The following is a 53587-nucleotide window of genomic DNA, read 5'->3' as shown; positions in this document are numbered from 1 at the left end:
AATAAGAGGAAAAGGGGAAAAATAAGAGAATAATTTGCTCTGAGCATTTGGATCGGTTAATGGCAAAGTATGCTGAGGTGGTGATTGAGCCTAAAAGCTTCAGATCGACGTCGATATATAAAGGAGAAGAAGCCTAAAGAAATAAAGTCTATTGGAGGGGGGGGGGTAATTTGGGGACGTACATAGAGGTACAGAATGAAAAATTAGGGGGCTGCATTTGGAATTAAAAGATGTGTTATTTCTGAAAATATGCAACATTTTTCAAAACTATTTTCCATTGCAAATTTTCCTAAAATTTCAACCTATAGAATCATCCCACTCGCTTTTCTCCCTCCTTTAAGCCAAGTGCATACTATGCGATCCGATATCCGGGTTCTTTTAATAAATCGCATTTGTATTAAATGTGAAAGTTCCAAGAAGTAAAACTATTTAATTTGAAATTCGGCATAATGTTAGGAATAATAAAATCATAATTTTGCTTTGCGGCAAGCCCCGTTGCCGGAGTAAAGTAAAAATCGGCTTCAAATCGCAAGCCGATGATGACGTCTTTATCGATTTGGATTTGACTTAGCTTGTATTCCTGTCCAGGGAGGCTCGAACTAGACTGAATTTTGATTTCAGTAGTCCTACTACTATGACTATTCTTATCTCTGATCGCTATTATTGGTTGGAAAGTTCATATCAAATGTTATATTAAAATTTCTTTGAAATTCGGATCCCAACGAATCGCATATAGTGTTTGCCGAGCTTTATAAATATTATGCAACATTTACCCCCCCCCCTCCACTAGGGAATGAATTTCTGCATAGGACCGTGTCATGAGGTGAAATTTCGAGGGAACTGCGTTAAAGATATGGTTCGCTATTTTTTATTCATTTATTTATTCATTTTTTGAAGAGTGTGCGAACGAGCAACTGGAAAGAGTTAGAAAAAAGCCGATGGAAATGTATTCATGGATCTAAACAATTTGCTAAAATATATCATTTTACTGTTGAAAAAAATTGGAACAATATAATAGAAAATGACAAAAGAGGAACCATCACCCATCCCAGTGTGAGGATATCTTCATACTGATGCGACAAATATTCATTACCAATTTTATGCAGGTTCCCTCATATATCACCATATATGAAATATTTCTTTTTATTTCAAATCGCCGTATTATTCAATTTAGATGAATGATGCCATGTCTGATTTATATGATTATCATGTTAAATCTCCTGATGTTTGATTGCTTTTGTATCATGTTCACGTGTAAAATATGTAAAATAAAGTCAAATTAAATTTCATATATTCATTAATATAACAGATTTTTTATATCATACAACAGTATTGTAAGATAATCAATAGGCAAGCAAAAATAGAAACACTATGCTGAAATACATGGGAAATTATTTTATTCGTTGCCTAGGATGTATAACTGTGGTATCATAGGCCTATACAACAAAACATACAATAGTATACATACATGTAAAATAACAATCAAATTTTATTGGCGCTTTCCTATTTATAGTGGTAGAATTAGAAGATGAGGATTTTAGTGTACCATTTATCTAAGATATCCGACCAAAGTGGAAAAAATGAGATTGACTAGAAATAAGTTTAATTCTGTTGACAAAAAGCCCACCTAAACCTTATTTGCTGAAGCAACGGACAGGCCGGGGCGATCGGGACAAGTGTCGGACCTGACAAACGGATATATGCGCATTGATATTCCCTGCTAGATTGTTATATAACTGTCCCCATCCCCCTTGATAAGTCCTGAAGATGTTGCTTTACTTGAAGCCATAACTTTTTATCAATTTGTCAATAAAATGCTCAACCATTACACAACGCTATTAAGCAGTGTGTAGTGATGCTGTTTGCAATTATGTAACACAGAAACAATCTGAATTGGGGGTCACTTTGTAAAATCACGACAAATTCACCTGATTTGTATCTCATCAATATTCAAGGTTAGCAATACTCTTATGAATATGATTGTCACTCACGCAAATTTCACACCGATGACACGATTTTTCATCCTGCAAATTGTTTGATATGACAATTTTCTTTATTTTGACTGGCTGAGCTAGTGGCACTGTTACTATGGTAACTTCCTTGGTCAAATTCACAGAAAATCGTTCATGGTAAAAATCAATACACATATTTTCCAATAGTTCTAACACTATGTAAATAAAAATCCGAGTAAAATTCTTTAGGAAAAGTTTTTAATGAATTGAATTGAATTGAATTGAATTGAATTGAATTCATTAACAAACTTAATTCACTTGACATGAACATTTTGCTTTACAATATATACAATGATACCATAAAAATATCTATAATAGTATATCGTATATACATCAGTAATACATCAATACATTTTCCATAGATTTTCAATTAATTGAACGTATTATATTGATATATTTTATTGATATTCTCTTTATATGAGATATGTTTTTGAAATAAGCTATGAAAAAATGGCATGGAAATTTCATCGAACGGTTAACCTATACGATTTGACCCTTTTATTCAGGGCCAGTAATTTATAGCACATGAAATGGGCTGATCATCAATGCCAAATACAAGCGTATGTCCGCTGTCAGGGGGGGGGGGGGGGGGGGCTATGCAATGAATGAAAACAAAAATCAAATATTAGAATATATACAAATGACGAGTATTTTCAATTTCTTTTTGTATTGTTAATTTCATTTTACCCTCTCCCCATCCTTCTCCCACCCATGTCTTTCTCGGCTTCTCTCCCTCTTTCATCCAGTGGGTTTGGGGGTGCCTACCCCTGACTACCCCTGACATTGTCTTCAGAATGTACGTAAATTCACGATCATTGTGACAGAGGTCTAGATCTCAATTTATTAGACGGATTACCACTTCAACACTTTCTGAATATTTCGGGGGGGGGGGGGGTTCCAATGGCATTCTGGCTCCGAAATCTATTTTCTTCATACACGTTATAACAAGTTTCCAAAATAATTGGAGTCGGTTACGATCCGATTTGCATTCCAGTCTCGTATGCATTCCCTGATATTAAACGCATTATATCACCTTGTCAATATTTAAACAGAAGTCCATCTAAACTTTGGGTTTGTTTGATTTGATCTTGCTTGGTATATATACCCGAAGGTCCCTAGGAATTATTGGGGGTTCTTATCATCTTCAATTTGTCTACCAGGGTTCATGTAGTTCACAATACTTTAAGGGTTTAATAAATGGATCATTAAGGCCCGTGATTTCTTGTCTCTTTTTCTAAACCAGGGTCACAACAAAAACAAGAGGTCAGTAACATCACATATCCATTAATGGTTACAAAAAGATCAGGTCATGGCAATTCAAACTTCTGTCAGATAATCCCAATGTGATTAACTATCGGTTGGTCTCATGGAATGACTTTTTGGTGGATGGTGATTGCGGTTATTTTACTCTGTAAAAAAATGACTGAATTTTCGCTTTCTTTTTGGTAGCGACGTCAAAGATTGATCACCCAGTTTGGAATGAAATTTTAGTGAACGTACAAAATGTTTTATACAAATTTCACCTGAAAAAGAGTGAAATTCTCTCGACTTTAAGAAAAAATCTCTTTTAATCTAGTGACATTTATTCACTGCCGTCGATGAGTGACTTATTCGCTCGATTTTTAGAGACAATACTGATTGCTTAATTAGAGAGTTGAATGCTTTTTATTTTAGGTAACCAAAGAATCAACAGCTTTAGGTCCTGTCTGTGGAATTAAGAAATGATCGAAGGGAAATTCAAAAGGGAAAATGGAGGGTGGCGCACTAACTGGGATTCGAACCTCACTTACGGAATTATGAGACCTCTGCTATACCAGCTGAGCTATTGCACATTATCATATTTCCTCAGAGAAAAGAGCCATTTTGATAAACATCTTTGTTTTCCTTATTCTTGAGTCTCAAGTTGATCTTCAAACCAGATCCGAAAAAATCCCATATCCTATCTTTTAGCTCTGTCATGACAATCTGGGTATAGCAAAAAGAGAAGATTTTGATGGATGAGCTCTTTTGTGATTCTGTCAACACAAGATTCGATCGTCCATTCGCAGTGTAGAAAGGTGGAGGGGGTGCCATGGTGGATCCAGTGGAAGGGACCGTGTTTTATGTGTGAGATACAAAAGGGATACAAGATATACTAGACAGTCATCACAGAGGGGAAAGAGCCCAGAGAGAGATATCAAGAGGAAAGGGAGAGATGAGTGGGATCAAGAAGAAGAAGAGGAAGAAGAAGAGGAAGAAGAAGGAGAAGAAGAAGGAGAAGAAGAAGAAGAAGAAGAAGAAGGAAAGGGAGAAGAAGACGATGAAAAAAAGAAGAGGAAGAAGAAGAGGAAGAAGAAGAGGAAGAAGGAGAAGAAGAGGAAGAAGAAGAGGAAGAAGACGAAAGAAAGAAAGACTGAAAGAAAGAAAGACTGAAAGAAAGAAAGAAAGAAAGAAAGAAAGAAAGAAAGAAAGAAAGAAAGAAAGAAAGAAAGAAAGAAAGAAAGAAAGAAAGAAAGAAAGAAAGAAAGAAAGAAAGAAAGAAAGAAAGAAAGAAAGAAAGAAAGAAAGAAAGAAAGAAAGAAAGAAAGAAAGAAAGAAAAAAAAAAGAGAAAAAAAGAGAAAAGAAATAAAGAAGAAAAAGGTGAATAAAGAAGAAAACTAGAAAGGAACAAGGCATGCTATGGGGAGGGAGTCACAACCATTGCTGAAAAACTATTTCTATCTATCCATTGACCCTACTGTACATTGACGTCAACTTGGTATCGTTTTCAAATTAATGCAGCGATGAGTTTACCGATTGTTTTTCTTTATTTTTTATTCTTTTTCTTTTTGACTGAGAGTGATACATTTGTTTTACCTCATTGTTCTTCATTTTCAAAGCAGTATATGCCTTGAAGGAAAATGTTTTCGATTTTAAAGTATTAAGGGAACGAGAATCGCAGAGAATTTTGATGTATCGAGGTCGTATAGGGGTTCTTTACGTCACATGATCGTGCATTACTAAGAAACTGAGAATCATATGACCAACATTCGCATTATTTAATTTGTACAATAAGAAAAAATGGGGGCTTTCTTCAGAAAGAAAATGAAAATAGATATCGGAAGATCCTAAGGGGGAGGTTAGAAGTCATGATAAGTATCTTGGCTCCTGGTCGGCCACGCTCCCTTTGTGGATGACAACCTTATATGGGGGAAACCTGTTTCAGTCCCACAAGCAAGATTCCCTGGCCCCTGGTTATATGTGGTCTGGGTTGATTGCCTTTTTCATCTTCTTACATAATTGTCTTGGTAGAAATGGGCCACTTTTCATCATCAGCCTCCCAACAAAACACAATGTTAGGCACTGGAAGTAAATCAACTTTCCTTTTGTTGAATTTAGGAAATCTTCATTCTAAAGTGGCAACAAAATAGGGAACTCTTGAATTGGTCTGCTTAACTTTCCGTGGACAAATCAAAGTGAACTTTATACACTTATTCAAGGTCAATGCAAGCATTCTACATATTTTGATATCCAGGCAAACATTTTTCTGAACATTTTGTGAGAAAGGAAACGATATGCATTTTGCGCGTCTGTTCAAATAAAACGGAGGATCTACCGTATATGTGATTGGTAATGCATGTGTTAACATTATTTTGTTCGCAGCCAGTCTTCATGAACTTTACAAATTATACAATCTGTTATTTGAATAGTTCAACTGATTTGATTCTGGTAAATAAGGCCCACATAGTTGAAAATCATTCATGCATGGTTGGAAAATGTCAAAAGAATTATGATTATGATAATGGCTCAGTACCTTCTTCTTCCTTTAGTAATGATGCAAGTTTTTTTTTTGTAACATGAGTGTTTTTCTCCCAACTATTCACAATCTAGAGACCGTATTCTTAATCAAATTTTTCGTATGCATCCATGAATGATTAATATGTGCATTATAATGGGTACTTGACACTCTGGTATGATGTTTATTCATCATAACATGGAATTATTTCTGAATAATACGGTAAACAGATTAAAACACTCGTGCGAAAGGTAAAGGTAGAAATTAGCGATCAGCCCTGTCTTTTAATTGTGATTTTCAACTTAATATTCTTTTCAGAATTTCCTCATAATTTCCACATAAAATTATAGGAGCAATTATAATGTCATTTTTACCTCTTTAGAGGGCGCGTCGTGGTCTAGTGGTTCTGACTCTCGCCTTCCAAACAGAGGGTCGTGGGTTCGAATCCTTGCTAAGGCGTGTTTTCCTTCAGCAAGAAATTTATCCACACTGTTCTGCACTCGACTCAGGTGAGGTGAATGTGTACCTGGCAGGATTAATTCCTTGACGCACTGATGAGCGCCGGTGATGGTAGCTCGAGCTAAAGCCGGGGTAATAATAGCACCGCTTTGTATCAGGCAAAAGGCGCTTTATAAATCCAGCTATTTTTACTACTATTATTGTTATTTTGATTAGTAATTGACATTCCACTACTACTACTTCTACTATACTACTACTACTACTACTACTACTACTACTACTACTACTACTACTACTACTACTACTACTACTACTACTACTACTACTACTACTACTACTACTACTACTACTACTACTACTACTACTACTACTACTACTACTACTACTACTACTACTACTTCTACTACTACTACTACTACTACTACTACTACTTCTATTCACCACCACCACTACTACTATTTCTTTATTCTGTTATTGTTGGAATATGGAGTATGGAGCCGAGAAAGCAGAGTGAAAGAAGGAGGATTACAATACAAATGAAAAGATATTAAAATAGATGAAAATATTTTTTTCAGTCCAAGTATTATTCGTCATGGAAAAGTGCTATTTGTTTATCTCTGTATTTGTCTGCCGAGTTTATCTATTCAATCAATTGTTCTCATTTATTATACAGAAAATTGTTCAATATTTTATCATGTCATATAATATTGTAAGTGCAAGGCCTGTGCTATAAATATTTGATCATTTCTACATCTCTCTACAAAGTAGTTGCATTTTATGATACATAGTTTATTATTTTGTTATTACCTGTACATTAAAGTCATACACATTCATGTAATGGAGTGCTTTTTTTACTGACTTTATGGTACGTGATTTGAGATTTCATTAAGTTGGTTTTATTACCATGTCAATAATTTTTTTTCACACAAAGTTCAGCATGATACAGAATAAAATGCCTCAACAACAAAGAAAATTAATTAACAAAAAATCAACTATTCGTGTAAAAAGGAACAGTATATGACAAGTAAGGATATAATGCATTTTGTTGAAATGAATGGAAATTTATCATGATTATAATCAGATTCTCTATGAAATCCACGTGCAAGTTATCCATCTACGAATTACATTATTAAGATTATTTTCACCGCGCTCACCAGAAATGTATATACTATGTAAATTCGAATGTATATCAACGCTATTATTACCAGAAACTATAGGAAATGTATATCATCATTTCTCATCAGCAAAGTTTACCGAGCACGAAATGCATAATATATTGAGTTTTGTGTCGTGTATTATAATTATAATCTGCAATAATGGAATGCATACATGAATTTTGACCACCAGTTCCCTTTATATCAATCGGATATGAGTATCTAAATGGGAGAAAAAAAAAGAAATAGACCGTGATAAAGGAGAGATATGAATACTTTCATGAGGAAGGAACAGATAAGAATCAAACCGGCTGAAAAGATGGGAAATGGCTAACGGAAGATATAACAGCGCTGTCCTCCTTCCTGCATGGTATAGAGAAAGATCGAGAGAGAGAGAGACAGGGGGAGAGAGGGAGAGGAGAGAGAGGGAGGGAGAGAGATAGAAATGAACAAAAAGAGAGACAAAGGCAGAGAGATATGCTGAGAGACGGAGAGTTTGTCCAACTAGAAAGTTAAACAATGATAATGTGACACAAAGTCTAACGTTTGATTTTACAATTCTAAAACTAGTCTATTGTACACTACTCAAATATATCATTCCGATTATAAAATGAAACAAAAAGGCGACAATCATGACAATTACAGAAGACCATAATTCAAATAGATACTCAATAGCTGTATATTATTGATTGAAAGTTTAGTTTGTCTCAGACCTATGAAATTACAGCCAATTCTATTAATGATTAAAACATACATGCCACATTACCCAACATTAGGAAAATAACAGCGAACGAAGAAAGTTTTGTCACATTATACTAAAGTTGCTAAAACCGTTTCTTGAAATTAGTACCTATTATTAAGTGTATATAAATATAGAAATGAGATAAATATCAGTCAAACATTGTTATGATGTAATTAAAAAAAGTCAAATTATATGGTAAACATATTTCTGGCCTGCATGCTCAAAGTAAAAATGATCACACGACCTATCTGAAAATAAGTCAGAAATAAATATTGTAATGAGCAGGGATTATGTTTACTTCATGTATTGGTGCAAGCCGGGAATGTGTTAACATTATTCAAACTTCCCTTGTAAGCCTTTGATATTCCAATTTCCAAAAGTCAATGTAAAGAAGAAAAGAAATTTTTATCAAAAAAGAAACCTTTCATTTCGTAGATGTGGATACGCGAAGTGTCGCGTGAAATTGGATGTGACATAATAGCTAAATTAGTGACCTTGATAATTAAAGCTATACACTTGCAGTTCCCCCAAAACCATGTAAGAATTCATTACAACTTTGTTTAGTATGTGCACTTACATACGATTATTCTTTAGCAGTTAATACATTTTTTTAATGAAATAATGTTTTAAACATTCAAACAACAACATTCAAGTTTTAGGCAATACACGTATTCTAATTTGAATAGTGTTGATTAAAATTTGAACATTTGGTTTAAAATCTAAGTAATCCATGTTCAGTTTATATAGTAAATGAGATTGTATAAAATTATCTTTTACTGTCTATAATAATCTACTTGTCATGTATACACACTCACAATTATTTACCAACCTATAAACCGACCACCTGGTTGGCTAATACAACATTGCTTTAAAATGAATTGAGACATTTTATACCATATTTTAACAAACTTTTAGGCCAGAGAGTGTATCATACGCTCATATTTGTTTTTTTTTTCTTCTCCTTGATCATTATACACCCCGTTCTAAAGTGATATACGTGATCAGGAATGCTGGTTGATTTGAGCAAATTTAAACCACCGGACTGAACCAACAGTGGCGCCATCAACGTGTACATTTACCAAGAAAAAAAAAATCAAACCAATTCAAATAGAGCTTGGTCCATATTTGTAAATATATTTTTTAATTTAGTCATGACAATGATAAACTTCCACTATTGACTCAGATCAAGAGAGGCCTGGAGAATCTTTTGAATAATCGGATATCTTGTATTTGCGTTCCTTTTTTTGTCTGTCCAACACAAATAGACAAGCATTGATATAGTTTGTTGTAAACTTGAGTAGATCTCATGCTTATATTTTGTTTCCTATATCGATCGCATCGATATAACTTTCATTGTAAATATCGTGTGATGGCTCATCTTGGGATGAAATCCCTCGAATAGACATTGGCGTAATAAGGGCTGAGAATTTGATATACTGACTTTTTTCGGGAAAAAAAGTTTCGAGGGAGCGAAGCAAGTTAGCTCAACAAAACGGGAATTTTCAAATTATTAAGTTTAATCATAAATTTGTCGTGTAAAAAGGATCGTATTGGCTTGATAAAATTTAATGGAAGGTATGATGCTGACAATTACAATACGTTCGTTTTACTAACAAACGTTTCGGAAAGAAAGCGAATTAGGTGAGCTGTTGACAGAATTAATACAAATTCTTTTGAATATCATAGTCTACCGTATATTATGATGATGGCGAAATAATAGTGCTGTTTTAAAGGAATAGTTTTCCGTGCTCACTTCACTCGCTCGAAAAATCTAAAAGGTAGCAAGCAGCATTATCACTCACTTATGTGCACTTGCCTATTTCGTTGTCATGTTGATCAGTGAGATTCGTTATGAGTACCGGGGCAAGATGCCGGAGACCTTTAATATCACCATTTCTCTTGATATCTTTCCCTCTTCACCTTCTTTCTTTCTTTTCTTTTTTAATATTAATTTCACTGGTTTTATGCTCGTGTTTTCGTCTTGTTGGACTTGAGTTCTTTTTTTTTATTCTATGCTATTTGTAGGGATGCTTTTGACAGGAGGCTGCACTGTACAAGCTCCGCCTTTTTTTTTAGCATGCAGCCTCCTCTATTCCCAACATGTTTGAATGGTATTATTGGTTATTATATATATCGTGTTTAGAAATAAAATATTTGTCTCTTGTTTATATCAAGGTGTACGAAAAAAACCCATTATATTGTGTTGGAACAGAAACAAACGAAATGAAAAAAATATATATCATCGGTACCATTGAGAACTTCAGCGAATCTATATAGAGCTTACACCCCCTCAATAGTCGGATCGGATCAATCGCAAGTTTTTGTTAAGACGGGCCCCAGGGCTCCGTCTTACAAAGAGTTACGATTGATCCAATCAGTCGTACCTCTATGGAAATCCATCAGTGTCATAATTTTTTCTACAGGAAATGTGCAAAATGTCCTTTGCAAACAAAGGAAAACACACCAAATTGTCAAGAAATCAATAAATTTATGGATATGCATTCATATCTAGGATTTTTTTTTAACAAACAAGCATTTTATATATTGACGTTGCTGCAGTGGCCGTCCGTAGTTGCGATTGATCGGATCAATCGCAACTCTTTGTAAGATAGGCCCCAGGTGTGACATCGGTTTCCACTTTGAACATTGACCCCCCTCACTATGTCACTTGTTTTCTAATTAAAGTAAATCTGAATCTGAAACACATATAGTTTCTATATTTGAATAAATCAAGCTTCAATGACGGCTCTTCTTTTCCAAAATCAAGCGTATAAGGCTGTGACGTATCATCAGTGTCCAGAAAGAGGAGTACGTGAGAAATAGTCCATGAAGGGGGGGGGGGGGGGGTGGGGGTGGGGATGGGTCCCTCCCGGGGCCCTCGAGGGTATTGCATGGGGGTCGTTTTTACTAAACTTGATTTCTGCTCTCGAACCGTTCTCGGTATCATTCACCAACGTCATTTTTTTCTTTTCACTTCTGTTGGGAATATTCCCAAATAGTCAGCATTTTCAGCAGTGTGTCCCTCATAACATTCAAAACAATAAAACAAACTGCTCTTTCTATGGCCCTCTGTTAGGTCTACGGGATAACAACCTACCGAATATTATCGAAATCATGTCGATAATCATCGGACTGAATATCATGATAATGTAATTTGTTTTTATTCAGTTATCCTAGATTATTTTCCCCTCTGACCCTTATTTCGTAAGCAAAGTTTATCTATAGCTATCTGATGCTACATGCCTACGGTAATTTCGTGAATATATAATTTCTCAATTCTCAATTCGATTTATTCTTATTTCATTTTCAACAGAATAAAGTAAAGTGGTCGAAAATAATTACAATGACATTTGCAAATGAAATTTAAACAAAGAATATAAATTGAGGTAAGTACAATTCATCATTTTTTTTCACAAGTAAAACAAAAGAAGGTTCCTGGAGAAGATTGACTCACTATGCTGGGTGCTTATACGTAAATAGTGACGACTGTAACTGGAAAAGTGATCACATGTCCCTTTGGTCCCCAGCTCTGTAATTATGTGCCCATGACCCTCTGAGGTAGATGACTCTTGACTCGGAGCAAGGGTCATTTAGGTGGCCTGGGAGGTCGCGATGAGCTTCAAATAACAGTGGCCGACATCCCAGAATTTCCCAGAAAGGACTATGCCTAAGTGCGCACTCGCTCAAAAGGAAAGTATACAGCTTATAATGGTATCCACATAATATTGTTTTCCAATTCTCTGTTCGAAATTGTCTGGGGAATTGATTTCCACTGCTCATTGCTCATCGGGAAGAAGGGGGGGGGGGGTCAAGACGACCTAAATGTGACGCTATCTTTTCTCAACTAATTATAAGGAAATTATAGAATTTCAGTTTTAATTTTTCTCATTTACAACAGGGGGTTCAAGCTGAATGAAATGTTGACAACCAAAAAAAAGAAGGTCTTCACAACAAATTTTACGTCGTTTCGTACGTCAAAAAAAGTCTTCAAAAATATTTTAAGGGGGAGTTCGAACTCATGTAACCCGCACCCCCCCCCCCCCCCCCCTGCGTACGCCACTGTATGAGTCTATCCTCGACGTGACATCTGGTCGATGTGATTTTTCTTATTTTTCTCCCTTTAGTAAAATTGGACGTCTGGACATCCTGCATTTTTTGTCTTCTTTATACCATCACTGTAATGATAAAGGAAATGATTTAAACTCCCTTTGGAATGGAACTCTCTCATCTATCGGCCAGTAATCACTGGAACACTCATCATAATGCTGGCGGTTTGTAAATAAAGTAAATATAATGCCATCAATATTTTATTTAAAAAATACATTATTTTTGTGTGGGAAATTTCGAACTGGTAGTTTGAATGTGGGATTTATATCTTTAATCTTACCCATCCCTTCTTCGGATGATCTTATTTTCTTAGAAAGCCTTATAATACTATATAAAGTGAAACCCATGATCATATCGCTTCCCGTCTGACCCTCCTGTGCTATGGATACTATCAAATGAACATATGCGCCGGAAGGGTGCAAACCACCCCCCCCAAAAAAAAAAAGACAATTTGGAATATACGTGTAATTTTTTTATAGCTTATCTAGATTGGCGCTTATTTGTTTTAATAGTCAGATACGTACCCTGTCCATAAATTCAAATTATGCTGAAAATGTCAAATTTCTAGTCACATTATCATAAATGAATTGGCGCTTCACACGCGAATTATTTTTTTGAGGCCTAGTGAAATACATAATATTGTTTATAAAAAATAAAGCAAAGAAGTTTTAAATTTCAGTCAATATAACTACCCCCCTCCATCAACCCAGCTTTAGCTCTTACAGCAGCCGATAGGGGAAATCTTTTCGACCCCCGACCCCCGCCCTATTGGACAATTATACTGGATGAACTCTTTTGGGCAGGGTCACTCAACAATACTGTATTGAACAAAAAAGGGAATGCATGTGGAATAAACCCTTAGTGCAAATGTAATGAAAATATGGGTCACCTCATGCATCTATAGCATTGGTATAAAAAGGGGTAGTTTCTTTCCCCCTTCAAATAAAAAACCATTGAAATTTTTAATAAATCGTTCATATTTATCATTAAAAGTATATAAGTTCCCTCTGTGATAAGCTCGGTCGCTTCGCTCCCAATATCATGCGCTCCTCTATGCATAGCCCTAGTTACCTCCGAAAATTCGTGACATAAGCCCCCTCCCCACAAGTTGATGACCCCTGAGGTGTTTGCCCCCGTCACTACTCGGGGCAATATTAAACTAATTTTGAATGTGGTATCCCCCTCTAATCCAGTCAATGTTTTTTGTCGAATAACACAATCTACATACTTTCGTACTCTTTCTCATTGCTTTGACTCAATCGTTTTAGAAATCTCAGGTTGCTTTTTAACTCTTTACATTTCATTTGAACGGGCCTATTCCCCTGATATACCCTGTAATAACATTGGGCAATGATTAATTTACCACAAACTTTGAAGTCCACAGTGTGTGATTGTGATATCTTGTGTCGCGTATATAGGTTTATACTCATTGACCATTGCGTATGCCAAAACTCGCAGAACATAACTGAACTTTATCCATTTTAGGAAGAACATATTGAGATTTCGGGTTGATTTTGTAGTCATGTCATGTCTGCAGGTATATAAGTTTGCAAACAAAAAATAATAACATGATGATGGTATAGATACCATTCGTTAGAATGTGTTTCTGATTAAAAGATATATACCATAAAAGTATACAGCTGAGGTAAAAATCTAGAAAATTTATATCATCTCTTTCAATCATCGGCATGTCAAAGAATGCATAATAAAGTAGCTTTACCCATGGTTCTTTATCTCTATAAAATCGCGGCATGTAGCTTTGACTAAACAAGATATTAGAATAATATCATCATATGCTGTTTAATTCTCCACTAATTCGTATGACTGTATTGACTACATTTCCAAAATTAATGCAATAAATGACAAAAATATTCCCAGCAAATTCTCCGCCGGACAATCAGTTGTATATAACACAAGCAACTTCGCATTCGTGTGCTGTAGAATGAATTTATAATTGTTATTGTGACGATCTTGTGCTTTTAAAACTTCTATTATTTTGTTTTGATTTGTACATGTAATTTGTATTAGCTGGTGGCGTAAATTTGGTACGAACAAATAGGGGAATATATTGGGCACCTTCAGAGAGCTACCTAAGACTGTTAATGGTGGAAATCTATATTTTACTTATTTTGTTTTAATAACAGCTTAGGTCCATCATGATAAGCGAAATACGGTCGATTTTTGTGGCAAACTATATAGTTAAAGCATCAGAATTTAACTATGATAGTTAAAACATTAGTTTGGTTTACATTTCAATGTACGAGCGAGCACATTGAGCTATCAAATTTTCAGTTGTTGGTACTTTGGAAATTGCATGGTGTCAAATAACGTCTGTAAAAAGATGTGAGTAAATGAGTCTAATAGGACCTTCGAATATTATACCAAAGTTATTATCATTGCGAAAGAGTTTGGCCATTAAAAAGGTGATGTTAGTTGTTTGACAAAATATGTGTACGACTTCAGGTGAAAATAATGGGCAAATTATTGATAACGACCGATGTCATTTCAGAAAATAAAATGAATACAAATATTTAATAGCAAAACGGAAATTATTTTATCATTGGAAGAGAGGATCACACCACGAAGGATATGGGTGCCTAACTTTAGAAACTTAATTGCTGGCCATTATAGACTAGTCCACAATATAATTTCGCACTGGAGGAAGAGGGATCGGGGGGGGGGGGTAGGGCAGCAGAGCAGACGTTTTCAGAAAAGAGGCATCGACTGACCATCTGTCTTGTGTGAGAGCCCGTGTGAGAGAGTGTAACCGGAACATAGACTATATCTGGAATAATTGCAATAGTCCTGTATGACCTTACAAGGGGGAGGGGCACGCCTCTAAATTGTCAAGTGTTTGGGGACACAATAGAACATAATATTTTGTAGGATGAAATCGACTTGTTAAATAAATCAGAATGATTGATCGTTCTCAAATTTTCTTAAATGTGCATCACTTCGAGCAACTAGTTGTCGATTATCAGTTTTTATTATTATTTTTTTTTGGGGGGGTGCAGGTACTGAGACGCTAGACCATTTTTTTTGTAATGGATGATAATCCTCTATCAAAGAGACAAAAAATCCTTTTGTAGCTCGATCGCTCGTTCATTCAAGTAGCAATAAATATGACAATGGTGTATACTAGAGCATCGTAATAATGATATTATACATATATTCGGCGGATATGGTGTCTAAAATATAAATATTACCAAATATTTTTGCCTTGTAGTGTAATTTGATGTGAAATGATATTTCTATCGCTTTATCACTTATTTTGCTTCATTCGCAACCCCTCACAACGCTGGTTTTATTACAGTGAGATTGAGGATATTTTGCAAATAAAAAAAATTCAGCAAGCAATTAAGGGACGTTCACTAGTATTTCATTGAAATAGTAATTTTTAATAATGGCACTGGTGTGTTTTGATGGTGAATTATCTTTTAACCGTACGTAGAATAGATCGATCTTCCACAGCCCTGTACATATAGACCTACTCCCGCACAATTCTACAAGTACGATGATAGACCAACCTGGTGAACTGTACTTTCACGGATGATGATGATGATGATGTTGATGATCTGACTGTAACGGTATACCGACTGTAATTTGTAACTGGCATGCCGATTTAATTGATAAGCACTTCATACAACAATGTCACTTGATAACCCACTCTTTCCGCTAAAATTGGACAATTGCACATTGCATTATTTTTGTTATAATTAGTATCTACATCTCTAAAGATCATTCAACCAATTGATAAACTCGTCTGATATCTAGTGATATTTTAAATCTATGTTATTTAATTTGTAAATCAATTGGCGTATCATATATAAATATGGCGAGCTCCGACAGCTACAGTCTGCAAGCGACAATGCTCCGAAAATTTTTACAAGAAATAACGGCCATAGTTGCTACGAATTGTGACAAAAAAGTTTCTGTTTGTAGAAAAAAGGGATCTGCATTGGTTCGTCAGAGTACAAGACCAATATACGGAGATATCTGCATTCCTGGAGGAGTCGTAAAAATCCACCTTCCAACTACACAGGTAATCGTGCATGTGGGACTTATCTAAAAGTAAACATGGTTACTGGCACGCCGAATGAATGGGGTGATATGTGGCGCATTGCCATTGCATTGGAGACCTTTCGTTTTCTGTGACGAGCCATGTGGACGTACGAGATAAAGGAATTTTGGGAGCGCTGCGCATGCGCGAAGTAATCTGTGACGAGCCTTCTCGTTCACTGACCAAATCTGATCTGAGTGAGTGAGTGTGAGTGTGACTCGTATTTGAGGGTTTTGACGTTCGGTGTCATACTACTACTACGGGTACTAGTGCTCGAACGAGCACTAGTTCGTACATTCATTGGTACATGATGACGTCATCCAAGCTTAGCAAAAATGAATGAAGCCGCATCAACATTCGAGTTTCGTTGATTCAGCAAGGCTGGTAAACTGCAAATTACTGAGTGCTTGTTACCAGCTTTTCCATTACATTTAGTGTGTCCTGTTTACAGACACGACATATCCGATAGGTAATTGATGTTCTATTTCCAAACAACTGTTTTTTCGGCTTTTTGCGCAAGAGTGCAAATGTTGCACCCACAGTCGCCCCACTGGTTCGTAGCGTGATGTTACGCCTGATTCTCCGGCCGAGCATCGGCCCACGGCCCGCTCGCTATCACGCTGGTATATGCTGTGGCCTGGTACGGGTACGTCGACTTAAATCGAAACTGTTTTCATCAATGTACGAACGTGATACTGAACGAGAGGTGTCACCACTTCCGGTGAACTAGGACTACGTTGCAGTCGCAGACAATCGAAAGTTCCTAGGCTTAGTAACGATGCGATGACGAGCCTAGTCGTCGCATCCTTTTCAAAAGTTTTATTTATCCCCTATAGTAAACTCAGTAAAGTACCCAATTTTCGGACGCTGAAGCATAATTGGACCAAAATAATGGGCTTCCAACTCCAAGTAATAGAATTAATTGCGTGGTAAATAAAATTAAAGAATAAAGCACTAATTCAATGAACAAGGCTATGAGTATGATATAACCTTGTTCTCAGTTACATCTCCATGTGTGGCAAAATAAAGGTGGCAATTTTGGCTTTTTCTATGGGACAAATGCCTTGATTTTCTTACACTGTCAGTTTCCAATACAGCTATTCATCATATAGCTTGGCTCTTAAGTAAATTTGATTCTTTAAATTAATTTTTTCTTAATTTAAAATAGAGATTGAAAAATTAAAATTTTCTTGCCATATTACTTTCCGCCAATAGAGGGCGTACACAAAAATATGCCCAAAATTCAAGTTTTTGAGCGCTCTAGTGAATACACATATTATTCCCAAGTTACTAATGAAAAATAAATCGTAACTGTATTGAAATGAGTAATTTTGGTCACAAAAGTGATAGTTTAATGATTTTTTAAAGTGTGTGCTCTGTACAGCATTGGCATACCATAGTCCTACCTGTAGATTCCCCACAGGCAGGATGGTTGCAGTGAGCTAGTGGTTAGAGGGTGCAATCGGTTTGTAGGGTCAAATTTTATTTATCTATGAACCTTGATGCGCCTAATGTGTATAAAGGGATAAAAATTATTTCACTATAAATGGTTAAAATGAGACGTTTCTTACCAGACCGATCTTCTATAGATCCCTTGATCCGTTTGTCAACAAAGCAAATACAATACATCCTGACCCTTGAACCGCTTCATTATGACGTACATCCGATTAGCGATGCCGTTTTGAAGAACAATTTATAGATATAAATTATTATTTCACAAATACTAAAATTTAATACGTGATTATAAATAATTATTATAATACTACTAATTATAATCACATATTGATTTTAGTATTTTTAACATATTAGCAGTAATGTTAGATCTAACCTATGGCAACCAGATTTTTAAATCTTTTTTGTACATAAATATCACATTTTTGTTGTAAAGATGACATCTAACTTGACAAGAAAATATATGAAATTAAGAAATTTTGAACCTTACACCGCAGTTAGAACTGATTCCTTTCAAATCATGAAGATAACATATTGACTTTGCTGATAAACAGCTGGTGCAGGCATTGAACAATTTGGTAAGAGTTTCTTTGGGCACCCCCCATATGGTCGAAAGGGTTAGGGGAGCCAAATATCGTAATTTAATTGGTGATACTTTTGAAAAGTGACAGTCACTTTCAGTACACACACACACACCCTCTCACACTCCATTACACATAAAAGAAGACTAAATGGGGAATATAAGATTAGTTAACAATATAACAAGTAGTTTTAATGCTAGATGTTGTTTATGAGAGTCTTTACAGTAGTGGGGAAACCCCTTAAAGTTGGTTAAAAAAATAAAAAAATCACTCTTGAGAAACTGTAGCCCTGCAAAGTGGAAAAAGAGCCATGGAAAATCAAAAAGAAGCCCCGAAAATTTTTAGTGAGTGGAAAAAAGAACCCTTTTTCGAGTTTTGAATGCCCTAAAATTTCTGGAGTTGAGTATCTGGTGCTCCATACAATAGACTTGCAATAATCTAAGTAGCACATGAGAAATGCATGCACTAACCTTTCAGAGGTATCTCTATCTACCATCAAATTTCCCAAATCTTTGTTCAGTGCATATGATGCAGATCGACATTTAGAATTGATGTGGGTGTCATGATTAACATGATAATTATGCATTATGGTTGTTGTGTCACAATGCATTGTGGGTCTGGATTCTCATATGGCAGTAGCTGCTATTATTGGAATACTGTGAACCCCCCAAGGGTTTCTCAACAATGCATTTTCTCACAATGCATTGTGGGTCTGGATTCTCATATGGCAGTAGCTGCTATTATTGGAATACTGTGAACCCCCCCAATTTTGATCTATGTTTTGAACAATTTTACACCACTTTTAGAATTTGACTATGCAATATTATATTTTTTTCTCTTTTTTTTTGCATGGTGATTTGTCTAGCATGTAGATGAGGTGATTAAGGCAATCATAGCTGCTGGTGAGAGCTTAGACTTTCCAGTCCTTGCTTGTTCACCAGCGGAAAATAATTTCATCAGTATCAAACTCCAGAGGGCACCTGTCTTCAGCTGCATCATTAGACGCATTATGATAGAAAGGAATGAATATGGTCATCATCATACTGGAAGAGATCGTACTGTGCTTCTTAGCATTCCAGAGCCACCAATGAGGGAGGAGGAGAGTGATGGGTTTGGCCTGTCGTCACTGAGACAACATCTTTTAGCTCAACATGTGTCTGCTCTTCTTAAAGCTCATGGGTAAGTTCATAAATTCATACTTGCCTTACAAATCCTTGGTCAGAGATATATTGAATGAGGTGAGACTTGAGAATCTAAGTTTATCTTCTTATTGTTAGTTTCCAGAGGACAGTGAGAATCAGCAATGAAATTCAGATGACTGTAAGGTTACTTTATTATGTATTAACAAGCTGATATTTTTTCAAAAGTTACTAGAAGTAAATGTAATTTGCATTTTTTTTGGACAAGATTTCCATATGTACACAATCCCATTTAAAATAGAAATATAAAAAAACTATACAGTATATTTGATGGATATGGCAGAATAATAATCATAAAATGAGTAAGGACAGAATCCAACAAAATGACCATATTTTATGAATGAAATAATGTAATAAATTTGTTTTAGTAGGAAATAATTACTGAATGAGAAAAACAATATGAACAAGGCATTCTTTCAGGTAGAAAGGCCTTTTTCCAAGCCTCTCCCCCCCCAAAAAAAATGTCTAGTGTGCTCTGGTTTCCATCTAGTTTTCACATTTCACAGTGTTTGGTTCTTGTGAAGTGTGTCAGATCTTGATTTAACATGGAAAAGTATGATAAGTAGCTAAATGTTGATTACATACCAGTACCGTAATTTTCAGCAAAATTAAAGCTTCCAAAACCCTTCATGTAAATCTCCAACAATCTGCAGTAAATGCTGCATTCATGTCAAGTATTTGAGTTGTGGGCATTGTAAATTCTAGGGGAGACAAAAAGAAAATGAAAAAGATGTTTTAAGTGTTATAAAACCCTTTTTAGCCTTCAGCAATATTCGAGGGGGTATGTTTATACTGCAGTCTTCTTGCATTTAGTTTGATATTCAGAGATGGTGGAACTTTATTTCTGAAGTTAGGCTGTCCAAGAATATTGTAGCTAAGCAAGCAAATCATTAATTTTGGTGCTAACTGCTTTTTTTGATTTGGGTATACGAAAAGGCATCAGTTAGGACAATCCCATTTTCCAAGAAAAATAGAGAGCAATCATTGGGTACCTTAATACGCATGTGTCTTACAAATTTGAAAAAATCTTATGTTTTCAGGGATATGCATACATGTTTTTCAATTAAGAATACGTGTATAATGTATTTTTAGAATCATCGCTTGGCAAGCTTTATTTAGTTAAAAATTGTCAATTCACATTTTACTCTTAGTTTATTTGAGTGGTTTTGATGGTATTTTTTTAGAATTCATGCCTTTCATTTCACAGCTATAATGTTCTTCGAGGTAACGATGTGAATGGAGAGATGTCGTCTTCTATAATTGGTAAAATTGTTGGGGATCCCCTTTCAGAAGATTCTCTTGACTCCTGCTCAAAGACCAAGGAAAGCTCTCTCCCACCAGGGCTACTCGAAGAACTCTCAAACTCCAAGTATGTATCATCTGTAGCCTGTCAGACTGAAAAGGAAATAGATCAATGGTCACATGATCATCATAGGTCACCTGATCAGAGCCATTTACATTCATCAGAGGAAGTGTTACCTAAACAATGTACTCTTGATCTGGCTACTCTCTTGGAAGATCAGAGATTAAGAATAGGAAAAGGAGGATACAGCAAAAACATGACTCAAGTACCTTGTAAGAATCAATGTTTAATTATTCATTATGATCTTAGACTTAGATAATTTAGATTGTTATACTTCTATAAATTTGTTGATTTTCTTGTTTCTTATTAATGGATCAAAGCAGGGATGCTGCAGGGGGCCAGTTGTGCGACCACCGCCTTCCATTGTGATTTTTCAAATAGCAAGAAAAAGAAAAAGAGGGAGAAAAGGGGAGAAAGAATAGAGTATATAAAAATGGGCAGGTTTGAGTTTTACTTCATTACTTATGTCATTCAATCAATGAAAAATACCATTATTCCATGGCATCATGTCATAGCTCTAGATGAAGGGAAAAATCATCCCCCTCCTTCCTGAATCATTGTCTGCATTATTAATTTGCTGCCGTTGGTAAGCTAGTTAATATCAGTATACAATTTTGCTTCAAGGTACATCACCTATGTTTGAAATCTATATTCTACCATCAGAATGTGATGTTATTTTGTTAGTATAGCTTTTATTAGAAATGCATACTCTCCTACTACTTCTTGGAGTACCCCCATCCCAAAATACTACTTCACTAAAGAGATATTATTCACTTTCTTTATTTTCCAGTAACAGACAAGAAAGGAGATGCAAGTCCAGTCCTCAAGCAATGTATGAGATTAAAGATTGCAGCAAAAAATATGGTAATTATGATTTCATGAATCATTCATTTAACGTTGTGCGCTTAAGTATGGATAATAAATACGAGCTGGTCTACACTTTAATCATGTTGATTTAGTTGAGAGAGAGCAGTCCTTATCAGTCAGGAGTAAAAAAGTATAAAATGCCTCTATACCACATTTTTGTGCGTATATGTTATTCTGAGTGTGCACAAATGTGCCATTTGAATATTTACCCTCTGTAATTCTGTTTAGTATTCTATGATTTGAATGAATTCATGCTAATAATGGTGCAGTTTAATACACATCCTGAATGAAGTTGAATGACCAAAATAAAAAACATAAGAATTTACTCTCTTTGTTTGTAGAAATCATGGATGCAAAGATATTATTCAATGCATTTAAATGCCACCAGTGTAAGGACTTAGCATATGACCACTCATAATTCATGATAGAATAAAAAGAATTGCTAATGTTCATAACTTGATTGAAAATTCATTAATGTTGATTCCTATTTCTTAACAGAAATTGTGTAAGGTTTTTGCCCCCATTAAAGCAACTATCTACATTTGTAAAAAGGCACAACTAGATTGACTTAGCTAATAAAGTTATAAAGCAAGTTACAATCATCATTATCCTGTCATTTTGTACAATTAAATTTTATTAATTGGTATTTTATTATTGATAGATTTTTCTCTTTATGATCTGTACCAACGTGGATAACTGAATTAAAGAGCACTGTTTATATCATGGCTTGTGTTTTCACTGCTGATCAAAGTGTGTTTCTAGAAATAGATTGATGAGCCAGGAAATCAAATGATATAAACTTTGATATCTCTATTGGCTGTGTCATAAAGCTGTGTGTAAAGTTAGGCATACCATTACAAATATCTTGGATATGAAGTACTAAGTGAGATACTGTGTATCTAGAATTTTGCTAATATTTATCAAAATAAAAAAATGTGATTTCATTTGTAAACTACTTGATATCAGTAGATGAAATATGGACTTGTCTGCATTAAATTTGTTAACATAAAGAAGTTACACAAAAATCTCTATATTTCAACTGAATGAAAAATCATATTGCAATGTGAATAAAAATGATATGAGAACCACAATGTTTTTCTGTATAGGTTTTAAAGTTATGTGTGTGTGAAAAACAGCTCTATGAAATGTACTGGGTCTTGTTTTGCATTAAAGTTATTATTGCAATAGTTTTGTCATTACGTGGATGCTTCTACAGAATCCTTGATCTGATTGGCTGTTAAGCTTTGTTGCCATGGCAGTTACCATGTGATAGACAAGTAATCAATTTAATTACTTAAAGTATACACACAAAGAAAATTCACGAAAGTGATGATTATAGACAAATTATATATGAATGGAAAGGTCTTGTCTTTTTATACACAAATATGTCACTAAAAAGTCTTATCGATGTCGTGGAAATGCAAGAAATGAAATTATTAGAGACCATTCTAAGCCCCCCAGCCGCCCCCCAGACCGACAGTTCACGCAGTGAAAACAGTCGAGAATAATGACGTCACACAATAATCGAGCTCATCATCCCTCTGTGCATAATACACTGAATCACCTTACTGACCTCTTCAATATCTTCCGAATTTACCGTTTTCTTCATGTAATGTGACATCCGAATTCTGTTTTCGACAACTTCAGACTATAAGGGAACCAGAACTGTGTTATTTTGCCCGTTTTTTATTGAATTGTGAACTGGAAAGATCGATTCTGTCCACTCGACAGTCTTCGTTGTGTTGCTCTACTAACTATTGAAAAACTCCAAGCTGCACGGTCCCATTCACTTGCTCCCGATGCATGTTGCAGGCTACGCTGTTTGATCCAGTCAAAAGTCAAGGTAAGCATGTTTGGAAACTGTACTTGTTCTGACGATGCATTCAGGTCAGATGACAGATACAGATCTGATATAAGTTTAGAATCATGCATTTTGGCATAACTACTATTAAAATTAAAAAGTTTTTATTTTAGAAATAATGTTTTTGTATGATGGGGGGACCTAAAGCTACGCACTTTGTTTTCAAACAATAAAAACTATCCTAATTTTAATATTTCAACAAATATCTCTCACTAATCTGTGGCAAACTTTCTAAAGATCATTAACCAAGAAGAAAATATCGCAAAACTCACTAATACGAAAATCCCGCCATGTTTTCCGAACACCTCTTGATTTCGCCACCCGATGTAGAAGGGGTCCTAAAGCTACGCACTCGATTTATCATGCAAAAAAATAGTATTTCCTGTGCCTCAATTTCTAAAATATATTCATATTATTATAGGAAAAAATGAAATTTTAGCGAATATAACTCCAAAATTCCAAACAGTTGTTGGTTTCTCTGCATTTAGAGATTTACTGCAGCCTCTGTAGAAAAAATTGAATAGGAATCGTTCGTCACTCTGCAGTCACAGTTCCACACACAGAGTGCGCATTTGCCATAAAAAATGTATGCGCGATGAGTGGTGCGTAGCTTTAGGACCCGCGCAGCTTTAGGACCCCCTGCCATACAATTCCACCCAAGGCAAGGGTTCATTACATGCCGCCACGCACAGAAAAATCAAGCCATAGAAGTCGTGTGTTGTGGACCCAAGAAGTGAGATCCCAGACGCCTCCAGGCTAAGCACGCGCGACCCACTAGTTAGAAATCCACTGCCAAACGCGGTTCGTGGTGCGGGGTTAGTATACTTAATACGTGTGAGTGGCACAATTCCAGCAGATTTTTTCTTCAGATTTCTAAAACTGGTCAGGACTCAGGCAGGCAATTAAATTATTTAGGAGCACTGAGTGGTATGGACCATGGCTGAAAATCTGCTGTTTCAGAGGAATGTTTAAGTTTTTATTATACACAGAATTATATCACCATGATGCCGATGTCATGAAGCCAGACAAATTTTCAGCAGTGATTACCCTGATTCCTGGCCAAAATCACTCACACGTATTGCGAGGTTAGTATTAGTATACTACTAGTACGTATTGCGAGGTTAGTATTAGTATACTAACCACGAACCGCGTTTGGCAGTGGATTTCTAACTAGTGGGTCGCGCGTGCTGGGATCTCACTTCTTGGGTCCATGACTTCTATTGCTTGAATTTTCTGTGCGCGGCGGCATGTAATGAACCCTTGGGTGGGCCAAAATTAGAGTCTGGTGTTTCTTTCTGATTAGAGTGTTGCTGCATATATGTATGCGTAATGCCTTCAACAATGAAGATAAATGCAATCTTTGTAATGACACAGAGACTCAGAGAGCACCGTACCTCAAGTGATGTTCGTGTAGTCTCCACTTCACTACTGGAGTACTGCTACAGCCTACACTACGCTACACACTTACCCGGGTAGGTGTGGCGTACATGTACGGTAGTGTAGCGGTAGTGAAGTGGAGTGGGGCCTACACAAACATCACTTGAGGTAGAGCACCAGTGTTCTGAGTGGAACTTTTCAGGTGTCTAAACCTACTATCATTTGTTGTTGACCGGGAATTACATGCCACCGCACGTCATCAATCATCACGATAATTAAATTCATACTTTGATTTGATTATTTAAACTATTTCTTTTTTTCTCTCTTCTACACACAGATCTGCACAATTGCTAACTCTGGTGACTTCTGGTCTCTGCTTGCTACCTCAATCTGGGAGATTCCATCATGTCCTTTTACTATGATTTGGATATAGCCATTTTTTTCTTCACTCTTTCCAGGACCTACGGTTTGCAAGTTGTGGAATGATAATGATACAAAAGAAAAAATTTCTTTATCAATCTTGGAAACAATTTTGAGCACAGTTTTGGAGAGAACTAAGAAATTTTACTCGGACAGGAATACAGCTTGTCAAAAATAATAACACACAATTTAAAACGAAAGAACAATTTTAATGTTACTAGGGCATTTTGCGAGAAATGTTATACTCAATCACACGTCCCAAATCAAGGGAAAGTCCTTTGATTAAACATGTAGTTGAATTGCGATTGCAACTCGACCTTATTACGCTTGAATTTGAATTTAAGACTTACGCTTGATTTGCAATTGAACATAAGTTTCTTGCAGTGCCCCATAATTATGTTTTGTTATCAGATATTTAACGTGCTGATTTTTCTCGAAAGGTATAATATATTTGTCCTTTTAAACGGTATTTGAATATGGGTACGCCTTTTATTTGTTTTCCACAATATTTATTGCATGTATGAACAGAAGTGAAATATTTATTGTGAAGCACTGTGAATGTTGTGTGATGGTTCATCATCAGACTGAAAGCCTGGTGGATGTGAGGAAGTGGCCTGGATGAAAGAAAAGTGAACATGTGTCCAATTACTGATTTGCATATTCTAAGACAATTTTGTTTCTGGATAAATTTTGCTATGCATTCCCTACATTAAGAGTAAAGGAGAAGTCCACGCAATCAAAAATTCATTTGAATTTAAAGAAAAATAACAAGATATTGCAGGAAATTTCATAAAAACTTTGATTCAAATTTATATAATTACTATTTTAACAGTTCCGTAAATATAACCTATTGTGATCAGATGAAGAGTTTCCTATCGTCAAATCTGCAAAGAATAAAAAACAAAATGCCACAAAAAATAGAAACGAATGTGATGTGAGTGACAACTCTAATTTGCATATCATTGTTTTGTGTATATGACTGTTTTGAGTAAAAACAACAAGGGAAATCACTCTATTCAAATAATTTTTAGTTGATGTGGACTTGACTTTTAACTCTACCCCTCCCATCCCAAATAAGAGTAGAAATAATCTAATCAAGAACTTGAAAATCAAAAGCAGCAATTAAGAAGCAAGATTTGATAAATACAGGTCTGAATAGAATTTCACAAGAAAATAAAAAGAGAAAAAAAAGATGGGTAGGGACGGGGAAGGAATAAAAAAAAAATACCCAGAAAAAAAAAATCCGAGTTTCGAACCAGGGTCCTTGCACATGACAAAACAATGGCCAACGCATTTGGCCACAGACCATCGCCCTAACAGGAAGGCATTTTTAAGATATATGAAAGAAAGTCCGCTCGCCGCTGTTTCCTAATAATGCTTCGGCAATTCAACTGCAATTTCAGTCATTTCGCGATGGATATTGCCGTGTTTTTTTTGTGATTCCTGACTTTGCTACTTAATGAAATTTCATAATTTTTGTTCAGTCATAAAGAAGAATGTCTATGCTTTATATTGACTATAACATTAATGTGACGCAAGTGTGATTTCTACGTGAAAATATGCTTTGTTTATTCACCTATATTTCTTGAAAAAAAAAAAAAAATTCTAAGCTAAATATCGGTCACCAAAATACGTTAAATGTGCACTTTTTTTCACTGTTCAGTAAATTCAAACTTTTATCTATATAACAAGACCAATCTTAAGAGGAATAAACAATTCTAAGAGCAAAAAACGCTGATTGGAAAGATCGTCTCCAATGGGCTGCTGTCAGCTCAGCTGCTCACTGCTCATTGTGTGACGTCACTCAGCTGGAGCTCGCAAGAGGACCGGTGGAAGGCAGAAATATGGCATGAAAATAAATCATTTTTGAGAGCTGATTTCTGCAATCTCTGATCACTATTTTGAAAAGTGAAGTTATATATCTGATTAGTAATACTTCCCCTTTACAATGATGACCACATAAAGTCATTATAAAATACTTTTGATTCTTTGGATGTATACTTTAAGGAAATGAAAAGGAAATGAAAATCCATATTTTTTTGTTCGAAATAGACATGAAATGAAATACTCCAAAAATTTGCTTTGCCCAATTGATCGTGGGCCCGGCAGCCGCTGTGCAGCGCCATATCAACGAGGCTCTATCCCTTTAATCGTTGAACGCCAAACAGGGTAGCAATAACTCCCATCTTTTAACGTCTTTTGGTCTAATGCGGCCGGGGTTTGAACCCCCGACCTCCCGGTTGTGAGACGGACGCTCTACCAACTGAGCCAACACACCGGTTAAATGCAGTGGGCTGTGGGTTGCTTTTTTGAACTTACAATGGTGGCATGGTTCTTTATCTCATTAAAAAAAGTAATGATTGCAAAATAGCTTTAACTTATTCAATGCAAACCAACCTGCGCTAAGAGTTTGTTCTTATCAATTTATGGTATGTGTTTTGGCCAGATTGTTGAGCAGTTAAATATTGTTTGATAGCTCATGAAATCCAGTAAATTTGCAGGTTACAGATAAAGCCAATATAAAAGAGTAATAAAAATTGAAGAAAAAAATGTGAGGGAACTTAAAAAAATAAAATCATAGAAAGGCTAAGAATTCACTGGAATAGTAACAGAAATAGAGTCAAGATATGAGAAAAAACTAATCAATTTAAGTTTCTATATATGCAAGCTAAAAAGTATGGCAACAAAGTATTACAGAAAAATGTTGAACTTAGCATGTATTTGTGAGGTTTTCCATTATACATTGCACATTGTGGTCTAATTCACCAAGCTATAGATTACACGGTCCCTTTCCAGGGCATTAGTCTTCATTTTCCCTTGAACCAGCAAATTCCTTGTTTTATTTCTACATTTTATGGAAAAAACTGCTAAAATAATGCAATTATTAAACTTGTTCTTAACCCTAAAGAGACCGATTGTTTTCATATTAAAAAAAAACACTAACAGGATTCAGGATGCCGATTCAGTCTCCAAGATATTAACTGTTGAGTGTTGATTGCATGATGACAGGGAAATTGGTACAGATGCCATCTAAAATGTAATCTACAAAATATATAGTTAATGTTAATCCAAAATTATGAATTAAAAAAATGTGCTTAATTTTGCATGGAATTAAATATTCAGCTGTAAATCTTTGCATTAGCTCTAAAACTTCTAATTTTGTTCTAGTTACTCTATTTATGATTTTTGTTGAAATTTCTTATGTATTTTTTTGCATTTGTATTGAAAAAGAAGAGTAATTGTAGACATAAATCTTGACATTCGTCAAACCCCCGTTTGGAGAAAGACCGCAGTTCAGGTTGCAAACTGCGGTTTTATACCCCATTTTACGTTTGGAAATCCCAAAAATAATTTCCAAGCCCTGATCAACCCTGCTTGGCCAGGTAATCCCCGCTGTTTCAATTTCACCTCCACAGGCCAGTATATGAGCATTTAGCCAAGGACGAAATGATAAACAACAGAGCTATTACGTAAGACTTCTCTGCCTGTAGTAGGACCTTCGGAATGAAATTATTGTATTCGATATTTAATCACGTTTTCAAAGGCATATTGTATTCAGAAATCCAATGTTAGTCCATTTTCAATTTCGAACGAAGAAAATCGACCTCAAAATAAGGAAAGTAAGCGAATAAAAATGACGGCATGCTTTGCAGGGACCACGCTCAGCGCTGTGCATGCATCCCATCGTGTGTGGCCCCCTGCTGTGACTGTATATGCCGGGCTGTTGTGTTATCTTCGGACCGAGGTCAAGAAACAGGTGTTTTGATACTTAAATTGCTTGCTTGGGGGCAGTTAGGGTTTGTCGTACTTGGAGAAGAGAATTGAAACAGGGGTATAGTGTTCTCAAATTGAGGTTATCGTCATGAGCCCAAGCAAATTTTGTTGAAGATTTGAAGACTTCAAAACCTGTATTAGTGCATTTTGATTTATTCATTAATTAGTTAATATAATTGTTGGATCTATTTAGTGCCTGGGTGATGGTCTTTGCATCCTTCACATCGCCCCATCTGGCCAAGAGTTTCAGCAACAACAGGTGGACTTGACCATGAGGGCATTGTCTCAAGATAGCTGCTACACTGACCAATCTCATCTATGCAGTGCACCTGTTCAGGTGATTGGAGATGGCCAAACCTCTGCTACCAACAGGCAGGGGAAGGAGATGGGCGTGGAAGAGTTCTTTGACATCAGATATTCACAGATGAAGGAGGCATCGGTGATGAAGTATGGTGATCAAGTACAAGGTGAATGCAATCAACCCAGGAATAGACCATACTGAATAGTAGTATTAGATGTAGTAGTTATGTAATTGCATTATTATCATTATTATTATTAGTAGTAGTAGTAGTAGTAGTAGTAGTACTGTTATTAATATTACTTGTAGTAGGTGTTGTTGCTTAAGTGGAAATAATTGTAGGAGAAGTAGTCTTGGTAGTAACTAGGAGAAGTGTCAAATAACTTGGAAAGTCTAGTAATTGTCTGGTTGTAGTATTAGTAGTAGCAGTAGAAGTAAAAGTAGGAGTAGTTGTCGTTGCTGAAGTGGAAGTAGTCGTAACTAGTGGTAGTAACTAGGAGTAGTAAAAGTAGTCATTGTAGTAGTAGTAGTAGTAGTAGTAGTAGTAGTAGTAGTAGTAGTAGTAATAGTAGTCATTGTAGTAGTAGTAGTAGTAGTAGTAGTAGTAGTAGTAGTAGTAGTAGTAGTAGTAGTCATTGTAGTAGTAGTAGTAGTAGTAGTAGAAGTAGAAGTAGAAGTAGTAGTAGTCAGGGGCGTCGATCCATTTTTCAGATTGGGGGGGCAAAATCATGAACAACGTTCTGAAGGTGCTCGATCGTACAACCCTCCCCCCACACACACACACATAGGCATATATATATATATATATATGACTCATGAGATACAGACACGTATCTCACCAACAAATTAATGCGAGCGCGAAGCGCGAGCTGAAATTTTGTATGTACTGACCTTAAAACAGGAAAAGCGTACCTGTTAAGGACTGTTTGTAGTAACTCATGAGGAGGATACATATCTCACAAAACAGATATAATGCGAGTGCCGAGAGCGAGCTGAAATTTCTATATATTCTGACCTAGCTGAAAGCTTGATACTGTAAGCATTTTTGATACCAATGATTAAGATTGGTATCTAAATGAACAATAGATGCGAGCGCGAAGCTCGAGCTGAAAATTTTGATATTTCGATCTGAAAAAAATGAGTTTAATGGACGTTTTTTATTAAAAAAAACAAGATATATATCCAACAAAAGATTATTGCAAATCGAAGTGGGAGTTCTTTTGAGGTTTAGAACTGAAAACGGGACATTCTATTCACGTATTTAATCATGAAAAGTTTGGGTTTTTGCTACAGAAATGATGCGAGCGCAAAGCGCGAGCTGAAAATTTTTATATTCCAATCTCAAAAGCGGACATTTTGAGCACGATTTGAAATAAAGGACAATTTGTGTATCTCAATCTCGCTTGCTGAACATTACAATCTTATTTTATTTTTGCACATCCGGAATTATTGGGGGGGCAAAACAATATGTTTGCCCCCCAATATTTTCATTGGTGGGGCGATCGCCCCCCCTGCCCCCCCAGGATCGACGCCTCTGGTAGTAGTAGTAGTAGTAGTAGTAGAAGTAGAAGTAGTAGTAGTAGTAGTAGTAGTAGTAGTAGTAGTAGTAGTAGTAGTAGTAGTAGTAGTAGTAGTAGTAGAAGTAGTAGTAGGACTATTAGAATCTGACTGATTTATATCTGACTCTAAAAGTTTAACCCTTTATTTCATCAGGTGATTCTTGGAATGACATGATCCACAGTTTGACTGCTGCTGGAATAAAGTTTGATATCTTAGGAACACACCACAGGCATCCTGTAAGTAAAAAAAAAAAATTGGTAATTTTGGTAGAACATTGATTCCAAGTTATATTATGGAAAACTCGATTTTCAGGCCAAACTAAGAGAATGATGAAAAGTACACTGACAATCTTTATCAAAGGAGTAAAATAGGAGTGTTCATCGTTGTAAAATCTGCCAATCAAATCTGTTTGCAGTGTTAAAGGTATTGTTTAACTTTGTGAGCAGCCGATTTAAAAAATTCTCAAACCAAGATGAAACATGTGTACAAGTGCATGTATTAGAACTAATAAACCCTGAAAACAACCATTATTGAGAATGAAAAGCTAAAACTACAAGGCAAACCCCGATTTTGTAAATAGGCGTCTTATAGACGCCTAAATAGTACACATAAGTGTATGGGATGAAATTAAGATGGTGTTTTCGGTCACTTTATATTTCAATTTTTGAAGCACTAAATAATTATTTTCGAACGCAATTTTTTCTGGGCTTCATTTTTGTAACATATCACAGACACAGGTGACAAGTGTGACCTTCTAGCTCAGATTTTTAAAAAGTCAAACCAATGTTAACCAATCACTTTAAGCATGTGATTGTCAAGCTTTACCTGCATACCCTACAGTGCACGTATAATGGAAACTTACATCTTTCAAAGTGTTTCAAGATTTACAATGACGTTTTTGTGTTTTGTATAAGATGTCTCTGAAGATCATAGAATTAGATGGTTATAGAACTGACACAGTAGAACATGGAAATTTCCTTGTAGAGAACGGAAACTGGGGACTAGGTTAAAAGTTTGACAGCTATCTCACTAAGTTACGCCAAACTAATTTTTTTTCACAATGAAATGTTTCGTCAAATGATTTCAAAGTTAATGTGCACCTGCATTTTTTTTTCCAAACGGGCTTATCTTTTATCTCTTGCATACAGCTTATACCTTTACGTTTTACAAATATTTATATCTATTGCAATCCCTGTGTCGCATTGCAATTTGCTACATATTTCTTGGTTGGTTACATTGAACTCTATAGAATTTTGTTACAAAACACAATTCTAGGTGAAATTGCTATTAAATTTGACAAATAGAATTATTCTGTGTTATTTTTCTTGAAGGTGAAGCTAGATGTTGGTGAGAGAAATGAAAGCAGCCCATGGCCTGATAACAGGAATGGTGTCTTTGTAGTGTACAACTATGCTAGACTCTCAACTCTCTTTGCAAGGTTCCAAGAAGAGGTCCATAAAGGTAAGAATCTTGCTACCAACAGTATTTTGGTTTGAGTGGTCTTACACCATTTCTTCTTGTCTGTTTTTAATGAATACAATCAAGATCTGCCTAAGCTGACTCCCCCTTAGTTGAAGCTAGTTTGTAGACATGGTCATAAAAGATATATTTCCTCTTTTAAGCAGGGATACGTCGAGCCAAAGTAGGAATTTCTACTTTCTCAACATATATTTTGCAATTGAATCGAATTCAGGTATTTTTGTTCTACAAAAGGGCCCATTTTTAATGATTTTCCTACTCTTTTCTGTCAATTCTAAGTGTCATCTTTTTATAAGTCAAAATATCTCATAAGTTGTACATATTTCTTAGGCCTCAATAGATGTAAAGGGCTGCATTTTTTAGATGAAGATAATGAGGTTTTTGTAATATATTTTGTCTAAAACTCATATATAAATTAGCAGGTTCAGATTCAGAAAAAAATATTTATTTGCTCAGATGAAATATCACTAGAAAATTGTTTGAGCTGTGTGGATGCATTATTTGTTTGTTAAACCATTACAAGACTTCATGAATTTCTGTCTATTCAGGTACATATCCAGCATTACCACCTGTAGGAAGCATTGACTTCTCAACTCTGAAAGAAGAGGCAGAGTGGAAGCTGCTCTTTTCTCATATACTTACACTGCCTGACGTTATATTAGACTCTATAGGAGAAAGTATTACCACTCAAGAGTTGTCCTGCAAGTTTGAAATGCACAAGGTTGGTATGAAAAGCCAGTGATGGTTACAATCATGAATGGAATTCCAGTAGAATCCAAAAGAATTCTCATCATGTGATTGCATTCATGAATACAATGTTGTTTTGCTATGCTGGGCAGTCTTTAAAGAAGACCCTGTGGCTTATTTGATGTTCATTTTACACACCAAGAGATTGAATGAAGCCTAATCTCAAAACCTAGGCAATAGCCAGTTCTATCACAGAGCCTTTAGTAACCTCCATCGTTATGTAGGCTTCTCTTAGTAGCTTTTCTACATGGACATCTGTTAGGATGTCTTTTCAAATGCTATGCTTGGTACTAGCCTTAGTATTTATTATTTTTTTCATTTGTGTTTTGATGAATACTGAGTATTTTTGCCTCATCAACTTTCATACACGGATTGCAATTAACTTCTTGTTGAAATTGATAAAACAAACTGAAAAGTCTCAGAGTTTTAAATGATTCATATTCATTCATGAATGACTAATCACTATTTGCAATATGGTGAAAAACTAAGGGCTATATATTTTTGGTCTTTTTATATGATTTACAATTCATGATATATTATGATAGCCAGATTAGGAATTTTTATTACCAGCATATATATCCAATTCGTCTAATGCCAATTTGTCCAATTGCCAACTTGTCTCCTACCATCATATCAGTTCGTCTACTCAACACATGGTCTGCTTTCATTTAGTCTAATGCCATTCCGTCTAATAACCAGTTGGTCCAATAGCCATTTAGTCCATATACCATTTGGTCTAATTAAACTAAAGTGTTAATTGTACAAAAACTTCTTTACCATAAAATATACATGTTTTAATTCTGTACTCAGATTTGCCGCTATCTTGTGTCACTCAGTCAGGATTTGAGTACATATTACAGCAGATATAGAATCTTAGTGGTAAGTGATACTTCATATAGATCACTGTGACATTTACAATATTTAATGCATGTGCGTAAGGTCGTTCCATAGTTAAAATGAAATCCATGTCATTTTCACCAAATTTTGCACAGTTACGTTAGCACCTGAATATTACAAACCTGCAAGAAAAATCCATGGGTTCATGGGCTTTATTTTTTTTGCTATTGAGCTTTGAAGTGCATCTAATAGGAAGTTCTGGAGAATTGCACATTCCAAAGAATTTGGCAATTTTAGATCCCATAAGATTACTACGTTGAGGTTTAACCTCTATTTCTAAGTCAAAATCCATGTAAATTACATCAAATTTTACACCAACAATGCGCCAAAGGCTTTGTATCTTTGTGAGGAAAAATTCCAAACCACTCTACCATTTATTCAAACTTGGAGGTCATATTTGTCATACTGCACCTCAGAATAAACTATTCAAAAATTGTAGTAGTATTTAAAAAACATTGATCAATGGATTATTTTTAGCTAATTAGCTTTATAAAATAACACATAGGATCTGCAGCCGATCATGTTAAAAATCAGCTGATACCTGATTGTCACCTGGGTCCCATAACACAAAGGTTAGCGATTAACCGTACGCTTGATTTTCATGATTGATTGTACATTGTAGTCAATGGAATCAATCATAGAAAAATGTTCTAAGATCATTGCTAAGTTTTGTGTACGGGCCCCAGGTCATCCTTTGTGATGTCAGCACGCAGAGTGTAAAATATGCGCAGATCGTGATGCGCACAAACAAAACTGTGTGGAACGCCCTTAAATAAGTAATTTGTGCGCCTTGTATTTTTGCGCTATCATTCTCCCTAGTGCAAAAATTGGGCAGCCAAAAAGCATAACATTTTATATCAAATTGTGTATATTTCTTACTTTCCTGTCTTTCATGAACAATGGCTCCATTATTTCTGGTCAGTTTTTGATGAATTTTTGATATGTTGTAACTGAGAATATCCATGTAATTTCTGGTATGTGCCCTCTATTTTTTTATCAGGTGCCAGAACCGTGCTCCTATTTCACTTGGGAAATTTGATTTGAGATTCTCATTTTTTGTGTATGTGTAATCTCGATGGAAAATGTTTTTATCTGTGTTGGTATCACATTAATTTTCAATATTAAGGACCCCTGGTTCGATCCTGATCCTGGCAATTTTTTTTGTGTTTTTTTGTTGTTGTTGACCTTCATCCTAACCATCTTTTATGATGAGTACATGATATAATAATGCAAATGATGCAATATACTACTGTTTTTTTATTAATTTTCCCTAGTTTGTGTGTATTTTCAATGGAAAAAGGGAGCTTTTCACTAAACCTTTCCTGTCTTCCACGAGCATATGATATCTTTATTATTACGCGGTAGCTCAGTCGGTAGAGCGGGGGATTCGTATTCCGGTGACCCGGGTTCGATTCCCACTTGGTGCGCTAGTGCCCTTTGGTAAGGCATTAATCCTCAGTACCAGGTCCTTCGGAGAGGACCTTAAGCCGTCGGTCCTCTGGTTGCTTGCTTACAAGCATTCATGCTTTCTTAGCAATCAGGTAAAAAATCACCACCACCACCACCAGGATTACCATTACCATGATCATCACCATCATGATAATTTATTATCATTTTTTGTATGTTTGTCGTTCATATTACATCCATGCTTCTCTTTTCTCTCTCTCCCTCACCCTACTCTGTACAGGAACCCAGGCCTCATCTCTTACCCACCATGTTTGCCAGGATCTACTTGTTGAAAGCAGTCCATCAGGTTTTAGGCAACGGTCTAGCCCTCCTGAAGATTACCCCTCTCACCACCATGTGATCTGTCCAGAACCCAGAGATACTATACTAAAGACTGGTTAGATATTGCTTGTCAACCTAACATAGAAACATCTTGTTGGTCATAGGTGTACCCTAGGGCAACTTATCCAATGTCAAATCATCTCTTCCTCCAGTGTAGTTTTTTACCCCCAAACTCACTGTCTAAACTCAAATTGGTATGAAGTTATTTTCACAATGAGATGTTTTGCACAAATCAGTGATGATCTGAAGTGTTATAAGGGCCCATTCTGATGGTCTGGTGCAAAATGCTTTTCATCATGCAGATTGGCAAAGTCAACCCTAATTCATTGAGACCACACTTCTATGGCATACTTTTAGCCATATTATTCCTCAACTACAGATAATAATTTCGCCATGAGACTACAAGAATAGGAAAATAAAATTATAAAATAAACTTCAATCATTTTGGTACATTGTCTTTCACATTAATACATGTCTTGGTTGTGGAAGATGAAACTTAGCATTCCATCAGTTTTTTTGTACTTATCATTTGTTCCATCAAGGAGGTTTAAAATGAGATGGAGTATCAGCAAATGAAATCCCTTTGAACAAGGTTAAAAACCGCCAGCAGAAAGTATGCCAGGCATGCACTTTGCTCAACACCTCTTGCAATTGTGTAGACAAATGATTCCCGCATGACTCTCCAGCTATAGGTCATATATAAAGGGAAATATGCTATTGTTATGATAATTACATTTTCGCCGCATCTGCTCTGGTTATATGTGTAGTACATAATTCGGAGGCATGCGAAAATAAACTATGCAATATGTCCTGAAATATGACTCACATTTACTCGACTGGGCATGTGCGGACACTCATCTGGCATATACAATAATGAATAGCAATATTCCACCGGGATATATTGGAAAATTTCATTTGCCGCAAACGATCGGAAAAGTGTTAAAATCTGGTTTCAGTAAAGGTCTTACTTTTTCCACTAATTAAAGGTAAATTGATATAATCTGGGCAAATATCTCAGCGTAATAGTGCTTGGTTGTTGTTGTCTTGTAATGCGTTCAAATTTCAGTTTGTTTATTAATATAAAAGATGGAAAATTTATACAAATTTATATTCGTAAAATTTCACTCCTCGGATTTCTCACTGAAAACTGGCGGCTTCGAAGGCGGACATCAAAAAGGTCTTTACTGCCGTTCTTTCTTTTGTGCTTCTTTAGAAATGAACAGCTGCTTGAATAAATTTGTTGCCTGTTGGAACTCAGTCATAGAATCTTCTTGGTTCCATTTGGCACCCTTGAAAATGGCGCCCTTACGCCAGGGCTTATTAGACAAATTGAACAATATACCTGTCCTTTCATTCAACAATGATTTTAAAAAATTTTGTAATTCATATTTCAAATCCCTTTTAATCAGTGTTGAAAAGATACCGAAAACATGTTCATGTGATTCTTGTCACCATTTATTTTTGTAAACAAAAACAAATAAACATATAAAACTGAGAGAAATATTTTCTTGTTTTCCTTTGTTTGTATAGTATTACTGAGTGTATAGTTCTGTGTTCTAAACATACTTTACATTTTTATCCAAATTGTTTTTAGGTTGTATTTTTATGTTCAATGAGCTGGTTTTTCTGTATGTTGTGCTTGAATGTTTTCTTCCTGTAGTTATCTTCTAATGCTACAATTCTGCTCTGTTATCATGTCGAACTTCATCACTGTTCCAGAACAGTTTCTATAACATTATGATCCAACCGCAGAACTTGCATCCATGCTGCAGGGCAATTACCCATTTAGTTAAGATATGGATTATGATGTAATCTAGTCAATTTCAAAGGTATAGGACAAAAAATAATGACACTTTATGTTCATTTTCATCCGATTCATTTTAATTTCATGATAGATTCACTCATGCATCACTTCCATTCAGCAGCATTCAAACCCACACTAATTTTCTATGTTTACATTCATGATTCAACACGCATATTCTTGATAACATCATGTCCAAGAAAAAAGTGAACGCTTGTCAAGTTTGTAGCAAGAATGTCACCACGATTGGGTCAGATGGAAACCATGTCATTGAAATGAGACAAAACTAATGCATTTTTCATCTTTTTTTCAACTCCCCGACACCAAGTCAAGTTAGTGACAACATTCCTACAGGACAGTGACGAACTCTTTTCAAAATGGATTCCAATTGATGCTCATCAAGACAATGTCACATCAGCACAAATCATGAATTCCGTGTAAAATTTGGCAGTAGGAGATGCCCATGTTGGAATTCTATATTGCATAATGTGCCATCGCAGGCAATGTTTTCCAAACAAGTAGTCAAATAATCATTGAAGTTCAAAGGTGAGCATACCATTAGCATGTACACAATGAACAAGTATAGTGCATTTTTTACAGCTACATTCAACTGGTGTAAAACCCCATTATAAATCAGAATTCTACAATGAATGATATGCTGTGATTTATGCTTGATATGATCCGTTGCAACTCGACTTATGCTATCGATGTGCTTTAGTCGCCCCCCAGACTATACCATTCAACACGTCATTTATTCATGCCTTAGCTATTTTAGCCTTGATGCGATATGGTATAGATTTCAAGGGTAGAGGAGCCTTCTTCAGTGGCAGAGGTGGTCTCAGCATGATCTGTGGGGGTTTACCTAGACTGGTTGGTTTCTTCATTGTGCGTATCTGCTTTGCCTTTTGCCTCATGGCGGAATTGTGCTTTTGGTACTCCTTTGGTAACTCGAACATTGAGAAAGTAAATGCAGGAGTCAGGGGCAGGTAGAATGTCTGACGAAGGAAGTCCACCTGTCTTTTGTGTTGCTGCCATATCTTACTGACTGAATTGGGCATGCTATCTGTGACACCATGCATACGATTTGACGAACGAGATGCCAAAGTTGTTCCAGAACGGTATATGCTCCTTGTTGGTCGCAACGATGCTTTCATCAAGTTCTGGGATGGAACCTTTGAAACTGGAACAATGTCTTCATCACAGCTCATTGGCAAAGTAGATAACTTAACTTTCTTGGACTCCTTATTCAAAGTGATGGGTTCAGGTGACTTTTCTTGCTCACTGGAAAAGGTTTGCCCCACTGATGATTCTGATATTGGTATCGGTGATGATTTGTTCCCTAGAAGGTTGGGTGAAGTAGAATATGCAATCTGGTATGCTGGCTCTTTATCTAATGGTGGTGGAGACTGCGACAAAAGTGGAGGGGGTAATGTAGAATCTGCAGTCAGTTGAAATTCAGAATATTTACTCAGGATATCTCCAGAAGATTGGCCTTTATCATTGACACCATTTTCCTGCTCTAACTCAACCTCTTGACCAATATCTGCAAATGACGCTTGTCTGTATTGTTCCTTCTCATCAGCGATAGTATTTCTAGCACTTTTTCTTGATCGGCTTTCACTTTGTTTTCCTTCAATTGGAGGAAGTGCATCAGGTGTCCCTTCTATTGGACAAAGCGCATTGAGAGTGCTTTCTATCAGAGGAAGTGTATTACCTTGGTCTGAAGTACCTTGGTCAGGAAGGCTGATGGACAAGCTTTCTGATCGTTGTCTTGATGATTGCCCTTGAGCTATAGATTTTACTTCCCTGTCTTTCTGGTTTATAGGTGGAAGACCAGTCTTCTTTTGCAAGCTGGGTAGCTTTGTTTCCCTATTGAAAGGTTCTATGTCTCCAATGTTGGTGCTACCTGTGTCTTGCGAGTTCAACAAATTTGTCTCTCTACCCAGCCCTGTGGTTTTAGTCAGATTTTCATGTGGTGTTGCAAATACATGTTTCTTGAACTGACCAGCTCTCATGTCAGGGCGGCCTGTGACATTTCGCACAGCTGTATTTTTCACAATGGGCTTCTCTTTTATATTGCGGTTTTTATTGTTTACTATGTCCACTGCAACTTGTCCATCAGTATTCTCGGATGTGGAGTTTGAGTCATCTATGCCAAGATATCTAACATCTTTGTTGTTCCCTGCACCTGGACTCCTACGCAGCTGGTTTTCATGACTCTTGGCAGATTTAGCTGATTTGTCAAGTTTTGAAGAATTGCCGGAGTGACTCATTTTGCTGGGCGACTTACGCATATCCTTAGAAGACTCCTTGCCTCTGCTCTCTCTGAAAATTACTGTTCCATCTTTATGAGGGTTTGTAAGAGAAGTACTTGATGAGGCATTTGTTTCTATCAAGGGTGATTCTGCTCTGGTGTGCTGCTCCCAGTTTTCCTTGAGATCATGATCAGAACCATCTTCTTTCACAGTTCTTTGTTCATCAAGGTCCCCACCAGAAAGATTCTGAGTGTTGCCTAGTGAATCTACATCGCCACCCTCCTTTAAAAAATGATTCCCCTGCGACTGCATTCTAATGGGAGATGACCGCATCATCGCACTGCTTATAAGATCACCATCATCATTATCATCAGAGCCTTGAAAACATTTTGATTGTGTTGACTTTCTAGAAGGAGTGTGAAGTAATTTCTGCTTCATCATAGCTTTGGTCGCTCTTGGTGGAATGACGAAAGGTACAAGCTCCTTTTCTCCATTGTAGCCAATCACATATCCTTGGTCCTCTGAATTTATTAACACCATTTGGCGGTATCCAGTTTTGTCAGTGCGGACGGTTGGTATGAATTCCCCATCATTTGCTGTGTAACCTTCATACTTAAAGCCGTCATCACCTGTACGGACTGCAGTTACAGCACTCTCAGCAGGATTGAAGCCAGATATCAAGTTAACCTCGTTATCTGCCGCAGGAAACTTAACAAAATTGATGTGACCATTGCTTCCGGAAAAGATGTAATAACCATTTCTGCCTGATGTTACTGCTTTTTTGTTTCCATGATCATCAATACAGTACATTGGTATGAATCTACCATCAATAGTGCAACGACCCTCGAAAGTGTTACCATTCAGTTTACGTGTGACAACTTCAGGTGTTCCCTTGGTTGAGTTACCTTTTTCGTCTAGATCTGTATATAAATTCTGACCATCTTTATCGACAGTATACAACTTGCCATCAGAATCTTTTATTACAGGATATCGATACCCCTGTTCATCAAGTCGGAATACAGGTATGAATTGACCAGACTGACAGCAACCATGGTATATTGATCCATCATGTTCCCTTTTGTAGGTCATGTGAATTAATTTTCGGGATGATTTCCTTGATGGAGGAGGAGCGTTTGCATCTGTTTTTTCCCAATGGTCTATTTGCATGATGTTATCGATGGGGCTATCGACCTGACCGGCAGAATGGAGAAGACTGGTATCACTAGAATCAGAGAGTGTGCTTGATAAACCATTGAACAACATTCTTGTTTGAGATTGACTTTGACTCGGGAACCTGCATCCGGTACATTTTACATTTTCATCAAGGTCATCTGACTGACATTGTACCTTCACACCTATCATCCTTCCGTCTCCATTCACAACAGTGTATTCTCCCTCGGCGTTCATGATTACAGGTCTCCTGGCACCATCTGCATCTATCCGAGCGGTTGGTATGAATCCAAATTTTGGCGACTCGAAGCCTTGATAAGTGAACCCGTCATGGCTTACCACTTCGGTAATGTTTTGACTATGGGACAATACAGCAGGATGACTTACACATGTTTCATTGAACAACTCAAATTTCAAATTTGACAAGTCCACCTCCTCGCCATCACAGTCGTCATTGAGACTCCCTATATAGAACTTTCCATCTGTCTTCATCATAACTGTACGCTCCACCCCATCGTTATTGATGTGCGAAACAGGCACAAATTGGCCGCTCTGATTCTTGTAACCACGTACAATGGCACCATTCTTATCTTTGAACTCAATGATAACTCTATCAATGTCAGATGTTGCTTGATATTCTTCAGCATGATCATCAGGAGGTGCTGCTAATTCCTGGGAGCCATAGCTTTTGGCAATGCAGATACCTCCATCTGGTTTCATGGCTATGGGCAATCTGTTTCCAGTATGATCGACCCGGGCTATGGGAATAAAGTTTCCAGCAGGTGTCATGAATCCATGATATGTAGTGCCATCAATGTCTTCAAACTCGACAATCGACTGTCCTGTCGCAGAAATTTCACCGCGGGGAATCATCTTACGTGCCTGCGGCTTACTTGAAACCTTTTCAGTCAGACCTACAATGAAAAGATATCACCAATTCAGAATAAAGAGGATTATTGCTCACCAAATATAAAGAAGAAGCTTTTTTTTGTGGGGATATGAATACAGCTTGGGTATTATTTCTGAACACGCTTCAGATGTATGCTATTAAAGGTACTATACTAAGTATTTCTCATTGGTATGTTGAAGGGAAAAGAATACTTACCGGTATTTTCAGGAAGTTGACTGATAGGCATTTCTTGGATTTTGCTGGAGCTACAATGGGAGCTTTGCTCAACCTGCGTATATTCTTTGGATGTTTCTCTCACAATGTTCTCCCCTCTGTCAATAGTTCCATCGATGTCTTGCTTGACATTGTCTTTGATCAAGGGCTCCTCGGTGGTTGAGGTCATTCCAGTGCTTTCCCTACTTCCATGATGTGATGTATCAGGATGAACATCAGGGTCAGAAGATTTCAACCTCGCACTCACTGCTTCTTCTGTAGTTTTCTGACTACCTATTGTCAAAACATAACATTTAAAATGATGATATAATTATGGACACTGCAACGCCATTATTAATTTGAGAGGGTTAAAACAAAACGTTCTGTCCCAAATTCGCCTGGCCCAGAAAAAAAAAGATAAAATATATACAGAGTTTACTCCACATCGATATGACTAGCAAATATGCATTGAGAATGGATGCAAGAACAATGTATCAATATATAATAAACCATCAACCCACTTTATGATTTGTAATTGTAATGCAACTTTACTTTAATCAAATACAAAACTGGACATGGTTATTTTCCCTTCATTTTGTAAACAGCACATTATGGGTATAAGTTTTCACTCACCAGTTTTGGATTTTGCAGTGTGGATACTTGGTTCTCTTTTAGTTTTAGGCTGCCCTGCACTTTTTCGATGGAGTTTCTCTTCAAAACTTGCTGAGTGTCTGTCCTTAGATATCTTGATTGCGCTTTTCTTCTCTGGAGATCGTGATCGTCTGGAGGCATGGGGAGACGTTGAGTGTTCATGAAGGAAACCACTGCTGACAGAATTGACAAGCTCGAGGAGTTCTTCATCTGCGCCAGGTGAGCCGGTGCGGGAGAGCACCTTGATGAGACGTTGCTTGCCATGTTCTGGAAGTTTCTCCAACTCCTGCAAGATGTACAATGACAGATATGGGGTGGAGATGGATGTCATTATCAGAGAAAAGATTAGTGGTACTTTGATGTGAGTTAAAGGTTTCCACAATCTTTATCCAGAACCCTAATAAAAAGGGACATCCTTAGCAGATGTGTTTGATTGGTGTCATGTGCAAGTATATCAAATAGGTCCCTTATGTTGTCCTGTAACATTGAGGTTAAACCTATGTGTGTGAGTGCTCGGGACAGTCAATGTTTGAAAGAGAAAGATTCTCAGTTTTCTCCACGACCTGCTCTCAACAGGGATGCACTGAAAGGGGGTAATGCTTCATCAGTTGAATGCCTTATCAGTTCGGTAGCAACCCAGTTGTGATTGGTATAATAGACAATAATTGGGAGTGAATACCTGGGGGAAAAGAAAATGTGGAAGATTTATCTCCTTTTACCTTTATCTAGGTTTTGCTTTATTTTGTTAAACTTGTGGTGTGTGTGTGTGTGTGTGTGTGTGTGAGGGGGGTTACGTGTAACACTGCATCATTTATGTTCATACTTTCATAATCCTATGACTCTGCATGCTTATGTTGTACTTGGGTCCCTTAGTAGGTCGATGGGCTTCCTTGCATTCTGATGGTGCTTTTGGTTGACCAGCTAGCTTCCAGTGTTTGAGGCATCGTTCACAGTGGAAGACTATCTGAGCTGTTGTACCAGGAACAAAGTCGGCCGGTTTCACTTCCTGGACAATAAGAGAAAAAAAGTAAGAATAAAAGAGAGGAATCATTTTATCATGGGCAAATAAATTAATTACATGATCAGTTTATTTGGTTCATATTTTTGATTTACTTTTAATCATACTTGTATGCACCAAAGTTTAAATAGGAAATGTTAAAGAAATCTGTTTTATTTCTGTTAATTAACAATGTACTTCACAAAATACTCAAGGCCAAATTCGTTTTAGCACCATAAGGAAATGTTTAACCTTGACAAGTGCTGTAAAATCTAAGGAAAGCAATTGAGCACCAGAAAATTGTGAAGTTTCAAACCCTCAAATCTTTACCTCTGGTGAATTTGTTATTGTAAAAATTCTGATTTTTGTTTCCCTTCCCCCTTTTTTCATTCTTGAGTTTTGTGTTAGAAATCAAATTGCCTAATTCATAGGTTACATTTCTTTCAAATTAATGTTTTAACTAAATACTGCAAACATAAGACTCATGTAATCCTGCCTACGAAAAGATGCTTTCAGAGCTATACCAATTGTGTGAAACTAATGTGATTCTTAGAGGAATCATGTGAGCAAGCAAAGCGACTGGGCCTTACCCCCCCCCCCCCCCAAAAAAAAAAAAGGCCCTTTGAACTCTCTAGAGACCAGTTTGATGCATTCAACTTCAAATGGGACTGGGGATGCAAAGTGAAGATAATGATGTTTCTTTCTTGTACCGCTTTTTCCTTTTCTCTTTTGTGCTTACTGCGCCCCCAGCCATCAAATTGCCACCCTCTGAGGAGTTACATTTCCCTTAGAATAGCGGATGTTCAACAAATAAAAATCCTGCAAACTCTGTCCTGATTATGCCTTTATGAAAAGGAAGTTTGAGAGCTATTATAGGGATGTAAATTTATGTGATTCTGAGAGAAATTCCTAGGAACATATTCCCTCACCTCTTTATTTTCCTCTTTTTGTTTTGCCGATCTCAAAGTGTCACCCTTCCCCCCTATAGATACTTAAATCTTGGGAGTTTCAAATTCTTGAAGAGTTTGCACCTGTTGCTATTATCCTTCCTCCGAATTGGCTGTCCATTGTCATAAACTACATAACGTTCTCCATAAGTACTTACTATTTTGATTCCCATCGATTGGCAAAGCAAAAGGGGCTTCAGATCCTCCTCAATGGACGTGATCCGACCAGGGCCTTCTGATAGAATAGAAACTGATGGTGTGTCCAGAAAGCCACTCTATTAAAAAAAAAAGATAAAGATTAATACTTGAAAAGGGCAGACAAATTAATTCCATTTAATATCATGACTGCTAAAGCATTATGTGGATTATAATGTAGAGCGTTGTGGCCCAGTGGATAAGTCTTCTGAATTTGAAACAGGTTGTGGGTTCGAATCCCAGCCATTGCGTAATTTCCTTCAGCAAGAAATTTATCCACATTGTGCTGCACTCAACCCAGGTGAGGTGAATGGGTACCCGGCAGGATTATTTCCTTGAATGCATGAGTGCTGAAAGGCAGCTCGAGCTAAAGCCGGGGTAAAAATAATAATAACAACGCGCCTCGGAATAGAATATTTCTAGATAGATGGCACTATATAAATGCCTATTATTATTATTATATTAAATGGAATTAATTAATGAATGTTTTATCATGGAAAAGCATGTGTCCATGCTTTTGTATATCTCCCAAATAGCATCTATGATTAAAAAAAAAGTGTTTGACTTGCATCTGCATGTTTATTATTTGTTTAAATGATTATTCAAACAACGAAGGGGGGTCTATTATCTAATGGCATGGTAAAATTTTAATCCAGTGAAATAAGAAAAAAGTTTGAATAATTTCTCCCTCTTGAAGTTCAACATGCCCTATATTGTCACAATATGTCACATGCCATAAGATAGTTTGCATACAAGGATACTTATAGTGAAACTTAATGGGATAGGCCTACATGAACATAAACATAAACACTAATCAAATATATAGTTCTTTTAATTTTTCGTATCAAAACAGGCATTTTTTTTCCAAGAAATGAAATCAAATATCGTTGACATTGAAAAATGATATTCCATCATGAATCATTCCAATTCATATATAGTAGTGTTCCTGTATTCATAGATCAGTTTGGTGCCCTCTATCTGTGTAAGCCACTGATCTGTATATTCTGTTCATTTTCAGGTCTGTGGTTCTCATAGGCTTTTTGCAAGGGATTTCACAGAAAATTTTATCCTCAACCGTTGATCAAATGAAGACAGTTATTTGTCAAAGACAATGATGATTTGCTTCATGAAACCAGGATTGATAAAACGTCACTACCACCCAAAGTCGATGAAGAGTTTTCAGGCTTTGATATATTTTCACAATTAAGTTTCCACAAAAAATATTCTTGTAGCGGGATTGTTTGTGCCAGTATTTTTGTTTTTACCTCGCTTCTTTATTCGAGCTATTTGTATATCAGTTATCATTCTAAACCATAATCAAACTGGGGAATCGTTTAGTAGTTTATATCATGATCAAGCTTGAACATACGGATCTGGGTAACAAACCTCTGTTCTTCGGCTCCGGTCGTCCGAAGAAAGTCCCATCCGGATATAGCTCGCAGTACTGGCTGGTCTTCCTATCAACATCATACCTTGGGAAGTTCGAGGTTCTCCAAGAGGCTCATAAGGTTGTGCCGAAACTGCTCCAAGCTTTATGGACAGGATTATAAGCCTTTCATTGATTATTCGTATACTTAGTTGTTTTTTTCTTTCTGAATAATGGAATGGATCGGGTGTTTATTTCACTTGGCTGCTAATAAGGCATGAATCATGTCCTTGTCATCAGTCTCGGACCAATGTATTTTGGGTTCTCTCGTTAAGACCAAAAAGGCATATTAAGTATTAATGTCTGTAATCGAAGTTGTTCGAACCCGTTTTGCTAGATTTACGAGAAAATTGCAAGTAACGTAATTTATGTCTTTATAGTTATAAACACACTCTGGGCTCCGTAACACAAATGTTTGCGATGAATTGCAAATACGAAAGAACCGCACTGATTGGTCCCTGGTCAGTATTTTAAACCTAATGCGCGTGTATCATTGATAGTGATTGGTCAGTTCATTTAGCGATTGATCGCTAATCTTTGTGCTACGGAGCCCAGGTATCCTTTCTGATTCTAATAAATTGGAGCTTTTTCAGCAAAGTTTTGGGTCTTCGATCAGTACTATTAAAGTCAATCATTCATATTGAATCGATTTATGTCTTAACCGTGGGGGGGGGGGGGCAGCCGCAGTGGAAGATAATTACAATGAAAAAAATATATATTGGGAAGGCTAACATATCGGTTCACCCCCTTCCCAATAATTTTGACAACTTGCAGAATTCATAATTATGCGAAGTCATGAAAAAAAATAGAAAGCACTATTAAACCATAAAACTGGGCATAAAAATGATATCATACATACAGAATTGTCAATTATTCGGCGCGGTGTTTGGTTCAGATATTTTCTAACTGTAATTTCAAGAATGTTATGTTAATACTGGGCTAAAGAACATCCTCGAAACATACCCGGGAAGGGATCCGAGCACGAGGCAAAGGGGGGATCGGCGTTTCGCAATGTAAAGGAGAGAACGCGGTCCCGCTATCAAGATCATCGATGTCGTCATCATCGACCTCGTCATCATCTGTCTCGGGTGTCGGGGTATGAATGGTCTTCGTATTAGGTGCAATGGCCACAGTCATATCTCTGACAGTGTTGTGGTCATGATCAACGTTGTCATTTGGACGACGAATGCCTCTCGTCAGACCCTGATGAACGAAGACAAGTGACAAAACAAAAAGTTATTGATCTATACTCTCCCTCGACTCAAAATCGCGAGATTATATACAGTATATCTATTTCTTAGGAGCCTTTCGAATCTTTTGTAGGCCAGCAAGGGCGCCAGAAGCGGGGGGGGGGGGGGGAGTTTTCATAACTAACGATTATAGTCCTTCCCAGTAATATTGAACCTGTTAACTGTGTTATGTTTAAATGTTCTATAAACGCAACTTCACATACTCCATTTTTACACAAAGTCCTGAAGGGAAGCATCCCTCCCCACCCCTACCCCGCTAGATCGCTTCGCTCCCTGGCAGACGGAAACTTAACAGCCTATATGCCGGAATTCGATGTGTATAAAAGCATAATTCATCCTAGCATCCTCTCGAATCCGCTAGAGGGAGTGTAAATTTGCATAAATTATTCTCTGAGTATAAAAAGTAAGAGACCCCGCAGAGAAATGCTGGCAATAATTACCTGCATCTAATTCATCAACATACCTAATCAAATCATCGTGGAGTATGCAGCTTTTCAGGGATGGGCATATTATTTATGGCTTATTTTAATGGGAGGCCACGGTACTTTGTGGGCCTATATATAGGTCGATAATAATTGTCCATCAATAATTCTAATTAATAAAAGCTCAGGTCACTGAACAAGAAATATAACCTTTGGGTTATGTCACAGGCAGTGGCAGATCCAGGGGACATCCCCCTTTGAGAGTCATAGTCATAGTCAACCGGGCATGGTGGCTCAGTGGTAGAGCGTCCGCCTCATGAACGGGAGGTCGTGGGTTCGATCCCCGGCCGAGTCATACCAAAGACTTATAAAAATGGGACCTTCTGCCTTGCTTGGCGCTCATTATTGAGATTGGAGAAGGGTAATAATAACATATTATGTTATGCAGGGCCCGCTGGAAGAGCAGTCTTAATTGAAGTGGCTACCCTGGGTAAATAAAACATTATTATTAATATTATCATAATATTTTTAATGTAAGTATGTCGTTCATACACAAGTATGCCTCCCCCTTTTGAAAATCACACCAAATATTTGTAATGGGAATTGTATATTTTTTGTTGCTTGTCAAATTTTCCTAGAGGAAATGTGCCCCCTCCCCCCCCCCTTTGAAAAACCCTGGATCTGCACCTGACCAGGATGTGACATCTCACTTTTAAATCTGATTTCATTTCTTAAAGTTGAATTTAATCCCTTGAAATTATAGTTGCTTTTCATATTGTAAGAGCTTTTGCGAACTACAATTTTTTCAGCTCTTTTTATTTTTGGTCACTCACATCACTGTAGCCCTGGGGAGCGTTACATCAACATTTTCGTGCTACATGTTGTCAGGTCTGACAACTTTCCTTGATTATGATTGACTGAATAGCACTGTCACCATAGTAACTGTCAGATAAAATAGAACTAGTCGGATGAAACGTCTGACAATTCCTTTAATGAAACGCTCCCCAGATCTATCCATCAAATATAGATTATAGTGCAAGGTTTTAACTAGCCGCCCTTTCACACGGTAAAAATAAAATCGTAATTTGAATGATGATTCCAGTGAAAAATAAGGCTAATGACAAATTTTTAGCACGTGTGAAACCAAACTAGAACATGATTAGAAGCACGAATTCAAATCCTACTCCGGAGATGATTTCCAGTTAAGTTTCATTCAAACTACGGTACAAATTTTGCGTGAAAGGCTTGACCTCCAAAGCATCTTTTTTTTTTAAATATTGATTGAATTTCAAGTTCTTTGAAATAAGTTTCACTATATTTTTCTCTATAATTCTCAAGAGTAAATCAAATTTGAGCAAAATATATGACTTTCTTACAAATTTCTACATCCTATTCGTATTGAAAAAAAGCAAAACAAAAACAAAACAATGTGCCACATGTCCGCGTTTCCATTCATTTTATACTATAGATCTATTTTTTTAGAGAAACGATGTCTTGAGGACTGTTAGATCTAGAATCTACAGGAATATTCTTAGAATTAAATCATTTCACAATTTTGACTCGTCATTTTTAAAGAATAGATCTAGATCTATCTCGATCAAATTAAACAATGCAGATCTAGAGATTATTATGGTTACAAAAAATACAAGGTTATATTGTTATTGTATCATAATTATGGTTGTATCATTATACTAAAGATCTAGATGCAAGTCGATCTCTCCACTCACGTCTCTCTCTCTCTCTCGCTGCCCCCCCCCCCCCCCGTTCTCTCCCTTCTTTTTGATTTCTTATCACTATTCTATTTAGAGTCTATTTATAATAAAGACAAGACATGATACTCTAACGTTACTGTCTTTACAGATGTTGTAGATATGCAGATAAAAATGTTCCAGATCTCTATCCAATGATTCTCACCCGAGAGACCCGTTTGCTAACCGGCGTTGCTGCTGGGCCAAAGATTCGAATCTTGGTGATAGCTTGTTGAGAAGCTGACGACCCTGCTCCTTCATCATTCTCATCCACTGAGCTCCCTAATTCCACCAATCTGGGCTGGATGCCCTCAACGTGAGGGGATGACATTTTTTTTAGCGTCAACTTTTCATTCTTCAATGACAATTTTTCAATTCAGATGTGAGGAAGATTGGCTAAATTCGTCAACCATTTTTATGCACAAGATTGTTGTAACCAGGCAACACAAGTGGTCATGATTTTTTTTCGCGCCAAAATTGCGCGCAAGAGAATTTTCTAGCCTTATGCGCATGATTTTTGAACGCGCGCATGTGAGGCATTTGGGCATCGCAGTGGGCATGCATATACGTACGTGCATAGCGCCAACTTAATGTGTTCCGCCATCTTGCTTGTTGGTTGCCGATAAAATGCGCATTTTCAGATTTTTTAACGCTCAGTTATTATCCATGACTGAAACATTGACCAATCAAAAACTAGGATTCTACAAGAAATATGAATATTCATATACGAAAGTATAAACATAGATAATTCAGTTTTATGTGAAATTTAAACCCAATACTTCAAAATATGGTTAGTTTTATGTCTCTAAAATGACCCTTAAAACCAGAATTTTATTAGTAAAAAATAAAGGTTTTCCCAAGTTGCCATGGTAACGCGGTCTGAGATATAAAAGCTTAGCAAACACTTCATTTCAGTGATCGAGGATGTATTTGTTTACGGTATACGTCTACATAAATTATAACATTTTTTTCCAGACCATGGATGAACTTTCAAAAAGAGACATTTTAGGCAAGTTTTTACGATTTCCGGCAATTTTCTGACACAGGCACTTTGAAGAGGTAATTTTTACAGAATTAGAAGAAGACATCATGGATTTTCCTAATTATCACGACGGATATGCAACTTACTTGTAAACAAATCAAACAAAGTCTATGATACATTTTCGATAATGCAAAAAGAGACATTCAAGTCTCTGATTGAGAGCCGCAGATTGAACATTCGCACGGCGCAATGGTAGCGTTTTCGCCGAATTCGTCGGGGCGAAAACTCCAAGAGAGCCGTACCACTCACCAGTCCCGAACGCTGCGCTGTATGTTTGATGATTTATCTGGTGCCATTTCGTGCTTATAAATTTGTTTTTTCTACAATGCCACTATCTCATTAAAATTGTTTGTCACGATAACATTGGAAATATTATCGTTTAATGGCCCAAAGGATCGACTGTAATAAAAGATACTTTGAAATATTGTCAGAGAGTGATTAGTTAGGTGATGTTTATGGTCAGAATTTACTCATGGCTTCGGGTGAACTTACGCGAACGCGGTCACTTGCTCACGGGGCGAGTCGGCCTGGCCCTTTGGTGGAAGGCCGTTAGGCAACGTGCAGTGCAGCTAGAGCAGAGTTGGGGAGTTATAGGTATAAAAATACTTTGAAATAAGTAATCTGCAAATATTTTTGTCTTATCCCTTTGGATTACTTAGATAAGAAATTCAAATTCTCAAAGTTTAAATCAAATTTTAGACAGTGACAACAAAGAGTGGTGCTGTATGGGGGGGGGGGGGGGTGGGTCCCCAATTCACGAACAAGAAAAAAAAGGAAAAGGTAAGAGAATCTTGCGAAATTGTTCAATTGGATTTTTGTAACCAAAAGTCAAAATTATGCTTATGTCGCTTGCTTGCAACTATATATTTTATAAATTTTGCCTGATACGCCATATCGTAGTACCCTCAATTATTTTCACTTGTTACGCCACTGACATGACTGATAATAACATCTACTAGTTTATGATAACATTATTTGGTTGCGGGATCAAAGCATCAGCTATATAGCTAAACATTTATACTTTATGCCTGTTCAACTTCCAATACAGGTTTAGGCCTGTATTTATGAGATGTTAAGATCTATGGGTGCCTTCATTATTTTCATTTTCAATTAAAACAATTATTAATTATGTATTAATTTAGTATTAACCTCGATGATACATTTTATTGTATTAAATCGTACAATTTCTGTTGTATTAAGCCCCTTATTAAGCCCTTTTAAAAACATGCTCAGTAGCAGACCCCCCCCCCATATATAAAGACAATAGAAGTGCAGTGTATATAGAATTAATTGAACCCCCCCCCTTATTGAGGACAAAATGAAAAAAAAAATACTCAAAATAATCGACCGCCCCCCCCCCCCTTTGACGAGGCAGCTGTCGGTGGCCTGATGTCTTCATTGACTTCTTTTTGCTTGTAAAAATAATATTAAAGAAATAGGGGCTACTCTAAGTGTCCCCTGTGAAAATTTATTTGGATCTGCAAGTGCATGAGGCTGCGCCCCCTCCAACGTCATAGCTACCCCATATCTTTAGGTTCTAGCTCTCATATTTTTCAGCTCCCTGGTTTTTTGGAAGAAAAAAAAACGAGGCGAAAGAAAAGAGTGAAATAAATGAAATACGATTAATCAAAATTTGAGTTGTTTGAAAGAATTATACTTATCAGAGAAACTAAATTAAATTCTACAACCATGAAGAATAACAGCAATCTTGATAAATTCTGTTTTTTTTTTCAAAATCAGAACCAATCAACCTTTTTCTGATTATTCTGTCACTTTCCATATTTTGGAGAAAAAAATAAAAGTGTTCATCGATGCCCTGTACTGCATGATGAAACTGTATCCCCACTCGGCCCTCGTAACCCCCCCCCCCCTCTCCCTCTCCCCCTCCCCCACCACAATGCCCCTTGCTCATTTCTCTTATCTCACCTTGACCTTAATTAATTAATCTTAACTATTTGGCGGTACAGTCAAACGTGACTGGTCGCCATCATAGTTTCATCCCCAACAAACAAGGAACAAACAATAACAATTCTGTTTTTCGACCCAACATCATTCCTTTCAATACGCGTAAGGCTATACGTGGGCATGCACAAACAACGTGGGTTAACAAAAACTGACCCGCGTTTGGACTAAAATTGTGATTAAAATAAAAATGTTATAAATATGAAAAAAATATGTGTATAATGAAGGATATCTGATAAACGGAAAAACATCAATCGCTAATTCATAAAAATGCTGGAAAAGATATGACAGAGGTTTTTAACAACGGTAATCAAGGGGAATTAGTGTATGGGTGAATGGCGTTCGAGCTTTAGCCGGAGAGGGCGCGGGCCAAATCTGCCTGAATCTGGCAATATGGCGTCGTCCATTAAGCTGACGTTAGCCAGCGGCGACTGCACGTACTAGCTAGCTAGCTAGCGCGCGCATGCAAGGCATGGATGACCGGTGTAGCAGCGAATCCGGTACCTGGCAGATACTGTATACCCAGTTGTTGTGTGTCCGGACAGGTTGTGTGTCCGGACGATCAATTTTAGAAAGTCATTTGGAAAAAATTACAAGCGAAGTGTCATCAATTTTTAGTACAAAATGTAAGGAAATATTATAGAGAACAAAATATAAGATGATTACA

General features: G+C 36.6%; 2 protein-coding genes across 2 annotated transcripts; one reads left to right on the top strand and one right to left on the bottom strand.

The window, feature by feature from the left end:
* Positions 1-16054: 16054 nt before the first annotated feature.
* On the top strand, positions 16055-37453 carry LOC129255766 (DALR anticodon-binding domain-containing protein 3-like). The gene is made up of 10 exons (XM_064096671.1): positions 16055-16271; positions 19188-19501; positions 20729-21096; positions 21675-21748; positions 29377-29650; positions 31195-31277; positions 32373-32502; positions 33069-33241; positions 34078-34146; positions 35852-37453. Exons 1-10 carry the CDS (start codon positions 16062-16064, stop codon positions 35969-35971), a joined length of 1815 nt encoding a protein of 604 aa, XP_063952741.1. The 5' UTR covers positions 16055-16061; the 3' UTR covers positions 35972-37453.
* Positions 37454-38508: 1055 nt separating this feature from the next.
* LOC135153416 (uncharacterized) lies at positions 38509-45149 on the bottom strand. The gene has a single exon (XM_064095932.1). The coding sequence runs from the start codon at positions 42049-42051 to the stop codon at positions 38509-38511; it is 3543 nt and encodes a 1180-aa protein (XP_063952002.1). The 5' UTR covers positions 42052-45149.
* Between the last annotated feature and the right edge of the window lie 8438 nt (positions 45150-53587).

The sequence above is a fragment of the Lytechinus pictus genome, chromosome 3 (genome assembly GCF_037042905.1).
Source record: "Lytechinus pictus isolate F3 Inbred chromosome 3, Lp3.0, whole genome shotgun sequence".
Classification (NCBI taxonomy): domain Eukaryota; kingdom Metazoa; phylum Echinodermata; class Echinoidea; order Temnopleuroida; family Toxopneustidae; genus Lytechinus; species Lytechinus pictus.
This window is presented reverse-complemented; position numbering and strand designations above follow the sequence as displayed.

What these genes read in the sequence shown, in the direction of transcription:
- LOC129255766 (XM_064096671.1), top strand. Translation starts at nt 16,062, where the DNA reads ATGGCGAGCTCCGACAGCTACAGTCTGCAAGCGACAATGCTCCGAAAA. An exon ending in TCCACCTTCCAACTACACAG is followed by an intron (nt 16,272 to 19,187) that starts GTAATCGTGCAT and finishes TGATTTGTCTAG; the next exon opens with CATGTAGATGAGGTGATTAA. An exon ending in CCAAGAAGAGGTCCATAAAG is followed by an intron (nt 32,503 to 33,068) that starts GTAAGAATCTTG and finishes CTGTCTATTCAG; the next exon opens with GTACATATCCAGCATTACCA.
- LOC135153416 (XM_064095932.1), bottom strand. Translation starts at nt 42,051, where the DNA reads ATGATTCCCCGCGGTGAAATTTCTGCGACAGGACAGTCGATTGTCGAG.